Here is a 71,431-nt window from a genome sequence, read left to right as displayed (position 1 = left end):
TCAACTGATACTAAATTTAAGTGAATTAAGCGGGCTTGGGTAAAATAAAGGGAAGGTGAGGAGCAAGGGGCTTAAAAATATGGGATTTGGCACCTACTAGTTCTGTGACATTCGTCACGTTACTTAACCTTTCTAAGCTTTAGACTCTGGATGGAGATAATAGCACCTACCTCATAGGACTGTTGTAAGGCGCAACTAAAATTCGACATGTAAAGCACGTAACCTAGCACAGAGTAAACTTCTAATAAATGTTAGCTGTGATGACAATAATGACGATTGTGATTATGACAATAATGATTTTGGAATGGTCTTGTACCTTGGAGGTTCCAAAGGTGAAATACTAGATACATCTGATTGTAATCATCCAGGGACAGAATGTGGTTCAAAATAATTGTATACATTAAATCAAGTTCAACCTTTTTCACTTTCTCTAGATCTTTGCAGGGCTAAATATTTAATTAGGTGGAGCTAAAGTGATTAACATTTAATATGCTGCTTCGTATGGTGGCTGCTTCACAGCTGGAAATTACAAAACATGGACCTTGCTTGGCAAAGAGCTTTTATTTACTTAAAACTGCTTTTAAAGATAATTATTAAACATTCAAGTATGTATTGCATTAAAAGTTACTCTTCCAGGGAGGGTAGGGAACTTGATGTGTTTATTCATCAAAATGTAGTTTTAATAATAAAAACAATCGCAGTCTGTGCTGTTTCAAAGAATCTAACAAAGAATCAGAAAAATCGTGCTAATAATTAAATAACAAGAGCTTTTGGAAAGATAAAGGCCATAATTATGCTTACAATTCTCTGTAAAGGGAAGAATTTGTTAATGTTAATTTGAACAATAGCCACATTAATCCTTAGGTAGTTTCCATATTCCACCTGATACAGAGTTGATTAACTCTCATTGTCAAAAGGAATGACTTAAAAAAAAAAAAAAGGAATTACTTAAGCAATTTCTGTAATACCAGAAGCTTAGAAGAAGTAAGTTTGAAAGGGATGCCTGTACACTTTTTTAAAGTACCTCTGAGTCTAGTTGAGGCACTCATATAATAAATAGGTCTGTATAGCATTTTCTCTATAAGCTATTTGCAATTAATCGGGTGGAAATAATTGGGATCTATTTCTTTCCTAAAAAAAGAATTACTGTATTTTTTTTTTTAATTGAAGTTTGGTTGGCACACAATGTTACATTAGTTTCAGGTGTACGAATTACTGTATTTTTTTAAATGTTTAATGGTGAAACACCACTATTTTTTATTTTACTCTTCCTTGTTTGGGGAAATAAAAAGAAAGGAGAAAATTTGGAGAACGCCAACCCCCTCAACAGTTTAAAAATAACTCCAATCACCTCAACAGTTGTAAGATTATTTAGAAAAATTTAAATTTCACATGTATTTCCTATGTATGGAATATATGTAAAAATCCACTACAAACTGTAAGTCATGGAACCGTAAATTTTAAAAGATTGAAGTAAAGCCTCTTTTTTAAGTTGTCATAATCATGATAGTAGTGGACAGCTAAGACATCCACAGTGTCCCAAATTCAGAAAGCTCAGGGAATCTATGTTGTCAAGCTAGAACTGGTTCTTGTCCTTGATAAGATGTGACATTTGTTTCAAGTGTATAAATCACTTGGTTTTCAGTTTCCTCAGCAAAGTTGGAGAAAGAAAGTGTTTTTATTATCTGGCAAAGTGATCTAAGTTCATTACCAATTCATCTTTTTTTTAAGAAATTAAAAATAACCTATGGGAATGCAAGCTGGTGAAGCCACTCTGGAAAACAGTATGGAGGTTTCTCCAAAAACTAAAAATAGAACTACCCTATGACCCAGCAATTGCACTACTAGTCATTTATCCAAGGGATACAGGTGTGCTGTTTCGAAGGGACACATGCACCCCCATGTTTATAGCAGCACTATCAACAATAGCCCAAGTATGGAAAGAGCCCAAATGTCTGTCAATGGATGAATGAATGAATAAAGAAGATGTGGTATATATATACATATATATATAAATGTGTATATATGTGTATATATGTGCATATACACACACACACACACACACACACACACACACACACACACAGTGGAGTATTACTCGGCAATCAAAGAGAATGAAATCTTGCCATCTGCAACTACGTGGATAGAACTAGAGGGTATGATGCTAACTGAAATTAGTCAGTCAGAGAAAGACAAAAATCATATGACTTCACTCATATGAGGACTTTAAGAGACAAAACAGATGAACATAAGGGAAGGGAAACAAAAACAATATAAAAACAGGGAGGGAGACAAAGCATAAGAGACCCATAAATATGGAGAACAAACTCAGGGTTGCTGGAGGGGTTGTGGGAGGGGGGATGGGCTAAATGGGTAAGGGGCACTAAGGAATCTACTGAAATCATTGTAGCACTATACGCTAACTAATTTGGAAGTAAATTTTTAAAAATAAAAAAAATTAGGGGCGCCTGGGTGGCTCAGTCGGTTAAGCGGCCGACTTCGGCTCAGGTCATGATCTCGTGGTCCGTGAGTTCGAGCCCCGCGTCGAGCTCTGTGCTGACAGCTCAGAGCCTGGAGCCTGTTTCCGATTCTGTGTCTCCCTCTCTGTGACCCTCCCCTGTTCATGCTCTGTCTCTCCCTGTCTCAAAAATAAATAAAACGTTAAAAAAAAATTAAAAAAAAAATAATAAATAAAATAAAAAAAATTAAATTAAAAAAGAAAGGGAAAAAAACCCTCTCAATCAGTACCATACTAATAAAGGAGATATAATTTGTTTACACACACACACACACACACACACACACACACAAAGAAATAAAAATAACCTAGATTGGGGTGCCTGGGTGGCTCAGTCGGTTAAGCGTCTGACTTCACTCGGGTCACGATCTCACGGTCCGTGAGTTCGAGCCCCGCGTCGGGCTCTGGGCTGATGGCTCGGAGCCTGGAGCCTGCTTCCGATTCTGTGTCTCCCCCTCTCTCTGCCCCTCCCCCGTTCATGCTCTGTCTCTCTCTCTGTCTCAAAAATAAATAAACATTTAAAAAAAAAATAATCTAGATTTATTTTTGGAATTTTACACATTCAGCACTGAAAATTTGAGCAAAAATAGCCAATATTTATTGAAGGCACTGTATACAAAGATTTTACAGTTCTTGAGTATTTATTGGATAGGTTAAAAACAAAAAAGAGTAGTTAAGAATATAAAGGCTACAGAGAGCTTGGAGACTGTTATAAGATACCTTATTAGACTACGAAAATATATGCCTCAGATGAAAAAGACCAGGCACATGAATAAAAACCCTGCATGTCTAACTGATAAAGAAAAGGGGCCCGGGCACCTGGGTGGCTTAGTCAGTTAAGCATCTGATTCTTGGTTTCCGCTCAGGACATGATCTCACAGTTTGTGAGTTCAAGCCCCGAGTCGGGCTCCACACTGATAGTGCAGAGGCTGCTTAGGGTACTCTCTCTCCCTCTCTCTCCCTGCCTCTCCCTCTCTCACTCTCATTCTCTCTCAAGAATAAATAAATAAATTTTAAAAATAGGGGCACCTGGGTGGCTCAGTTGGTTAAGCTTCCAGCTTCAGCTCAGGTCATGATCTCACAGGTGGTGAGTTCGAGCCCTGTGTGGGGCTCTGTGCTGACAGCTCAGACCCTGGAACCTGCTTCTGATTCTGTGTCTCTTTCTCTCTCTGCCTCTCTTTTGCTCACACTCTGTCTCTGTCTCTCAAAAAATAAATAAAAATTTAAAAAAATATTTTAATAAATAAAATACAGTTGAAAAAGAAAAAAGAAAAGGGGCCATCGTGTATGTGTGTGTGTGTGTGTGTGTACAAGGGAGAGAGAGAGAGAGGAAGCAGGCATGAGAGAGAGAGAATGTCATATATTTGGAAGTTGGTGAGGGGATTGTCTGCCATGTTTTAAAAAGTATAGAACTGTTGGGCACCTGGGTGGCTCGGTCCATTAAGCATCCGACTCTTGATTTTGGCTCAGGTCGTGATCTCACTGTTCATGGGTTTGAGCCCTGCATAGGGTTCTGCATTGACAGCGCTGAGCAAGCTTGGGATTCTCTCTCACTCTCCCTCTGCCCCTCTCTTGCTCACTTCCTCTTTCTCAAAAATAAATAAATAAACATTAAAAACATAAAATAAAATTGCTGATGTGAAACTTGGAAAAGCCACAGAAAGCATCTAGGTAAGTGAAAAAGAAAATTTCTCACAAATATTTCATAAGATATCTTGCTAAGGCACTTAAACAGATGCTACTGAAAAACGTGTTTATTGTATATCTCATTTGTCATTTAATAGTAAGCAGCCTTACCTTTCTGTACGTGTTTCGTCTCTACAACTAGATTATAAACATACTAAGGGCAGAAATCATCCTTTCATTGAACATAAAGGCTAAGTGCTAAAAATGGGTCTGGTGAAAGGGGCAAAAGACATTGTAATAGCAGCCAACATTAGCTGAGCATCAAAAATGTCTTAGGCATATTTCTAAGTACTTTATGTGGATCCTCATATAAATCTTAGGGTTTGGGGGCAGTTTTACTGTCTTCACTGGTTTCCAGATAAACAGAAACTGAGAGAAGTAATTTGCCCAAGCCTATATGGAAGAGCTATCTGCTACCCACCATGACATTCCACTTTTCCAAGGAACACAAGATGAGTTTAAGGGATCTGGCGAGTATTCTATGATTAAGTTCTGAGGATATCATCCACAAGGGCAGGGTTCAGAGGAGGCCGAAGTCAAGAAAGTCTCCATGAGGATGTAGAAACTTAATGTGGATTTTTTTTACGAAGTTTTGTGTTTTTTTTTAATGTTTATTTATTTTTTAGAGAGAGAGAGAGGGGGCAGGCAGAGAGAGAGGGAGAGAGAGGATCCAAAGCAGGCTTTCTCTGCTCTACCCTGACAGCAGAGAGCCCAATGCAGGGCTGGAACTCACAAAATGTGAGATCATGACCTGGACCAAAGTCGGACACTTAACCACCTAAGCCATCCAGGTGTCCCTGAGCTTAATGTGGATCTTAAAGGATGAGTAAGATATAAATAGGTAGAAAGGAGAGAGGGAATGGGCTGAGTAACATCAGGAATTGAAGCAAAAGTTGCTTTGTATTATGTTCTTCGCATTCCCTATAACATGAGAAATGAATGAGTAAAAGTTTCTTTAAATAAATCAAAAGCAGAAAGCCAGAGGAAGAAATCAGTAGGACCTCCTGATGTCATGATGCAAAAGGTGAAAGATAAAAAAAGATGGAGACTTTATTTCAGTCTTTATTGAAGAACAAACTAGGAAGATTCTCTATTCAAATAGTCTCTTAAAGCTTAAGGTCTAAGAATAATAGTTTACTCTGTGGTTAACACATAGAGTGTTCAAGATCCAAATGTCAAAGACAGTATGCATTAACATGATTGGATAAAATCCACTCGATAATTTGGAGAAACATTTTCTTTTATATATGTGTATACACACACACACACACACACACACACACATATATTTTTACATTTAGTTATTTTTGAGAGACAGAGAAGGACAGAGCACAAGTAGGGGAGGGGCAGAGAGAGAAGGAGACACAGAATCCGAAACAGGCTCCAGGCTCCGAGCTGTCAACACAGAGACCAACGCGGGACTCGAACTCACAAACCATGAGATCATGACCTGATCCGAAGTCGGACGCTTAACCGACTGAGCCACCCAGGTGCCCCTGGAAAAACATTTTCAACATATACATCCTATTTTCCAGCTCTGTTTTAGTGCTCTTTTTCAGTCTGGATGCTGCTAAAACAAACATAGACAGGTCCCCACAGCCAGAAGTAAGACAACCGTACTACAAACATGGAGTCATTTTTTACAGCCTTCAATGTATCACTTTGTCAAAGATTCTTTTTAACATACAGTCTTGCTCACTCTAGGGTGAGCTGTGTTGTCCTCTTTATAGAAGTGATGTTACTTTCCCCTGGATAGGTTAAGCTCATGTCTGTGTTCAGTGATGCTACTTTATTAGATACCCACTCACTAAATGAGAATCAAACTTCTCATTGGCAGTCATTAGCGCTGTCTCCCAGTCATTCTTATTAAGGGGAGTTATACTGGCAAATAGCCAGTCCTCTTGGATAGGGCTATAAAGGCAACACAGATTGCATACTTTGCCCAAATTACACACACATCCCCAATTTCAGTCTACCGTGTCTGACCAACTCAAGACCGTTTGGACTTCTTGTGGTTTTTCCTGATCATTCCAGGAAGTAGTTTGGAAACTCACAGCAATGATTTGTGCTGGTGATCTGACACACTCATATTCTTCTACCTGAGTGTTGGTTGTTTTCACAGCATCATCTTTAAGAGCAGCGAGCATTGAGCGTCTGTGGTGAAAGAACCCATGTTTCCCCAGTGGAACCATAAGCTCTTCATGTGCAGAGACTATATTGTAAAAATTTTTTTTTTTTTTTTAATTTTTTCCCAACGTTTTTTATTTATTTTTGGGACAGAGAGAGACAGAGCATGAACGGGGGAGGGGCAGAGAGAGAGGGAGACACAGAATCGGAAACAGGCTCCAGGTTCCGAGCCATCAGCCCAGAGCCTGACGCGGGGCTCGAACTCACGGACCGCGAGATCGTGACCTGGCTGAAGTCGGACGCTTAACCGACTGCGCCACCCAGGCGCCCCTAAAAATTTTAAGACCACATAGCTCCCTTTGGGAGATACTAAACAGATAATTTTTTTTAATGTTTATTTATTTCTGAGACAGAGAGAGACAGAGCATGAGTGGGGGAGGGGCAGAGAGAGAGGGGGACACAGAATCCGAAGCAGGCTTCAGGCTCTGAGCTGTCAGCACAGAGCCCCACGCGGGGCTCGAACTCACAGACTGCGAGATCATGACCTGAGCTGAAGCCGGACACTCAACCGACTGAGCCACCCAGGCGCCCCCAAACAGATAATTTTTTTAAAAACTAAATTGAGGGGCGCCTGGGTGGCTCAGTTGGTTGAGGTTCAACTTCAGCTCAGGTCATGATCTTGCGGTCTGTGAGTTTGAGCCCCGCGTTGGGCTCTGGGCTGACAGCTCAGAGCCTGGAGCCTGCTTCATATTCTGGGTCTCCTTCTCTCTCTCTCTCTGCCCTCTCCCTCTCATGCTGTCTCTCCTGTCTCTCAAAAATAAATAAACACTAAAAAAAAAAAATTTTTTTTAAATAAAAAAATAAAAAAAAAATAAAACCTAAATTGAGGAGAGCCTGGGTGGCTCAATCGGTTAAGCATCCGACTTAGGCTCAGGTTATGATCTTGCGGTTCAGCACAGGCCCCGCGTCGGGCTCTGTGCTGACAGCTGGAAGCCTGGAGCCTGCTTCAGATTCTGTCTCTCTCCCTCTCTCTCTGGCCCTTCCCCACTCATGCTCTGTCTCTCTCTCTCAAAAATAAACATTAAAAAATTTAAAACAAAACAAAACAAAACAAAACCCAAATTGAAAGGTGCCTGGGTGGCTCAGTTAGTTAAGCATCTGATTCTTGATTTTGGCTCAGGTCATGATCTCATGGTTCATGGGATTGAGCCCCATGTTGGGCTCAGTGCTGACAGCAAGGAACCTGTTTGGGATTCTCTCTCCCTTTCTCTGCCCTTCGCCCACTTGCCTTAGTGCTCCCTCCCCCTCTCTCAAAATAAAAAAGCAAACATTAACAAATAATAAAATAAGGGGCACCTGGGTGGCTCAGTTGGTTAAGCGTCCAACACTGGCTCAGGTCATGATCTCGCAGTTTGTGGGTTTGGGCCCCGTGTCGGGCTCTCTGCTAACTGCTCAGAGCCTGGAACCTGTTTCGGATTCTGTGTCTCCCTCTCTCTCTGCCCCTCCCCTGCTCATGCTCTGTCTCCCTCTCTCTCAAAAATAAATAAACACTAAAAAAAAAAATTTTTTTTAAATAATAAATTGAATGAAACCCTAAAGAGAGCACATAAGACCCTGTGAATTTCCCCTGCCTTAATCTTTGCCCCTGCCACTATTTACTATGTGTTATAATGAAAAGACAGGTGACTGCTCTTTGGAGAATATGGACGTCAGAGAAAATTTTTGCCTTTCTCAGAAAAGCACCTTTATAAATTAAGATTGCCAGATTCCCAAACCAAAGGCTTAGAGAAATACGTATAGTCAAATTTATAGAGATAACATCTAATATTAATTGACAATTTACTATGTGCTAAGCACTAGTCTAATTAATCACTTCATATACCTAATATATGGTACTTATATAGTATATATATAATAGATATTCATGTGGCACATATATTTATACTTTTCCTTTAATCCTCTATTATTTTTAAAAAATTTTTTTAATGTTTATTTATTCTTGAGAGAGAGAGAGAGAGAGAAAGACAGAGCATGAGCGGGGGAGGGGCAGGGTGAGAGAGGGAGACACAGAATCTGAAGCAGGCTCCAGGCTCTGAGCTGTCAGCACAGAGCCCATTGCAGGGGTCAAACTCACAAACCATGAGATCATGTGACCTGAGTAGAAGTTGGACGCTTAACCAATTGAGCCACGCAGGCGCCCCCTCTTTATTATTATTATACCTAGGAAGTTAAATAACTTGTCCAAAGTCCACAGGTGAGAGAGGCACGAGCCATGATTCATGGAACATAAACTGATTAAGAGAATAAACAATGTTTCAGGTAGCTCTTTTTGTTGTCCTTGTTGTTGTCTTTGTTATTGTTGTTATTGTTTCAGGAGTAGAATTTAGTGATTCATCACTTACATATAACACCCAGTGCTCATCCCAACAAGTCCCCTCCTTAAGGCCCATCATCCATTTAGCCCATCCCCCCACCCAACACCCCACCAGCAACCCTCAGTTTGTTGTCTGTATTTAAGAGTCTCTTATGGTTTACCTCCCCCTCTCTTTTTATCTTAGTTTTCCTTCCCTTCCCCTATGTTCATCTATTTTGTTTCTTAAATTCCACATATGAATAAAATTATACGATATTTGTCTTTCTCTCACTGACTTATTTCACTTAGCATAATATGGAATTCTAGTTCCATCCACATTGTTGCAACTGGTAAGATTTCATTCTTTTTGATCACCGAGTAATAATATTCCATTGTATATATAAATGACATCTTCTTTATCCTTTTGTCAGTTGATGGACAATTGGGTCTTTCCATACTTTGTCCATTGTCAATAGTGCTGCTATAAATATTGGGTTGCATGTGCCCCTTCAAGTAAGCATTTTTGTATCCTTTGGATAAATACCTAGTGGTGCAATTGCTGGGTCATAGGGTAGTTCTATTTTTAATTTTCTGAGGAACCTCCATACTGTTTTCCAGAGTGACTGCACCAGTTTCCATTCCCATGGGGTAGTTCTTTGTGTGTTAGAGGTAATACCCAGAGCACAGAGTGCCATGAGCCAGATTAAATAAAATCAGGAAGCAAGGTAATGAATGGAAAGACAATGGGATCCATGGATAATTTCCTTCAATATTGTGCCCAAGAGAAATGAATGGGGATTGAAACAATGTTGAAAGTTAACCGTGTGCATGAGTGGTGGCCAGGAGGAACGGCTGCTGAAAACCAGAGCTCCTGGCAGCTAAGCTTGTGTGGTAAGGGTTAGCCTGAGGGTAAGGGGAAGCTATAATCTTTACAACAGTGAGGCAAGAACCTCTTGTGTCTTGCATTGGTCTTGAGTGATTCAGTCAATTGGTCAAATATTTCCTGAAGAGCTACTAGGTTCAAGGTACTGTGTTAAGTACTACCGAGATGCATGGAGACAAAGGATATGGTCCTAGTTCTGTTTAAGGATATTTTTTTCCTGTTAAAGCAAGATATAGAATCATGAAGATTGAGCTGTTGGGAAACTTAAAAATCTTCCCAACTAATCCTTTTAGTTTTACAGATGACCAGAACTAAACCTCACAGACAGGGACTTTGCGAAAGTTCCCATAGCATTTTCGGAGCAAAGATAGAGCCGAGACTGGGTTGCTACCCCAAGCATTTTCTATTTTCTTATATAGATATAATTAGTAATAAAAGGTAGTATTTACCAAGCAGCTAATTACTGGTATAGACAATGCATTGCTTCTTACCATAATATGTTTCCAAGGTCAAGGTCTAAAAGCTAAAACTTTTTCTGGGTAATTTTCAGGTGCAAAGGGACTTTCCCAGTTGTCTCCTCAGCTGTTTTAGCATGAAAACAGAAAATGGCCCCTCTTCTGTGCTCCCTGAACACCTGTGCCACCTCAATCATATACGTCACATGTGATCTTGATAGGTCTAGCTCCGTAGTTCTGAAAGTATGTGGTCTCTCCAAACTAGCAGCACCTGGAAACTTGCTAGAAATGCAAATTCTTGGGCCCACTCCAGACCCACTGAATCAGAAACCCTAGGGGCGGGGTCCAGTGATCTGTTTTTTTTAAAGTCTTGAAAAAAATTTTTTTTAATGTTTATTTATTTTTGAGAGAGAGAGAGAAAGCCTGCGTGTGAGCGCACATTAGTGAGGGAAGGGCGAGGGGGTGGGGAACAGAGGACCTGAAGCGGGTTCTGCACTGACAGCAGCGAGCCTGATGTGGGGCTTGAACTCACAAACCACAAGCTCATGACCTGAATCAAAGTCAGATGGTCAACCGATTGAGCCACCCAGGTGCCCCAAGCCTTTTTTTTTTTTTTTTTTTAGTTTATTTATTTATTTTTGAGAGAGAGAGAGAGAGAGAGGGCACAAGCAGGTGAAGGGCAGAGAGAAGGAGAGATAGAATCCCAAGCAGGTTCTGTGCCATCAGCGCAGAGCCCAATGTAGGCCTTGAACTCACGAACCGTGAGATCACGACCTGAGCAGAGATTAAGAGTCTGACTTTTAACCAACTGAGCTGCCCAGGTACCCCCAGTGATCTGTATTTTAACAAGCCCTCCTAGTGACTCAGTTGGGCAAGCGTCTGACTTTGGCTCAGGTCATGATCTCACGGTTCGTGGATTCTAGCCCCGCATTGGGCTCTTTGCTGACAGCTCAGAGCCTGGAGCCCGCTTCTGATTCTGTGTCTCCCTCTCTCTGTCCCTCCCCTGCTCGCACTCTTTCTCTCAAAAATAAATAAAACGTTAAACAAACCAAAACAAAAGAAAACCCTCTGGTTTCTCTGAATGGCTCTCCAGAGAGATTGTAAGCTCCTTGAAGGCAGGCACCATGTCCTCCACAGTTTTTGTTTTCTTAGCTTAGTAACAATTTTTGAGCACAGCACATGTGGCTCGGTCGGTTGAGCGTCCGACTTCGGCTCAGGTCATGATCTCACGGTTCGTGAGTTCGAGCCCCGCATCGGGCTCCGTGCTGACAGCTCAGAGCCTGGAGCCTGTTTCGGATTCTGTGTCTCCCTCTCTCTCTGACCCTCCCCTGTTCATGCTGTCTCTCCCTGTCTCAAAAATAAATAAACGTTAAAAAAAAATTTTTTCTGAAACAACTATAGGAGTGAACGTGCTAAGGTAAGATAAAAGGCATGATAAGGATACTATTATCCAACTCTCTTCATGTAACGATTAGCACCTTTAGTTTTACCTTATGTTATGGGCTAAATTGTGTTTCCTCCACTTCAAAATTCATATGTTGAGCTCCTAACCTCCCAGCACCTCAGAATGTGTATTTGGAGATAGGACCTTCCAAGAGGTAATGAAGGTAAAATGAGGTCATCTAGGTGAGCCCTAACCCAACATGCTTCGTGTCCTTATAAGAAGAGGAGATAGGGACATAGGCATAGAAGGAAGGCCACACGAAGACAAAGAAGGGAAGAGTGCCATCTACAAGCCAAAAAGTGAGGCTTCAGGGGCACCTGTGTGACTCAGTCAGTTATGTGTCCGACTCTTGATTTCAGCTCAGCTCATGATCTCATGGTCATGGGATTGAGCCCCACAACGCTCACCATGGAGCCTGTTTAGGATTCTCTTTCTCTCTCTCTCTCTCTCTCTCTCTCTCTCCCTCTCTCCCCCCCCCGCCCCTCACCCCCAAAAGAGAGAGAGAGAGAGAGAGAGAGAGAGGCTTCAGAAGAAACCAACCCTGTCAACACCTTGATCTCCGACTTCTAGTCTCCAGAATTGTGAGAAAAAGAAATTTTTGTTGCTTAAACCACCAGATTATGGTACTTTGTTATGACGACCTTAGACAACTAATTCACTTTTTTTAAAATTTATTTTTCAATTAAACTCTACCCCCAACATGGGGCTTGAACTCAAAACCCCAAGATCAAGAGTTACATGCTCTGTCGATTGAGCCAGCCAGTTGCCTCTGAACTAACATGCTTTGTAAAAAATTTACAAAATTACTGGCTCTGAAATCCAGGAATTCTCATCCAAGCCTCTGACAAGACAATCTTATTTTTAGATGACTCTATAACCATCTTTGGATGTTAACCATTAAAGTGTTTGTTTAAGAAATTACTCTTTCATGCTCAATATGAGCACAGATTTTGGAGTCAGACAGAGATAGGTTTCAATCCTGACTCAGCCACTTAGAAGTTATGTAATCTTATCCTCTAAAGACTCAGTTTCCTTGTCTGTAATTTGGGGCTAATAATAGCTCCGTCCTAGACATAACTCAATAATTGGCAAGTATATCGTAGGCACTCAGTTTATGGTGACTTAGAAATGATAATTAACCAAATTATTCAGATTGGCCTCTGAGAGATAGAATTGCAACAAAAATTTTACCGTAATGCTTGAATCAGTTTAACAAACATAGTACGGTGGTGCCTTTTGAAAAGACTGTATAAAATGACAGATTAAGATTTTTCAAGAGAGGGGCACCTGGGTGGCTCAGTCAGTCAAGCGTCTGACTCCGGCTCAGGTCATGATCTCAGGGTTCATGATTTTGGAGCCCCGCATCAGGCTCTGTGCTGACAGCTCAGAACCTGGAGCCTGATTCGGATTCTGTGCCTCCTTCTCTCTCTGCCCCTCCCCCACTCGCGCTCTGTCTCTGTCTCTCTTAAAAATAAATAAACATTAAAAACAATTAGGGGCGCCTGGGTGGCTTGGTCGGTTAAGCGTCCGACTTCGACTCAGGTCATGATCTCGCGGCCCGTGAGTTCAAGCCCCGCGTCGGGCTCTGTGCTGACCGCTCAGAGCCTGGAGCCTGTTTCAGATTCTGTGTCTCCCTCTCTCTCTGCCCCTCCCCTGTTCATGCTCTGTCTCTGTCTCAAAAATAAATAAACGTTAAAAAAAATTATTAAAAAAAAAAAAAAAACAATTAAAAAAAAGATTTCTCAAGAGAAACAACTTGAAGAGTCATGAGGAATAAAAGAATAAGAATGCCTGGAATGTGGTAGAAAGAGGCAACACCCAAGAATAGTTAAATTGTCTGAAATTGATGAGTAATTAGACTGCATGAAGATAGAGATTGCTGATTTTGTTTTGCGTCCCCAGTGCCTACTATGGCACCTGGCATCTACTATAAACTCAACAACTTTTGGTTGAATGAATGAATGAATGAATGGCCTTCTGCAAGGACGATTATACAGATTATACAAAGACATTTCAGCCCAAGTACACGTACACAGAACTGACAATTCCTAGCTTTTTGGCATCGTGCAATCAAAATTTTAATATTAATTTCGTTATTATTTTTTATTTGAGAGAGAGAGGGAGAGAGAGAGAGATTGACAACCTTAAGCAGGCTCCACACTCATCACAGAGCTCCACACGGGGCTTGATCCCACAATCCATGAATCATGACCTGAGCTGAAATCGAGTCGGCTGCTCCACCGACTGAGCCAGCCAGGCTCCCCAAAGACATTTTCAAAAAATGACACTTCTTTTGGGGTGCCTGCCTGGCTCAGTCGGTGGAGCACATGACTCTTGACTCAGGGTCCTAAGTTCAAGCCCCCATGTTGGATGTAGAGATTACTTAAAAATAAAATCTTTTAAAAACATAAAAAATAGGGTGCTTGGGTGGCTCAGCTGGTTAAGCATCCGACTTCGGCTCAGGTCATGATCTCACCGTTTGTGAGATGGAGCCCTGTGTCAGGCTCCATGCTGACAGCTCAGAGCCTGGAGCCTGCTTCAGATTCTGGGTCTCCTTCTCTCTCTGCCCCTCCCCTGCTTGCATTCTGCCTCTCTCAAAAAGAAACATTAAAAACATATTTTTTAAAAACATAAAACATAAAAAATAAAAATGTCGGGACACCTGGGTGGTTCAGCTGGTTAAGCATCTGACTCTTGATTTTGGCTCAGGTCATGATCTCACAGTTCGTGAGTTCAAGCCCCAGGTCAAGCTCCTCTTCGGGCTCTGCGCTGACAGTCCCTCTCTCTCTGTTCCTCCTCCACTTGTGCTCAATCTCTCTGTCTCCCCAAAATAAATAAATAAACTTAAAAAAACTTTTTAAATGTCTTCAATTGAAGTTTTATTCAAAATAGAGAGACAGTGTTTGGAGCCTCTCCCACCCCTATCTGTACTTCTCCTCTCCTGCCTTTCATCTCAGCCCTCCCTTGCTGCCCCCAAACTGTTCTGACCATCCTCACAGCCCCCCATCTGAATGGCCCGGTGCCCCATACTTCTGACCCTTTGGGACCAGCTTCCCTCTTTGAAACTTAACTAGTCTTGCACCTGCTTATCTTTGGGATCCTCAACCAACTAACCTGATAACTTCATTTAAACTGAGGTGCTAATGAATGATAGTGGCTGAATGTTGAGTCTACTCCTGGATAACAATTGATTTCAGCAGCACCTTATTCTGAAGAGTAAGTCATACGTTTCAGGCATGTGTCCCAGCCATCGGGGGAAGATATTTTAAGCAGGGGGATTTCCTCAAACCCCTCAAATTACACCATGTAGACAGCTGCCTATCCCACATGATCTGGCCAACTCCTTGGCATCCAACTATCAGCACTCAGGGGACACTAAGAGGAAACAGGTCTGTTCCTCTTCTTAACAGAGCTTGGAAGCAGTGACTGGACTATTTATGTCACTTAAAGGAAAAGGGCATTTACTCTGGAACCGACCCAGAAAGCACACATTCTATGGGCTTAGAGGTAAACTTCTCTACCTAATCTCTGGGGATGGCTGAATGACTAGTGCCTAGATTCACCAAAATGAGTGAGCTGGGTCATGCAAACACTGAGAAAGGACTGGTAATAGTTTCACAGGTAAAAAGATCCTAGACATTGATCAGAATTTATGTGAGCTCACATATAAAGAACATTGAACCTAATAATAAAAATAGCTGCCTTTTATCAGGTGTTAACTATATTAACTGTACTTGCACACTTGAAAAGATCTAACCCTCTGGTATTGAGGAAAATAGCAGTCATTATCCCCATTTCAGATAAGGAAACCAAGGCAAAGATAGGCTAAGCAACTACCCCACAGTCCAATGGGAAATGAGATCAGAAGCCAAGTCTTTGAACTCCCAAGTTCATGGTTGGAACAGAAATTTAACAACCTTTCATGTTTCTGAGTCAAGAATCTTTTTTTTTAATGTTTATTTATTTATTTCTGAGACAGAGAGAGACAGAGCATGAGTGGGGGAGGGGCAGAGAGAGAGAGAGACACACACACACAGAATTTGAAGCAGGCTCCAGGCTCTGAGCTGTCTGCAGAGACCCCGACGCGGGGCTTGAACTCACAAACTGCGAGACCGTGTCCTGAGCTGAAGCCTTTCTACGTGCCAAGAACAGTGCTAAGTGCTTTATAAACACTTTCCCCACTCCCGACCCAAGCACTCCATGAGACAGGTCCTGTCATTACCCCAGTCTTACAGATGAGGAAACTAAGACCCAACTATTCTGAGGTCTTCTTCTCATAATTGCGTGTCTTTTTTTTCCTCTATGATGTGAGGAGACGGTAAGGGCAGGATAGAACTTGCTGTCCCCAGAGTGAGACTTGCCTTTTCCCATCTCTCTTTGCTTACACACCGCCTCTCTCCATTTGGGCTCGTTTCTTCATAAACGTTTAATAAACACCTCTCACATAGTCAAACACTTAATCTACAGTGACTGGAGTTAGGACATAGTGTGCAAAGAAAGTTATGATACCCTCTAAACCCGATCTCCAGGGTCAAGGATCTTCAGAGAGGAGGTAGCACCTGATGTGGGTTTTGAAACATAAATAGGAAGACAGGAATCAACCAGTCAAAGGACAGGATAGGGAAATTCAAATTTCAGCAAGAAGGAACAGCATGTGTAAACACCTAGAGTCACGAATTTGCATGAGAGGAAAAAACCCCACCATATCCCTGTAAGTAGGGTCCAAAATTTTACAAGCCTAAAACAGAGGTAAAGGTTGCATTACTGCAAGGTTAAAGAAAAATGGTTATTTTTCAGTTGGATCTGTGCTGTCACAAAAAGCACACAAAGTAAGTGTGGTGAAACTCATTGTGTACACGACTGATTGCTGATTGAAGCGAAGTACAAAGGGTCCTGAGACAGTCATTTCCAGTTACCCCCTAAAACGCTCCACCCAGGGGTGCTTGGCGGCTCAGTCAGTTAAGTGTCCGACTTCAGCTCAGGTCATGATCTCGCGGTTCATGGGTTCGAGCCCCGCATCGGGCTCTGTGCTGATGGCTCAGAGCCTGGAGCCTGCTTCAGATCCTGGGTCTCCCTCTCTCTCTGCCCCTCCCCCGTCCGCACTCTGTCTCTCAAGAATAAAGACATGTTAGAAATAAAAAATAAAATGAAATGAAACACTCCACCCAAAGAGCTCTTTGGTCTGCCCCCAATTTTTACAAAGCAGTAGAGTGCTTGGGAGAGGGTTAATTGTCGATGGCAGTTACATCTGACATTCAAATCATCACAGGCTTTTTACACCCAACAGAGGTCTCCAACTCATGACCCCAAGAGCAAGAGTGGTGTGATCTTCTGCCTGAGCCAGCTGGGTGCCCCACATTATCACAAACTTTTACTTTGCTGCAGAGTATGGCCCCTGGGATGTAACAGAAGTAGAGACAAATCCAATTGTACAGGTACCCATAGGGGATCATAGGGTTGTGTGTGCTGTTCTGTATGAATTTTATCTGAAGGGTGATTGAAAGCCATAGAAGGATTTTGAACAGACCCAGCTCAAGTGCCTCCTTCTGTAAAAGCATTACCTGGCCACCTCGCTTGGTGGGGAATTCCTTTAACCCATGTGGTTTGTAGCATTTGGTCTCCTCTCCCCTTAGGGGCAATACCCTGTATTATATTTTTGTTACATGTTATCCATACATATGTGCTCCAAATATATTTGTTGTTGAAGGAAAGAAGCAAAAGCAGAGGAATCCTTTGCGTTTTTCTGATTGCACAGTTCAGTCCATCGGAATCCACTTCACAATGTGGACGAACTACTGAAGTTGTATACAGAGACAAAAGAAAACATTTAATGTGTTTATAAATATGAATGTGAATTATACAACCATATGTATTCAAGTGAAGCCTTTACTTTTTTATTTGCTCAATTGTATTGAATCCCAAAGTGCTTGGGACCATCGGACACAAAACGAGTATATATGCCATCAGTATAATGTTAATCATGGATGGAATTGATTGATCAAGTTAATCTATTTTGTAAAATAAGTCAATGGGCTAAGATAGCTTACTGGGGCTAATTCCACTGTCAAAATCCCAGTTACATACAGGCCTTACACTTGCAAGTCTATGTATCCCACTTGAGGAAGGGAGCTTAGATTCTACAGAAAGCAAACCAGATTGCAGAAAGACCCCCGCTCCCCTTCAGGCCACTGCTCCTCCAAGTATGAGCTCTGAGCCTCCAACAGCAGCACCCGGAGAAGTGTTCAGAAATGCGGAAATGCAAATAATCAGGCCCCACCCCAGCAAAGCCAACGGCATCAGAGATTCTGGTGGGGGGTGGGCAGGCCTGGCAATCAGTTTGAAAAGCCCTCCAGGTGATTCTGATGCAGGAAGCTCAAGTTTCTCAGAGCCGCTGCTTCTAGTTAGTTACTCTGGCTGGCTGCCCTCTGCGAGGAAAGGTGGAGATGGGGAGTGCAGGAACCTACTCCCGGCTCTTCAGGGATCCTTATTATCTATTGGTTTGCTTTGCCATTACCCTAATACAGATGGAACGTAAGACCCATTAGACAAAACATGAACCAGACCTGTTCCACAGAACTGTGATGTCAGTTTTCCTTGGCTTTGCCTTTGGTCATTAAAAAAAAAAAAAAAAAAAAAAAAGTATTGCTTCATGAGCCACACTGGACTCTGAACTTTTCCCTTTTCTAGTAAAAGTACAAATTTCAGCTGCAGTTCTGGACCAACAACATCTTTCTACAGAAGTTGCTGTCTTCTAAGCTTTGCAGAGTTCCAGAGATAAGATAAATAATTTACCAAATGTAGGTTTCTGATTACTCACTCTATTAGCATTTAGAGCAGAGAGCTCCGGCCCCTGGGGAGTTTGATTCGTTCAGATGCAGCCCATCTGCTTTTGTTTTTTTGTGGGGTGTTTTTTTTTGGGGGGGGAGGGGGTGGGGTTGTCTGGAAAAGCCAGGGAGCTCCCAGCATCCCACACATACTTTAGGGATGAACTGCCTAAATCTTAAGGGTTTTACTGGAAATTCTGGGGAATGCTATTTTCTTATTTAAAAAAAAAAACAAAAAAAAAACAAAAAACAGCTGCTAAGACTCTTTCTTCCTCCCTGTACCCTCTTTTTTTTTTTTTATGCTGAGTAAAAACAAAACTCCACAATTCATTCTCATTTATTATACGAAATAAGATAGCTGAAAGGGTATTTTCAATCTTGTGCAATTTATTTATCCTAAATTTATGCTGCACACTACAAGAGTAATTTCAGGGAATTTTATAGAGGGGGCGGCAGGAGAGTTTCTCCTCAATCAAGTGACTGTTTGAGGGGGTTGAGGGTTGGGGGGGAAGGAACAGCCTGTTACAACAAAGTATCATTCCTCACTCACATAATTTCTATAGTATAGCAGCAATATCAGTAGCGATAGATGTAATAGATTTGCACCTGTAGTTATTCCGTGGTCTCTTTCCTATATGGTAAATACACATCATTATTATTTTATACAATTTTTAAGAATAAGCTAGGGTACAGAAGAAACAGCCAAAATTGCTGATTCTGTGGATCGTCTATTGCAAAAGCAGAGGAAAAATTTGAGGCAAACCCAAGAAGCAATGTGTTGGATATGTAACACATGCTCCTTTGGTTCCCTTCAGGATAACTTGATCAGCAATCTACTTCATCCCTTTGAAAAGTACTGAAGTATGTGTCGGGACGGTATCGCATAGTGGTGAGAGGGTCTTATTCTGGTAATCTCTGACAACTAGAAATTGCATTTGGTCTCCCATGGAAGATTGTATTTTCAAGGACTGTCTTAATACAAAATCAAGGCTGCATTATCCTGCTTCCTCTGGTGAACACCCAGTGTTTAAGTAAAACAATGACCTGATGACATCTTACCACAAACCTATTGGTTTTTTTTGTTTGTTTTTAAAGTTTATTTACTTATTTTGAGAGGGAGAGAGAGGCAGCCGGAGAAGGAGAGGGGCAGGGAGAGAAAGGGAGAGAGAGAATCCCAAGCAGGCTCCACACCACCGGCTCAGAACCCAACACAGGGCTCCAACCCACGGAACAGTAAGATCACGACCTGCGTTGAAACGGAGTCAGACGCTTAACCCACTGAGCCACCCAGGTGCCCCAAACCTGACTATTGTTGTCCCGTCAGTGATTTAATAAAAAGTTGATTGTCTCCCGATACCAAGTTGTACTGAAAATCCTTTGCCTGGAAATGGAAATCGTGGGGTTGGTTTGGGGAGTGCGCCTAGCAGAGCAATTAGCTCTGGAACAAAAACAATACATTACATCGGGGATACCCCTAAAAGGTAAAGTAAGGACACAAAAGGAATTCCTTGTGCTTCACAGCTCTGGGTTGGAAGCAATTAAAAAGTGAAAGGTGTAAAAATGGTACTCGCTACCTATTTTGTGTTTCTCTGGGAGATTAACCTACTTTCTTGGCTCATTTTCTTCTTCCTACATCAATTGGTGTAAAAGCTGCGGTAGCCGGCAGCCTCAGAAGACTCTATCTGCATCTATCGGTATAGTTCAGGGTCTCTCCAGGACACACAGAATAATTTACCTCTATTTCCTTTGCTTTCTCCCCACAGCAGGTGAAACGGCTGTCCCAAGCTTAGACACACTCTCCCTTGTCATGAGAATGTGCCAAGCCAAGGATGGTGAGTTAATAGTTGGAGCGTGTCCTCCTCCTCTCTTTTCCTGTCTAATGACATATCCAAGAGGCTGGAGCAGTAAATCTGAGAAAAGCAGGACGTAAGTACACACACACACACACACACACACACACACACACTCGCGAGGAGAACTCGGACCCGGCCACTTGCTCTGCACTTCAGCTTGCCGTATGCTGCATTTCAGAAGGTTTCATGTGGCTCCTGCAACATTTTTTTGGTTGGTTGGATGGCTGAATGAAACACAACCTTCCCTGCAGACATCAAAGCATGTCTCCAGCATAGCAAACTCTCCATCCAGCCTTTCGTCTCTCCGGCTACATTCCAATTTAACCGGGGCTGCCTTGCATGATAATCAGGCCTAATTACCGCTTTATCCCTTGATTGTTGTGCTGAGTTTTGGAACTGCAGAGTTCTTTTCTCAGTTGGGTCCTGCCTCTTCCCGCACTCTCCCTCCTATTATTTAGCATACCCATCCGAGAGTTCTCAGATTTAGCCTTCATAATTAGCAAACAGTCGAAAAGGGCAAGATTGTGCCTTTGGGATCTCATCGCTGTGTCCACTTAGTAAACCTGAATTCCTTTCACAACTGTGGGAAGACCTCGCCGTGTACAGGATATTCTGAATACCTCAGGAACTTTAAGAGATTTATTACCAGGTTAAAGAGTAAAACAGGCCCTGAGATGATATCCTCATTCCCCAGAGCTATTTTCCTACCTTTGCTCTTACCGCGCACACACACAAACACAAAATCATTTACAAAATGTTGAAACCAAAAGGAAAGAGATGTAAACAAGGACTTTTGGAAACTCTCCACCAGTTATTTCCCTTGGTAAGATGCATTGTGATGCCTTAATTTCTCTAACTGAAGAAGACGTCACAGGCAAAAACATTGAAAAAATGGGGGATCGGATAATCCCGTTTACCTCCATCTGAAACCATCCAGGTAGATGATAATTTAGGTTTTACTTGGAAGTTCTTTTTAATGTAAAAATAAATAAACAAAAAATAAATAAAATATTGCAAGCAGGGGCACCTGGCTGGCTTAGCAGGTAGAGTATATGACTCTTGACCTTGAGGTCAGGGTCGTGAGTTTGAGTCCCATGTTGGGCGTAGAGTTTATTTAAAAGCAAACAAATAAGTAAATAGACAAGCAAACAAACTGAGATGACTGGGAAGGTCGAGATGCAAACAAACATTCTTCAAAAATACTATCCGAGTGAAACAAAATTGACCTTGAGTTGATAATTTTGAAACATGATGGCTCATTATTACTATTTTGGCTATGTTTTGTGTTTGAAATTTTCCATAATAAGAAGTTGAAGAGGGGCGCCTGGGTGGTTCAGTCGATTAAGCATCCAACTCCTGATATTGGCTTAGGTCGTGATCTCACGGTTCGTGGGGTCAAGCCCGGCATCGCGCTCTTGTGCTGATGGCACAGAGCCTGCTTAGGATTCTCTCTCGCCTCTCTCCCTGCCCTTCCCTCACTTGCCGTCCGTCCTTCTCTCTCTCTCTTTCCCTCTCTCAAAATAAATAAATATTAAAAAAAAATTTTTTTTTTAAGTTGAAGAAACGAATGTAACCTGGGAACCATGATCTGTAGAACCACCTGGAGGAAACTGGCTGAAATGCAGATTATCTGGCCCCGCCCCATTCCTAGTCACTGTTTGTTGATGGGGTTCAGGAATCTGCATTTTGAATAAGCTCCTCATGCAAATCGGATGCCTACTGAAACTTGAGTTCCTTGGCAGGGGAGACAGCAAGAGGAGGCGTAAGAAAGAAGAGAAACCATTTAGCCCAGAAGAAAAACTTCCCTGGAAACCACTTAAGGAGTCTGGACAATTTCAGAACTAGAAAGAGGACCTTAGAGATCCTGAGTCTAGGCCAGAGCATCTCAAATTGTCACGTGCTTGGGAATCACTTGGGGATCTCGTTCAAACGAAGTAGGTTGGGGTGGGGCCTGAGAGTCTGCATTTCTAGCCAGCTCCCAGGTGCAGCCTTGGATTAGTACTTCACAGATAAGGAAACCGAGACTCAGAGAGTAATACTTGCTCCTAGCTGCAGGCATCAGGCGCATCCCTTTGTGCTGCTGTTGTCTAAGGAGGCCGAGCCCGTGTAGGAGCCCGTTACCAGCTGGATACCGGCAGCACGCTGCCTTATTTCAGGACTGCAAACGTGGGCCAGTGCCGGAGCTGAGCTACAGTACAGATTTCTCCTCGGCACCATAGGGGTGATCTGAGGAGCCGCCATGTGGCTGTTCTGCCACAGTCTGTTGTTATGTCTTACCATCATTACTGCAACTCCCAGGTCAGACTCTTGAATTCTTCTTGCGATTCCATGAGACTCCTTGGGTAATAATTAGATCTACTAGAATGCATGACCCAACGCCTGTGCCTAGATTTTAACATAGTTTCGGTGCAATGCTAGTGCATTGAGCAAGTTAGCTATCCTGAGTCGCAAAGACAATGTGGTTTAGAATCTATTAAATATACTCCGTTGTATCAGGACTGGGGAGCATTCTCTGACCCAGGAATCCTGTTTCACACCGTGGCTGGTAAACTGAGAAACCTGATTATCCCAGACCTGGTACAGATTCAAATATCTTTCCCACCCTCCCTGAAGGACGGATAAGATAGTTTATCATCCTTAAAGAAAAGAGATGCTTGGGGGGTACTTCCTAAACTTTGAGGTTGAGGTCAGAGAGGCTGTCCCTGCCCTCTGTTTCCCTGTCTGTGACAACTCAGGACAGGGCTGCTAAAGAACAGAGGTGAGGGCATGTTTTATAATCACTGATTTCTGGGTAAGGAAGAACTAGCATAGGATATTTGGACTCAAGAAATTCCTTAACAAAAATGTTACCAGAACCTCCCTCCCCAGACAGACACACACACACACACACACACACACACACACACACCCATTCTCTGCCTATCCCCTCAAATAAAGTGTCTTTTCCTCTGGCCTCCAAACAATTTCTGTTGGAAGGAAATGTGTCTGGGTTAGAACAGTCTGTGATCTTTCTCAAAGACGGGAGCCTGTCCTCTTGAAACATCACATGTAACATTTGTATCTTTTCCCCCTGGTCCAATGACACATTTTCCCTAAGCCTTCTTATCTAGAAATGCCGAGGGGACAGATGAATGGTAGGCACCAGTCCTGACAGTCCCAATCAGAGCGAAGTTTGAAAGCTTCCCTTAGGATCAGAGTCCAGGGAAAAGTTAATTTTTGGTTCCAGGCATGTGGACTTAGGTTTTTGTGGGGGTGAAGAGTGAGGGCTTGGAATGAATAAACTCTTGGAGGGGGAGGGGCGGTGCTGGGGCCCTGGGGTGGGGAGGGGAGCGGGGCCTCCCTGGAGCCCCGAGCCTTTAGTAATCTGCTTTGTGAATGGAGCTAAAGGGGGAGGGGGATGGACATACTTGGAATTCCTTTATCTGGGTGGGCTCCTTCTCTAAGGACTTTCAGGATGTGGGAAATGGGAGATCAAAGAGGCTGCATTTCCAGCCTATCAGGTTACAGGGTGTTAAATGGAGAGGGAAAGAAGTGGGGGGTGGAGAGGGGGCCTGGGGAAGGCCGCTTCCAGGGGGGCCAGGGAAACCCAGTTTGGGAACTGGCTGGGGCGAGTGAGAAAGAAAGAGAGCCGGGGCGTGCTGAACACGTTTCACATCACCTCAGAGCTGTGGAATTTCCTCTCTTCTGGGGGGAGGCCTGTGAAGATGCAGTTGGTTTAAGGTTAGTCGGTGATGCATAATAGCCCAGAGGCGTCTGATTGAGGGTGTTACTAAGTGACCGGTGTTTACAAGCAGAGATTCGGTGGTGGGGAAGGGAGGTGGGAGCCGAGGCCATCTTCGGTCTGGGTCGGTAAGCAAATGCTGTGTGACCTGAGAGGGGAGTCCATGTATGGGGTTTTTATTTGCGTCTAACCCCGGTGGTATGCAGAGCCTGGACTGCGGGCTCCGGAGGGGGGCAAGAGGAATGGGAAGGTCGTTAGAAAAGGCGGGAGAACCTCCTATGTGGGTGAGGGATCCGGGGCCCTGCGGCCACGAGCCGGGCTCTGCTTTGGGTCTCGGGCGTCCCCGGGGCGGTCCCTTGCAGCTCGGTTTCTGGGCTAGTCTGGCCACGTGCTCCACGCCACCCAGCTGTCGCTGCCTCGCTTTCCGAGGCCTTACCTCCCAAGAGTTGGGCTTATTTCTTAAATCCTCCCCAGGCTGGTGTCCCTCCTTGTTTAAAGAGAGCACCCACCCCAAACCCTCCACCCCAGTGTGAAAGTGTGCAAGGCAGGGTAGGTGGTTACCGAGGCCAGGGACACCTCTTTCAGGGAAGAATCGAGAAAGTGGAGGACCGTCGGATGAAGTGCTAGTCGAGACAGGCATGAAGGACAAGGGGGTGGGAACCCGGAAGCAAGCAATTGGGAAAGCGCGTTTAGAGAAAAAGGATCTTTATGAAAGCCTGCAACCAACCTTAATCAGGCAACGTATTGTTCTGATAATATGATGAGTAGAAAGTTATTAGATGGCCTATAAATCACCCCGTACTACAGATGACAAAAATATTGCATGTTTGGGAAGAATTAGAATATAATAAAATACACTTGTCACAAACCAAGCTTCATTTAATCTTTTTTTTCTCTTGTTTCAGAAAGCTGTTTAGGATTTTGCAGCCTACTGGGGTCACCATTTTCAGACATCTATTAGTGCCATATTGTAGTCGCATGAGAGGCTCAGTTAATAAAGATTTCTGGTTGATAGACTGCTAAGAGCAAGCAGGCTTGGGCACTATCTTTTTTGAATTGCTAACTGAGCTACAGAACACTACACTCAGTCCATTTTTTTTATCATTTTACAAACCGAACACACATTCTCCCTCTTTTCCAAACACCTCCCCCAACAGTTTTGGAAAATAAATATGGTGTTTCTTCCTCTGTGTTACCTGCTCTCTGTAGCCTTGACCCTTGCCAGACCAAACTGAGCTTCCCTAATCTATACTGTTCCTTTTTTTTTTTTAAGAATTAAAAAAATTTTGGGGCGCCTGTGTGGCTCAGTCGGTTAAGCGTCCGACTTCAGCTCAGGTCACGATCTCGCGGTCCGTGAGTTCGAGCCCTGCGTCGGGCTCTGGGCTGATGGCTCAGAGTCTGGAGCCTGTTTCAGATTCTGTGTCTCCCTCTCTCTGCCCCTCCCCCGTTCATGCTCTGTCTCTCTCTGTCTCAAAAATAAATAAACGTTAAAAAAAAATTAAAAAAATTTTTCTTTAATGTTTTATTTATTTTTGAGAGAGAGAGAGAGAGACAGAGCACGAGTGGGGGAGGGGCAGGGAGAGAGGAAGACGCAGAATCCAAAAAAGGCTCTAGGCCCTGAGCTGTCTGCACAGAGCCTGACGTGGAGCTCGAACTCACAAACCGTGAGATCATGACCTGAGCCGAACTCACACGCTTAACCGACTGAGCCAGCTAGGTGCCCCAAGATTGTATTTTTAAGTAGTCTCTGCACCCAGCGTGGGGCCAGAACTCACAACCCCAAGAACAAGAGTCGCACGCTCCACTGACTGAGCCAGCCAGGCGTCCCTCTGCTATTCCTTCCTGACACTCACAGTGATTCCCCAAGTTTGACTTTTTTTTTTTTTTTTAAGGTTGATGACATTTGGGAATAGGAACTACTATTTGAACTGGCCCTTCTGGATTTCTTAGTGGCTTCCTAAGAACAGGTAAGGGAGATAAATCAAGTGATATTTCCTTTGTGCCCAAGTAAAATAAGCCAACAGCATGTTTTCTATTCTTAGTTGACATGAAAATTAATTTTTGAAAGTCCTATAGTCAGCTTAGTCCATCATAACCTGCTGTTGACCTTAGTGGAGGATCTAAGGACTCGAATGTTAAAATTAGAACTGACTTTGAGTACTGGCCCTATTTACCAGCTGCGCACCTTATTTTTATTTAACTAACACTTATACAGCATTTACCATGTGCCAAGCACTGTTCTAAGCGTTTTACAAATATTTGCTTGGCTAATCCTCATACGAGTGTTATTATTATGTAACACTATTATGAAGTGGTGTTATTATTGTCCTTGCTTTACAGATGAGGAATCTGAGACAGGGAGATGTGAGGGAATTTGCCAACCGATGAACATGACTTTAACCTTACTTCCGTAGCCCATCCCCTGTCAGGTGGGAGATGTGGCTCCGTTTCCACATCCGCTGCCACACAACCTTGGACAAGTCACTTGGCAGTGCTGGGGGCAGGGGAAGCGTGTGAAACTGCCACAGCAGGGAGGGCAGGGCAGGGCGTTTACACACGCACGAAAACCCAAAGAGCAAAGCCAGAGGGAAGGGAGATTTCGAGGGCTGCTCCTCCCACCCCCATCCCCATGTGGAGCAGCATACCTTCTTATAATTCAATTCACAGCCTCAGTCCTGTACCATTTCCGTTTCCTTGAACTGCATCTAGACATGATTCTGGTCCCCTCCAGCTTCTGACCTCATTACTCATTCTGTTTACGGCTTGGCCTCACCCTTCAGACTGCCCTGATTTCCCAGATAGGAATTTGGCTGCCCTCATTGACTATGATTCAGATTTTTGCCCCAGCCACATTGCACTAATCCCTCCTGGGTGCACGGCCCTCTCGTCAGACCGACACTGGGACCCCCTTCTCCTTCCTTCCCCGAACCCCCTGTCATGATAAGGGGGGAGGCTCTATGAATACATCTCACTCCGGAGAGTTAGGGCGGGGTTACAAAGAACACTGAATGAAATCTGGGGGGAAACCACGGAAGAACTTGAAGTTGGGGGGTTGGATAATGTGAAGGAGGAAGATTCAGGCTCTGGAGGCAGGGGCCTCCATGAATAAGGTACAAATGACAGACTAGGAAGGGCTGAGGTGAGGTGCCCAGTGGAAACCGCAAGGGAGAAGCATGTGTGGGAGACAGAAGAAAAATCTCACGACACTTGGTCATTGCCTGGATTTGAAGGGCAAGAGGCCGTGGCGGGTCACACACGGTGACTCTCCGAGGTTTCACAGCTAACGCCTCTGGGAAGCTGCTAGGGTAGTTGTGAGAAAGTGGAAGGGGCTTAGAGTAGTGCCTGGTAATTGGGTATAGGCTTAAGAAATGTTTACAGAATGTGATATATTTATGTCGACTCTCTCTCGGGCTTGTCATTAAAATACTAATACCCCATGGAAATCTAAAACAAAGAGCCTTGAACACCTTTGTCTTAAGGGTAAGAGGAAGGACCGTGGGAAGAGGCTGCCAGGGCTCCCCTGTTTGGGTCACTGTGAGAGCATACAGAGAGGGAACGAGGAACCCAGAAGAGAAGCCTCATCTAGTATATCCCTGTGCCAGGAGAAGTGAAGGATGGGAGAGGCCAGGAAGGATGGAGAGGCAGGGTTGGCCGCAGAGTGGTTAGAAGGAGGCGGCCTTCAGTCAGTCGCTGACACAGAAGTCTGAGTGTGGGGGGCACCGAGGGTGCTGGGGAGGGAGAACCGCAGTCGGCGCTGGGCGAGCACGTGAGCCACTCTGAGCAGGCGGTGGTTGTTGTCATGGTCTTGCCCGGTGTGTTCTTTACATTTGAAGTAGAGAGCCAGCCTGTCGTCCCTTCCAATTCTAGAGAAGTCCACTGCTCCCTTATGACTCAGTAATAAGTTAACCTCCTTCTCCTCCCTGATGCCCCTTCACTTTCCATCTATTGTCTCCCACTTAGTCCTCTCTTCTGTCCGTCAAAGCTTATCATCTGTCTCTTCTCCTGGAAACGTAGGCTGCAACTGAAAACAGTTTTCCCGAAGAGGCAAAACTCTAAACACTACCCGTTTTTTTTTTTTTTTCCTGTGCCCATGTTTGAACCATATACATGTTTTTTAATTTATTATTTATTTTTTCGTAGTTTTACTTTCTTTTTTTTAACCCAGATGCCTTTTTTAAAGTTTTTGTTTATTTACTTTTGAGAGAGAGCATGCACACACAAACAGGCAGGGGAGAGGCAGCGAGAGGGGGTGAGAGAGAACCCCAAGCAGGCTCAGCGCTGTCCGCACAGAGCCCTACGCAGGGCTCCATCCCACGAACCGTGAGATCATGGCCTGAGCCGAAACCAAGAGTCTGATGTTCAACTGACTGAGCCACCTAGGCTCCCCAAATATGTATTTTTTTTTTTACGTGTCCCATTTTTAACTCTGTATTACGGTTTGTAGGGGTCCAAGGACTGTGTCAGGCTTTGAGAAGGTGTTAATACATCAGGCCTTCCCTACAGATCACAGTTTGATTGATGGACAGGACAGTCCCAGCAGCCCCCATTTATTTTTCCGGTGCTAGGTGCTGTGTGAATTGCTTAATATTTGTTCTCACTGAATCTTCGCAGCGACCCTGTCAGTTACATATGCTTATCCCCATTGGATGAGGAAACGGAGACTCAGGGATTAAGTAACTTGTCCAGTTACTGCTGTGTGTTGGTTCCAAGCTGATGTTTATTGAGCACTTACAACATGCCAGGCCCCAGACCAGAGCTCCACGTTGAATTCTCAGGAAAACACTATGAGCTAAGTATTCTTATTTTCCAGGTCAGGAAGCAGGCTCAGAGAGGTTAAATAAGTTGCAAATATACCACTCCTGGGAGGCCGCGGAAGCAGCCTGCCATCCTGAGCAGTGGGACTCCTCCTCTTTGCTCTTTGAACCCTGCATTTAGTTATTAAAATACCAAAAGAGGTTCTGTGCGATCTGGTTTTACTCTTGAAGCCATCCCAGGGAAGGACCCTCGGGACAGCACTGTTTCAAGGAAGGGTCCGAGGTGTGCCCTGACTGCAGAAGAGAGCGGTGGCAGGCGAGGGCCGGGAGGGTGAACTGGTTCATGTCTGCAAAGGGCAGGAGCAGCTAAGCCTCGGGAGGACTGCCTCTGTGCGCGCCCTGGAAATGCAAACAGCTCTCGGCTTGGCTTCCCCCGCTGGCCCAGCCTGGGAGGCTGGCGGGAAGCCTGCTGGAAGGGAAGCCCCATCTGAGGGAGCAGCCACAGGACCCTGGAGCAGTGGCTTCCCCCTCTCTGACCTTTAGCTCGAGCTGATGAATTGGCAGCAACTGTGTGACATCAGGGAGGCATTTTCTTTTTTTGTGAGCTCAGAGCTTCCACGTAAAAATCCCTCAGTCACAAGACGGAGGCTGCAGAAGCCCAGGCACACTTGTGGCCGCAACAGGTGATGGGCACCTGCTCCAAGCCCTCCAGAAGTCTGCATAATCCCAGGGATTCCGGGCAGCCTTGGGGACGGCCATGTAAGGGTGATCGCTGGCCTTATTTATCCCTGCTGCGTCGCCAGCTCTTAGCCCTGCAGGGGCAGGATCTCAGGGGCTGGGCACACTGGGCGGGCGCCCAGGAGCCATCAGCCTCCAGCACTTTCTTCTATGTGACCACTCTCTTCTTGTCCTCACCCTTGGTGAAAACTAGCACTCAGTTAAAATTAAGGGAGCTCAAAAGGTATCCAAACATGTCTTTGCTTGACTTTGTGTGTGAGCTGGGTGTGTGTTTGGGGGAGGGGGGCGCTCAGGGAGTGAGGAATCTAATGCCTAAACTTGAGAGTGGTAGAAAGAACCATTATTTTAATACAGCAAAAGTCACTTGGAGGGAACTTAGATCTCTAAATATTCCAGACCCCTCATTTTACAGAGCCTACATTTACTGCAGGCTCAGAAAGGGACCTGCCCAAAGACCTCACAGCACATGGGTGGCATAGGTAGGACTAGAATGATGACCTTGGGCCTTGGTTCCCTCACTGATAGAATGGTGTGGTGGGATTTAATGATGTCCAAAATCTCCTTCAAGATCTTAAAATGTAAGGGGCGCCTGGGGGGCTCAGCTAATTAAGCGTCCGACTTGATTTCGGCTTAGGTCATGACCTCATGGTTCATGAGATTGAGCCCCGCATCGGGCTCTGCACTGACAGCGTGGAGCCCATTTGGGATTCTCTCTCTCCCTCTCTGCCCCTCCCCCACTCTTTCTCGCCCGCACATACACACTCTCTTTCTCTCAAAATAAATAAATAAACATTAAAAAAAAAAGAACTTAAGATGTAAAATCATAACTGAGCGGCTCTCTGAGGCTCCCTGAGAGATCCTAGTGAATCTAGCAGAGCAGGGCCCAGGACAAGACAGGATACGTGGCTAGGTAGATGGGGGCCATTAGATGACCAGGTAACTTCCAGACTTTGGGATAGATGATTGCATTACCTTTGATACCCACCTGTTCACTTCAGTCCCTTCCCCCGCCCTTGTCCCGGACACTAACATTTACCCTAGAGCAGCCATTTCCCCTTTTCCTTCCCTTCCCACCCACACGTGTACATGTTCCCTAATTTCTGCTTGTTTACTGGACCTCTATCACTCCAGTTTATATGCCTAGCTTTCCACTACCTTTAAAAAATTTTTTCTTTAAGTTTATTTATTTTTGAGACAGAGAGAGACAGCATGAGCAGGGTAGGGGCAGAGAAGAGGGAGACCCAGAATCCGAAGCGGGCCCCAGGCTCCGTGCTGTCAGCACAGAGCCTGACTCGGGGCTCGAACTCACGAGTCACGAGATCATGATCTGAGCTGAAGTCGGACACTCAACCGGCTGAGCCACCCAGGCGCCCCTCCACTACCTTTTATTAAGGAGTCGCTCACTGCGTGATATATCACTCACTGTCACATTTAATCCTCCTACCTTTGTCCTCTGATTCAGGTGATCATCCCCGTTATGTAGATGAAGAAAGCCAAGGCTCAGAAATGTCCATACCTGCATATTCCCATAGTTTATAAGGGGTAAATTCCTACAGTGACTGAAATCTAACTGGAGACCAGGCTTCATTTCTTACATCACCTTAGTATCACCGCCCTGCATTACGTCTCCAGCAGGCCTGAAGCTGTGTCTGTGGCCCATTAAGTTCACTTGGCCGTAAGAGGTGCTAAAGAGATGGAGGTCACTGGCTTTATCCCTGTGAGGACCCAATATCTTTGTCCTATTCCAAGACCGCAGACTCTACGTACCCTCGAATTTGATGGAAACTCGGAATTAAGGAGAAAAACCAGGATTGTCTGTGTCTTTCATGACTACTGGACAAAAGTAGAAAGTAATCGGTTATCATTTTGTTCCTCTGAGCTTCCTAGGAGCTAAAGAGAATGCAAGCCCACCAAGTTGTCAGTGTTGATAAAGTGCGTTACACAGATCGATTTGCACACATTTCCTAAAGCAGCAGTTTGGGCACTATCCTGTAACTGAATTCTGTAGTTTGGGGAGTAAACTATCTTTTGGCCACCCTGAGTCATGCTCCCTGTGGCATCTCCAGCTGGTCAGCAGGTCACACAAGGTGGGTGGAGGCCACAGCTGAAAATGTAATAATACCCTGGTAGGTTCCAGGGAGCCTCTGGGAGTAGCGACTCTCTCAAACAGGTGTCGGCGAGGGTCTGACGATGGAGAGGCTGGGGGGTGGGGGGTGGGATCTGGCATGAAACCATGCAGGTACGGCCATTCCTTTGTTCATTCTTTGCTCATTCCTTCCAAAGGTACTTACTGAACACCCATATGGGCGAGTTAGATCTGGGATTGTGTTGGACACTGAGAATTCCAAAGCTAATAATGGGGTTAGAAGTTAATATTCTAACTCTGGAGACCAACATAGAAGCAAGCCATTATTCTACAATGTGAGACATGCCATCAGAGAGCTATGGTCCCTTAATGGAAGGAAGAATTCGTTCTGCTGGGCTGGGTAGGTGTCCTTTGAACCAGAGATAGGAGGAGGGGAGAGTACATTCCAAACCCAGAGAAGAGCTGGGGCAAAGGTACAAAGCCTGAGTGAGCACAGCCTGATCAGGGAACTTGGAGTCCAGAACGTTCCACAGAGAGCAGTCTTGTTTTTTTTTTTTTTTTTAATGCAAAGAAGAACTTTGGCAGGTGTCAGTCTATATCATCATCATCATCACCATCAGACCTAACATTTATAGAACTGTGCCAGGCAGTCTAAGTGCTTTACTCACATCTCGTGTTTTAAGTACAACAACCCTAAGAGGTAGGTCTTAACACCTTTTATAGGTGAGAAAACTGAGGCCTAGGGAGCCGGGAAGATACTACCCCAGGTTGAAGAGCACCTATGCTGTTGTTTTCCCAATTGCTTCTTCTTTTCTTTGCAGATTTTTGTTTTGGAGGCATGAGCCTTTTTCTCACGTGTGTGTTTGTACGTTCGTGTGCAGGCCCCCTCCTGTCTGACGGGGCACTCTGGGAGGTCACCCATTTGGCCTTGGCCTTTACCTCCCCACAGTGTTCCAGCAAGTGATCGTGTGTGTGAATTGAACCAAGCCTGAAGTTCCGTTTATTGGTTTTTTTTTTTCCATGAGAAAATTAACCCCAAAGAAGAACTGAAACATACCGAGAAGACTTTATTGAACACACTGTTGCTGCCCAAGGCATTTGCCCTGAGATCATGCTCACGAAGATGGGAATATTACTGGAAAGTGGTCCTTTAAATATGTGTGTGGTGGGGGTGTCATGGGGGGGAGTGTGTATGTTACAAATTGAAAGTTAAGTAGGCTCCGATTTTGGAGAGCTTTAGATGCCATCTGGAGCTTAAACTTGATTTTAGGTGATACTCAAGAAAAAGAGAAGGGAGAGTGTCCTGCCGGGACTCTAAGCTAGCACATACCTTTTCACATTGCGCCTTGGTGAGCAGCGAAAGTTTTTGAGGGCACAGATCCACGCAGTTGAAGAGGAGTCTGTTGGATGCAGGATTGGTCAGAAGGGAAAGGGCTTGAGAAGTTTCCGGTTTACAAGTCATGAACAAGTCTAGGGGTGCAGGGTGGGGAGTTAGGGCCTGAATTCCGGTGACGCTTGATGATCGTGGAAAGGGGATGTTGTAAAAGGATGCTAACACATGGTAAATATATTTTTATATATAAACCCTGGCTCATCAGTTTTCCAAATTGGATTTGGGGGGGGATTCGGTTTTTGTTTTTTTTGTTTTTTTTTTTTACCGTGGACCCCACTTGTATCCTTATGATACATTCTTTTTTTGCAGATCTTTCCTTTGAGTCCAGGCTGTCACTTGTTGCCTGTACCTGAATGAAACGCAAACATGGGTGTATAAAGGCTTGAATCTGCCTCTAAACTTAGCCCCCCCCCCCCCCCACCCCCGCGCTGACTTGGAAAGAATCTAAACTTGGCAAAATGCCTTCCTCTCTCTTCAAGTAGCAGGTCTAAAAAGTAGCTCTCTAACCCCCCCCCCCCCTAACTAATGAACTATATCTAATAGCCTCTCTTTACAGAGTCCTTTGAGAAAGAGATGGCGTTTGTTTTTGACCTCATTATCCATTTCAGCCTGTCCTTGATGAAAATAATCGCCCCTTAGGCAGGTACATTCCTCACATTCCTTTCTCCGCTAGCTGCTAAGACGTTGTTAACCCCAGCGACCATGGGAAAAGGCTGCTGTCTGCTTCAGAGAGTCTGAAGGGAGTGGGCACAAGATAACAAGAGGTGAAGAGGTCAGAGTGGAAGTCTCTTTCATCTTTTCAGGCTGTTTCCAACCCAGACAAAGGATTCTGTCCAGGGGTGCAAGGCCCACGCGGCTTTATTTTATGGTCTGGCCCTGAAAGGGGGTTGGGAGGGCCGTGGCGTATCTGGATATTGTTTTGGAGGCGAAGGCCTGGCTCCCGGGAAGTCCTCGACTCCTGGGGGAATGCTAAGTGGAAGGAAGAGCAAGCCGCCCCTGCTTCGGCGGAAGAGACCACCCAGCTACTCAAAGGGGAGTGTGAAGGGCTTGAATGGAATGAGCTGTCCTGCAGGATTTATCATTCAGACAGTGAGATTAAGGGTGTGAGGCTGTTTAGCGGCTTCAAGTCGGAGTAGCTCCAGGATTTGCAGAAGAGAAGGGGGAGGGGAGAATTGAGAAGGGGGGAGTGGGGAGGAGCGGCATGGAGATGAATGGAGAGGTAGGGACAGTTTGCAAACGGGGTTTACGGGGAGTGGAATCCAAACTCCCAGCTCGCCGTGAACCTGCTTTATGACTTTGAACAAGTCATTTCTCCCTTTTGTACAATGAAGCGATTGGAAGGATACAAGAAGGTGCCTCAAGAGGCTGCCTGCTCCGCTCCCCCCCCCACCCCCCCCGCCCGCCATATGCTTTTCTTCAGCTCGCTTCATTGATTGTGTTTTATTAGAAAAGTAGCGTGGCCACATTATCAATAATTGAAAGTGAACAACCCTCCATTTTACCAAAATCCCCAGTCCAGTCCCCACTGCCTTCGTACAAGAACGACTGCCTTTTGGATAGAATTCCCTTCGAGCTCTTTTCATATGTATGTATAGTTTAAAATTTTTTTTTATTTTTATTTATTTATTTTAAAGACTTATTTATTTTTTTTTAATTTTTTTTCAACGTTTTTTATTTATTTTTGGGACAGAGAGAGACAGCATGAACGGGGGAGGGGCAGAGAGAGAGGGAGACACAGAATCGGAAACAGGCTCCAGGCTCCGAGCCATCAGCCCAGAGCCTGAGGCGGGGCTCGAACTCACGGACCGCGAGATCGTGACCTGGCTGAAGTCGGAGGCTTAACCGACTACGCCACCCAGGCGCCCCATTATTTATTTAAGTTTATTCATTTCTGAGAGACAGAGACAGTATGAGCAGGGGAGGGGCAGAGAGAGAGAGGTAGACACAGAATCCAAAGCAGGCTCCAGGCTCCAAGCTGTCAGCACAGAGCCTGATGCGGGGCTCAAACTCACCACGACATCATGACCTGAGCTGAAGTCGGACACTCAACCGACTGAGCCACCCAGGCGTCCCAAGACTTATTTATTTTTGAGAGAGAGAGAGAGAGAGAACTCAAGCAGAGAAAGGGCAGAGAGAGAGGGACAGGATCTGAAGCAGGCTCTGCGCTGAGGGCAGCCAGCCCCAAGCAGGACTCGATCTCACAAATTGTGAGATGGTGACCTGAGCTGAAGCTGGATGCTCAACTAACTGAGCCACCCAGGTGCCCCCTTAAACATTTTTTCAGTGGTTATTTATTTTGAGAAAGAGAGGGAGGGAGAGCAAGTGGGGGAGGGGCAGAGAAAGAATCTCAAGCACGGATTGGAGCTTGGAGCTCAACGCGGGGCTCATCTCACCACGCCTGAGATCATGACCTGAGCTGAAATCAAGAGTCAGGTGCTTAACCAACTAAGTCCCCCAGGCGCCCCTCGTCCGTATACACAGTTTTAACATCTCTGTACTGTACCTACAATTCAGCCTTGTGGATTGTTTTCCCTCCCCGGTAAATTCATGGTGCTGGGTATCTTCTGTTTGCTCCTACGGGTTTTCTCACCAACTGCCTTCACCCTGCTCTGCACTCCCGCAGGCTGCCATGCACTCCTTTGCCTCCTTGGCTTCCGGTTGGGTTTGAGAGATGTTTCTACCCCACCTCCCTCCCTTCCAGGTCACTGCAGACTAGCTGAGTCCCTCCATTAAAGGCCGCAGGTCCTGGCTGGTGACCCTCTAGGCCTTCCTCCATGTAGTTCTCTCTCCATGTTCCAATAGGGCCCCACTTACCCCTTCAGGCCCAGCCTGCAAGTGGAAACAGCCCTCCTCTCTGTTGCTTTTCCAAATGCTGCTCACACCGTTGCAAACAGTTCCTTTATTAAACTCTCTTCAAAGTTCCCAATTTTGATTGTGCCATCTGTTTCCTGCTGGGACCCTGATGGTCCCAGAATGTATATCATTAGTATTTTCCAGATTACTACACACAATCTAAGCTCACGGTGGTTGCAAAGCACAGTGTTGAATACACGCATACAGTGTATACAAATGCCGTCGTGCGCCTAGCCATTCCCTAATCCGTCCGCGTGTACTCTGCTTCCTGTTTTTTGGTGTGTGTTTGTTTTGGTTTTGGGTTTTGGGTTTTTTGGGGTTTTTTGTTTTTTGTTTTTTTCCCCCAGTATCAAAACCTCCGTGAAGTCCTCCCCCCCACCCCCCCCAAAAGAGACATTGTGGTTTCATCGCAGGCACTTCCTTTCCTTTCTGGGCTAAAGCTCAAGGCACCCATGCTACTGATCCTTTCAAGTTTGTTTTCAATTGCGGCCTTTGGCTGCCCTCAGGGAACTTACCAGTTGGTAGTGCAAAATTGAGAAATGTGATGCTAGAGGAATAGCTGAGCCAAATGATGTGACACAGGTAGACGTTCTGGGGTTGAGGAGGGATGGAGATGAGAGTTATTGGTAAAGGCCTCCTGGCTGGCTGGGCTGTTTCAAGACAGGGCTTTCTAATTATGACCCAGGTTCCTTTATCTGAATCCAGAAGTGGGCCCTCATCTGACTTTTTGATTCGTGTATCAAGTAAAAATGCCAGGTGTTTACTTTCAACTAGAAAAATGTCTGTCGGGTGGACGTGAATCTTTGCGTCAATATGCCTGGTGCGTCATGTGCTATAAGCAGAAGCCAAGTGGTAACTGGAGTAGCGTTTGGGGAGTACGGGTTTATTGCAAGGAGGGGTCAGATGACTTGAAAGCTTAAGGGCATTAGGCTGGGTACCCAGGCTCACCCACCTCCACGGTAGGGATGACCTTGCCCGTGGGACCTTAACATTCCCAGTCTGTTGGCCAAGACCCCCTTCTCTCTGCCCAGATAGTGTTCCGATATGCATGGTCAGCTTGAGCCTTTGTAACTCTTCCTTTTCCTTGCCTTTGACCCTCCCTTTCACAGAGGCTTTACAATTGCATTCTGCACAGGAATCACCTGGGAATCTTGTTAAATACAGATTGGGATTCAGTAGGTTTGGGGTGGGGCCTGAGAATTTGCAGTTTTAATGTATGCCAAAATTCCTTCAATCTAGTACGACCTCGTCTTCTGGAGCCACTGAGCCCTTTAAGAGAATGCCTTTCTTGGGGGTCCTGGCTGAGTCAGTTGGTGCAGCGTGTGACTCTTGATCTCGGAATAGTGAGTTCGAGCCCCGTGTTGGGTGTACAGATTACTTAAAAATAATCTCTTAAAACCAAATGGATGTCTTTCTTATCTCTGCTCTAGTTGTGATAATAGTAATTTCTAATTTAATATTCGGATGGGCAGTCTTCTGTTTCAGTACCTGGTAGGGGGGTGGAACAGTGGTGGTAGCTTCCTAAAGCAGCAAGGGGAGATCTCTGAGGAGGTGGGACCTTCCTCACCTGGGGGCTGAAGGACTGGCTCAGGTATTCTTTCCTGCTCTTCTCTGTTGCCTGGGAGCCATAGACCAACCACTCACCCATCCTTTACCTAAAGCCGGAAAACCTCATCACCTGAGGTCTTTGCTGCTTCTGTTTGTGAAGTGACTTAGCTTGAACCTTCAAAGACAGTCTCCTCATAATTTTAAATGAAGAATTGAACAGAATAGGATGGGGAATTAATCATAAGCATGTTGCTCACACCGCTTTACCTTCTAAAAACACTTGACAGTTTACAGATCACTTAGATATCCACAAACTTTGGATCCTTACAATGCTGGCAGGTGGGGCAGGCATTATCCCTATTTACTAGATAAAAGGAGTCTCACCGAGGGCAAATGACATATCCAGTCTCAACCAGCTACTGGATGGTGGAACTTGGGTTCAACTTGTAAATGCCTTCTTAGCTCCGGGGCACCTGGGTGGCTCAGTTGACTTTGGCTCAGGTCATTATCTCACGGTTCTTGAGTTTGAGGCATGCATCAGGCTCTGTGCTGTCAGCACAGAGCCTGCTTGGGATTCTCTGTCTCCCTCTTGCCCCTTTCCTGCCCTTTCAAAAATAAATAAATAAACATTTTATTTATTTATTTTTATATTTCTTAATGTTTATTTATTTTTGAGAGAGAGAGAGAGAGAGAGCAGTGGAGGGGCAGAGAGAGAGACACAGAATCCAAAGCAGGCTCCAGGCTCCGAGCTGTCAGCACAGAGCCTGACGCGAAGCTTGAACTCACAAAGTGTGATATCACGACCTGAGCCGAAGTCAGATGCTTAACCGACTGAGCCACCCAGACGTCCCCTAATAAACATTTTTTTTTTAATATTAAAAAAAATAAACACCCTCTTAGCCTGGATTGCACGTCTTCTTGATTTTCTATGTAAAAAGAATTGCAGTGCTCCTGGGTGGCTCAGTTGGTTAAGCATCTGACTTCGGCTCTGGTTGTGATCTCATAGTTCGTGGGTTCGAGCCCCACATCAGGTTCTGTGCTGACAGCTCGGAGCCTGGAGCCTGCTTCGGATTCTGTGTCCCTTTCTCTGCCTCTCTCCTGCTTGTGCTAGCTCTCTCTCTCTCTCTCTCTCTCTCATAAATAAATAAAATATTAAAAAATAAAATACAAAGAATTGTAACAATTGCTGCCTCTCCCCCAGCTTTCTATGATTTGACCCTGCCCATTCTCACTGTCACGGTCCCTACCCAGGCTGCCATCATCACACACTGGAATTATCACCAGAGCAGTCAGTCTAGATTATTAAGACTAGAACAAATGCTCATGGAGCCCTACTATGTGCCAGGCCCTGTGCCAAGCTCTGAGGGTAGGGATGACTTTCTCCTGACCTTCCAGGAGACACAGAGACCTGAAACAGGTCACTGCAACAGGACGAGGAAAGAGCAGTGATGTAAGATGTACAGGCACCTGCGACAGGGCTAGGTGATGGAAGGCTGTTCCTTCCCATGGGTCTTCTGGATGTCAGGTTTTCTTCATCACAGGCACCGAGTGCTGTGTGTTCCCTGGTCAAGATCCTCTAGTGATGTCACAGTGCCAAGACTCCAACATGTGCCACGTCCTCCATTATCTGCCCCTGAATCTTAACTTTCCTTACTACAGCACTCTAAACTGGTCACAAGTTTATTCCTGATTGGCCCAGACACATATTCTTATGATTCTGGTCAAAGAGTCATAGTGATAACCTTAATACTACTAATTGCTTGTCTGTGTCTCTCTACTAAGCACTTTTTAATGTTATTTCATGCAATGCTCCCATCTCAATGGGGGTAGGTATCATCTTCCTCATGAAAGAACCTTGGTTCAGAGAGGTTAAGTAACTTGCCCAAGTCACACAGCTAGAACATAGCTGAGTAGAACTAACCGCCTAGGTCAAACCCAAAGACATCCCACACTTGCCATCCCACTCTGCTGAAATGAGGGCAGAGAATGCTGTGAATTAGGGATAGTAATTTTTTTTTCATGTTTAATGTTTATTTTTGAGAGAGAGAGAGAAACAGAGTGAGGGTAGGGGAAAGGCAGAAAGAGGGAGACACAGAATCCAAAGCAGGCTCCAGGCTCTGAGCTGTCAGCACAGAGCCCCACACAGGACTCAAACTCACCAACTGTGAGATCATGACCTGAGCCGAAGTCTGATGCTTAACTGAAGGAGCCACCCAGGCACCTTGGAATTAGTAATTTTGTCTCCTTACTCCTGCTGCTACCCAACCTGAAATACGCACTTTCTGCTTCAGGGATCTCAATGTTGCACTTCTCAAAACACCCCAGAGACTTTCCTCACCTTGAATTCCCTGCATTGTTGCTTGCTGTCTTTATACTGTATGATCTTGGATTACTTAAGCTTCCAATGCCCTGGAATTGTTCTCTAGTGATTTTGTGGAGGTACATTTGAGCCTGACTACAAACTGCTATTCAGACTGGCTAGAGGGCCAACATCCATAATAATAACTAACAAGTAATGTTGCTGAAAATGGAGACAAGTTATTCCGAACTTGCAAGGTGTCAAGAAAGCCTTGCAAAAAAAAACAAAACCAAAAACAAAAAAGGTGAGCAGTATAATTAGCACAGTCATATCTCTGGGCTACAGTTTTCTCATCTGTAAAGTGCATGGACTTGAACTAGATGGTCTCTAGGCAACAAATATTTACTGTATTCCCCCCAGGCACCAGGCACCGTTCTAGGTACTGGGGATGAAATAGACAAAAATTCTTGCTGTTATTCTAGTAAAAGGAGACGACAATAGACAAAGTAAATACGTAAATACATGAAGTATATATATTATGTCAGATAGTGATAAGGGTGAAAGAGAAATATAATGCAGGGAGGGGGAAAGGAAATGCCCAGAAGGGACATTATCTGACTTGTATTTAAAAAGGCTCACTAGCTGGGGTGGAGAATAGACAGTAAGCGGATAAGCGAGTAATCAGGGAGACTGGTTAGCAGATAGTTGCTAGCAGTCCAGTCCATGACTGGTGGTGTGGCTGGGACAAGGAGCAGAGGTTAGAAGTGGTCAGAGTTTGGGGGCGCCCGGGGAGCTCGGTCGGTTAAACATCTGACTTGGGCTCAGGTCACGATCTCGCAGTTCATGAGCTGGAGCCCCGCATCAGACTCTGTGCTGACGGCTCAGAGCCTGGAGCCTGCTTTGGATTCTGTGTCTCCCTCTCTCTCTCCGCCCCTCCCCTGCTCATTCTCTCTCTCTGTCTCTCTCTCTCTCTCTCTCTGTCAGAAATAAGTAAACATATAAATAAATAAATAAATAAATAAATAAATAAATAAATAGTGGTCAGATTTTGAATATATTTTGAATGTAAAGCCAGCATAATTTACTGATGGATTGTATGTAATGCTGACTCAAGCATGTCTCCCAGGTCTTTGCCTTGGAAGGAAGGAACATCTGTGAAGATAAGAGTTGCCATTAATGAAGATGGCAGAGACTATAACTGGAGCAGGTTTTGAGGAGACAATCAACTGCAAGTATGGAGTAAGCAGTGGAGACATGAGTCTGGAGTTTAAGGGGGAGGTCCAGGCTAGAGAGATAAAGGTGAGGGCCGTCTAGGTATAGATGATGTATCAGACACTTCCTTAAATTCTCTTGGCCTTATCTTCTTCTCCCAGCTTGATGTCGTGCAGTTGGTATTGGCCAGATTTGCAATGGGTACAAACTGACCGTGCCTCACCCCTGCCTCTCTGTGTATTTCTTGCTTCCGGTACAAAGTTGGCTGTAGGACAATCATGGAAACTCACTCAGCACTGCCATATTATGTATAACTCAGAGAGTTGAGTTGATGGGGGAGTTGACACTCATGGGGCCGCCCTTAACCAATGTTGAAGAGAAGCTGGTGGATAAATGTGGATCCCTTTTTATCCCTTAACAGCCAGTTCTGAATCTCCTTGGAAGGTTGTGTGGAGAAAAGCGTCAGTATCCTATAGTGGTTGTCACTCATTAGTGCTCAATAATGCACTTGAATTGGTTTATCCTTTCTTCTCTGTTTCTGTCACCCTGTCCCTCATTTCTGCTCTCTGGAATTTCATTCCCATATAAACTACCTGCATGCAAACCTTTTATGAAGGTTCTGCTTCTAGAGGAACCTAGGCTAAGCCCCACGGCATTTAACATGAGACTGAATGAGATCACCAAATGGATTGGTGAAGATTGGGTACAGATACAAGGATTGAGCCCCAGGACCCTCCAACATGTAGAGGTGAAAGAGATGGAAAGAACCCACCCTAAGGAATAGCCAAGAAAACGCAGTGTCTTGGAAGCCGAGAGAAACAAGTGTTAAAGGGAGAAGAAGCGGTCAGGTGATCCTCGGTGGGTCAAGTAATATGAAGACTAACGATGACCTTTAGGATTAACCACAAGGGCGGGGGTGGGGAGGATTGCTGATCTTAACAAAGAGCAGTTTGGGTAGAGGTGTGCAGTGATCGAAATGAGTTTGAGACGGGTGCCTGGGTGGCTCAGTCGGTTAGTTGCCAACTCTTGGTTTTGGCTCAGGTCATGATCTCACCGTTTGGGAGTTCGAGTGCGGAGCCTGCTTGGGATTCTCTCTCTCTCTCTGCCCTTCCTTGCTCATGCTCTCTGTCTGTCAAAATAAATAAACTTAAGAAAAAAGAAAAAGAAAAAAAAAATGAGTTTGAGAGAGATAAGCTAGAGGGGAAGTAGAGTCAGAAGAAACTCTTTTTTTTTTTTTTTAATGTGTATTTATTTATTTTGAGAGAGAGTGTGCATGTATGGGAGAGCAGAGGAGGGGCAGAAAGGAGAGCGAGAATTCCAAGCAGGCTCTGCACTATCAACGTGAGCCCGAGTCGGGGCTCGAACCCATGACCCACGGAGGGTTTCTCCTGTGCTGAAATCAAGAGCTGGATGCTCAACCAACTGAATCACCCAGGCGTCCCGGGAGAGACTCTTTTCAAGATGGGTGGAATTGTAGCATGTTTAAATACATTTATATGCTGTGGTGAATGATTTAGCAAACAGGGAAATACAGATGATACAGGAGAGAGGAGAGAGCTTTGCTGGAGGGAGGGGATGGGATCTAGAGGCCAGTGAAGGTGTCTGCCTTAGATAGGAGCCAGACAGTTTATCCCCAAACTGCAGGAGAAGCAGAGTATGCGGGTAAATTCTCACATTCTGCGACTCACGGAGCGCTTGAGTCGCAAGATGTCACTCACTTGGGCCTGTGCCATCCACACACCATTGATGAGAAGCAGATCTGCAGTTAGAATCCAGGTTTCCCCTGCCCTGCCCAGCACCCGAGGGCTCTCCCCTTGGGGACAATCCTGACCTTACTCAGCTATCCACCCCTCCTGTGCTCCTAGTCTAGCGGACTCCAGAAAGGACAGCAGAACAGGGAAATGGAGACATGGGCAAGCTTCAGAATAGAACCACCAAATCAGGAGAGTTAACTTGAAGGTCTGCCGGTGAGTTTTGGTGAGTTTCCTAAATACCTAGGGGTATTTAGGAATCAATGTCATCACCGTAAGGAAAGCTGTAAACGGGCAAACTGGGTTGAGCAAAATGCAGAAGGAGGATATTATAAACCCAAGTACAGACCGAAGGGCACAAATCCTTCTGGAACCTAAATTCCTGGTTTCGAATACTGTCAGGCCTGGTTTTCCTGATTTGAAGTTTGGAAACATGGTCCCTCTAAGCTTAGAGTTGAAGTGGGTGGGCAGTGAGTGTCTGGGGTGGGGGGAGGGGGGTGTCACAGAGAGGCACAAACCGTGGGGAAGAGCCACACACACACACACACACAGCTTTGCCTTGACCTCCAGGAAGCTTGCAAAAACCCCTGCATTCTCTCTCAAACATTCTCCGTGCTTTTGTGTGACGTCCTGTGTCAGGTATGCAGGGCAGGGGAGTGGAGGGATATACAAAACAGGTAAACTGAAAGAGGTCCTGTCCTCAAATTTTTACGGTCTTTTTTTTTTTAATATTTACTTTTGAGAGAGAGCGAGTGAGTGGGGGAGGGGCAGAGAGAGGGAGACAGAGGATCCAAAGCAGGCTCCAGGCTCTGAGCTGTCAGCACGGAGCCCGATGCGGGGCTCAAACTCACGAACCACGGGATCATGACCTGAGCCGAAGTCAGACGCTTAACCGACTAAGCCATCCAGGCGCCCCCAAAGTTTTACAGTCTTACAAGAAGAAGCTATTTGCTCATTTGACTAATTTTGGTCTCTTGTTTCTCAGTTATTTCAGGCCTGGACAGAAGGAAGCATGCAGTTTATGGGGAGTCTGTGTCTCTAGTCACTATAAAGGTAGTTCCCTCACTATGGATTCAAAAATATAAATTAGAAACTGCTCTTGGGTACGAATTTCTCCCATGTGAGCTTGTTGAGTGCGATCCACTTATCTCCAGGGCCGATGGCCAGTTAAATGCTGCCCAAGTAGCAGAAAGCCCGTTTGTTTTACGACAAACAGGAAAAGGGGGCCCTCGCTGAAATTCGGGCCTCGGCTAGAACCTGAAGCCAGTGCTGTGCTGATTGTTTGGGGAATACTTAAGCTGGGACAGTTTGTGACGCCTCTCTTCCCCCTTTCCACCAGGACAGTATTTGACGACGTGTGTGCAGGCCCAGGATCTGACCCCCCAGTCGGGTGCTGAGGGTGGGCCGGGGATTTGAAGAGCTGGAATGTCACCGTGTGATAACCCAGGAATGCGTCTCTGACAAAATCATCCTGATGTCTTCATTTCTGTCGCCCTTTGCAGCTGTTTCAAAACACTTGCCGGTATCAGTGATTTCATGGAATCCTCACCTCCTTCTCGTGAGGGAGGCGGAGCAGGGTTTATTATCACCGTGGTACAGCTGGAGACACTGAGGGTCCGAGGGGCCCTGTGACTCAGCCCAGGTCACGGGACTAAGAAGCAGCTGAGCTGGAACTCAGGCTGGGTCTCCTGACGGTGAGTCGGATGCCCAGGTGACCGGGAGCCTCCACGGCCACTTGGTGCTCAGATGAGGGTGTGGCCTTCCTGCCTGTGACTCCCAGGACCGCCTGGCTTTGGGTCCTGGCTCTGCCCATACCAGCTGTCTGGCCTTGGACAGGTTGGTTAAGGGTCTCTGTGCCTCTTTCCTCATCTGTAAAATGAGCGAAATAATAGTACCCGAATCCCCAGAAGGTGTTTTGAGGAGTAAATGAGATATCATAGAGAAGGCAAAACATATCTGTCCTGGTGCAAGACATCCATACATGTTACATCCCCTCCCCGCCTCAGAAAGCCTTTTCCTTAAGGCACAACCCAAAAGACTTGTTTAAGAATTCTGCAGGGGCACCTGGGTGGCTTAGTTACGCATCTGACTCTTGGTTTCGGCTCAGGTCATGATCTCACAGTTCGTGAGTTTGAGCCCCGTGTCGGGCTCTGAGCTGACATTGCGGAGCCTGCTTGGGATTCTCTACCCCTCTCCTCCTCGCTCTCTATCCCTTTCTCTCTCAAAATAAATAAATAAACATTAAAAAAAAAAAAAAAGAATCCTGCAGAAGCTTTCCTGCTTTGCTACCTTTCCTCACCCACCCTGCCCTCTCTCTGTGATAATGCTACCCTGTGTTACTGCTTTTTACTTTTCATAGTGCTTTCCTAGCCACACCTCTTGAGATTTTCCTGACAACCCCGTAAGGTCATAGAACCCAAAAGTCTTCTTCACTCTCTTCTTACAAATGAGGGAAAACCAAGGCAAGAGAGGCGACTGCCCTAAGGCAATGCCTCTGATGGCCGCAGTGCTGGGACTCCGGCCCCCTTGGAGTTTCAACTCTTGGTTACTGGAAATCGTTAATTGTCTGGGTTTCCTTTTTTGCCTTTGGAAGTGGCAGCTAAGGGACCTCACTGAATCTCTGCAAGCTCAGGATTACCTTTCAGACTGAAAACAACCCAGAGCAGAGCAATTGGCTTGCAGCTAACAGACGCCTTCCAGCCCACGCAACCTCCCTGCACATCCTTGGGCCTGGGGGGGTTGGAGAGGCAAACCCGGGTAAGGGATGAATTCCAGCAGACTCCCTACAAGTGGGTGACAGTTGAAAAGGTCAAAAGGGTGCTGCTCCCTCCTGATATTCCATCATTAGCTCTGCTGCTTGATATCTGAGAACACCTTGGACAAATCAAGGTGCACCTCAATTTCCTCACCTAAAACGGGATGACTGGATTAGATAATGTCTCCGCTGCCTTCCTGATAGTCCAAAAGGGACTTGCTTAAGGACAACAGTAAAACATTACAGGCAACTAAAAAAAAAAAACAAAAAAAAAAAAAACAAAAAAAAACCAACAACCTCTTTTGGGGCGCCTGGATGGCTCAGTTGGTTAAACGACTGACTTCTGCTCAGGTCATGATCTCCCAGTTTATGAGTTCAAGCCCTGCATCAGGCTCTGTGCTGACAGCTCAGATCCTGGAGCCTGCTTCAGATTCTGTGTTTCCCTCTTTTTCTGCCTATCCCCTGCTCATGTGCTCTGTCTCTCTATCAAAAATAAATAGTAAAATAAAATAAAATAAAATAAAATAAAATAAACCTTTTTTTAAAGATAACTTATTTATTTTTAAAAGAAAGAGAGCATGGGGGAGGTCAGAGAGAGGGAGAGAGAATCCCAAGCAGGCTCTGCAATGCCAGCACAAAGCCCAATGTGGGGCTTGAACCCACCAACCAAGAGATCATGACCTGAGCCGAAATCCTACACTGAACTGATTGAGCCACCCAGACACCCCCCCAAAAAACTTTTTTATTATGAAAAATTTCAAACCAAATTTAATGTCAACAAAACTCCCACTTATGCTTTACCTATCATTTACATTCTTTCTTGTTTCTTCTGTACCTCCAGCCCCTCCCACTTGGTTATTTTGTATAGTTGCATAGCTAGTTTGTATAGCTCTTGTTGTAAGTGAAATTTACAAACATTGAAACAGAAATATTTAAAAAAATTTTTTTAAATTTGTTTTTATTTTTGAGAGAGAGAGACAGGGTGTGAGCGGGGGAGGAGCAGAGACAGAGGGAAACCCAGAACTAGAAGCAGGCTCCAGGCTCCGTGCTATCAACACAGAGCCTGATGAGGTGCTCAAACCTATGAACTGTGAGATCATGACCTGAGCCGGAAGTTGGACACTTAACTTAGCCACCCTCTTGTTTGTTTGTTTGTTTGTTTTTTAAAGCTTATTTATTTTTGAGAGAGAGAGAGAGAGGAAGAGAGTGCAAGTAGAGGAAGGGCAGAGAGAGAGGAAGAGAGAGAATCCCAACCAGGCTCCACACTATCAGTGCGGAGCCGGATTTGGGGCTCGATCTCACCAATTGTGAGATCATGACCTGAGCTGAAATAAAGAATCAGACGTTTAAACTACTGAGCCCCAGGGGCGCCTGGGTGGCTCAGTCGGTTAAGCGGCTGACTTCGGCTCAGGTCATGATCTCACGGTCCGTGAGTTCGAGCCCCACATCGGGCTCTGTGCTGACAGCTCGGAGCCTGGAGCCTGTTTCAGATTCTGTGTCTCCCTCTCTCTCTGCTCCTCCCCTGTTCATGCTCTGTCTCTCTCTGTCTCAAAAATAAATAAACGTTAAAAAAAAAAAAAAATTAAAAAAAAAAAAACTACTGAGCCCCAAACGCAGAAATCTTAACCGTGTAATACTGACAAATAGATTTGCCCATGTAAACTATATCTCTTTCACAATATAGAATATTTACACCTTTCTAGAAAGTTCTCTCCTGTCCATCACGGTCAAATGGATAACTGAACTTATTAAACAATTAAATTAAACATCAGTGTGAGCTTAGCACACTGAGGGGTTAGCACACGCTCTCTTTACTCTGGCTAGGTCAGAGTCAGGTCTGCTATCTTAAGCTATTTTTCTCCTTCCAGCTTCTGTCCACTCCTGCCATCCTGTGGGTCCCTAGAGGTGATGGTCTTCTGCATGTACTCTGTGTCCACTTATTCTATTACCCTGGCTGCAAATTCTTAGAAGCTTTCTTTTGGGACACCTGGCTGGCTCGGTCGGTAGAGCTTGCGACTCTTGATCTCGGGATCATGAGTCCGAGACCCATGTTGGGTGCAGAGATTACTAAAGATATAAACTTAAAAAAAAAAAAAAAAAAAAAAAAAAAGCTCTCTTTTGTTTTTCCTAAACACTTATTCTCCATGTTTTTTCTTTTGTTTTCCTCTTTTTCTTTTCTTTTCTTTTTTTAGTATGTATTTATTTTGGGGAGAACACAAGAGGGGGAGGGGCAGAGAGCGGATCTGAAGCAGGCTCCGCACTGACAGGCTGACAGCAGAGATCCCGATGTGGGGCTCGAATATATGAACCGCGAGATCATGAACTGAACCAAGGTCAGACCCTTAACTGAGCCATCTAAGTGCCCCCTTCTGTTTTTCTTTGCTACGACTGTTTCTCATAATGCTGTTTCTCTCCTTTAGAGCGCTCTCACTCTTCTGAGTTCAGCCCATCTTCTCTGAGTTCACTGCCCTTTGTTTTGGACTGTTTATATCCTGGACATTAGGCACTGAGCTGTAACCCTAGGGCCTCCCTCCCCCACACTAAGGCCAGGCACTTAGTCCACATGAGGAAGAGAGGGAATGAATGCAAAGGACGAGCTCTAGAAACACCTGCAGTCCACTAAGGAACCCCAACCTGTCAGCTTTGTCATTTCTGGACCACATCTTTCTCTGTGCATTGAGCAAGAAGCTATTTATCTGCCCCTCTGGAAGCCCCAGCATTTCAAGGGAAGGAGGCTGATTTACTGGCAAAATGTGACCCAGAGGACCATTCTCCCCCACCCCCACCCCCACCCTCCATCATTTAAAAAAAAAAAAAAAAAAAAAAACAGAGCAAGCTGGGCTATCAGGGATACTTCCTGTTTTCCTCTCTTGAAAGCATCCTGGATAGATGAAACAGGGATCCAAGGGACTGTCTGCCTCTGGGGCTTCGGGACTGGCAGAATGGCTTTTAACCCTGTGCTGTCTCCAGCGCCTGAGTGCCGTAGGTAGTTTATGTGTTCTATTTCCTGGGTAGATTTAACTTCTTGAGGGCAGGGGCCTTGCATTCATGCTTTCGTCAAACATTACTGTACTCTACTAAATGCCAGCCTTTGTTTGAGGATCTGGGGATACAGGGATGAATATATGACACAGTCCCTGGCCTCATTCATCAAACAGCAATGACTACAAGTGCTGACAAGATTAAGCACTTTCTCTGTGTCATGCATTCGCTACATGCTTTTCATGCATTCAGTCCTCACAACGAGCTTATGGGGCATTATTATGCCCATTTTACAGATAAGGAAAGCAAGACTTATGAAAGTTAAATAAGCTGTCACAGGCACACGAGTAGCAGATGCCAAGGCTGGGGTTAGAGTCCGGTGGTCCGACAGCTCAGTCTACCTTCTTCGCTGCTATGCTAGCCTGCCCTCTGCAGAAACTACCTCCGTGTCTTAAACGTGGTAATGACTCACTGCAAGTAATTTTTACAAACGCGGTTTATTGCTTGGGCTTGGTCAGGGTATCTTCCGATGACCAGGTTTGTTTGCAATCCACTTACTGCACTGTATCAGACTAGATTGGACGTGAGGTGGTTTGCAGCCCCTGAAGACTGGAAAGCAAGGCTGAGAAACTAAGAGGTCATGTTTGGCCCCCGTTTGGAAGATAAAGACTGTTTCAGTCTCTTTCATTCCCCTGCCATTTCTGGAACAGTTCTGATTCCCCCTACCTTTTTCTTTTCTTTATTATTATTAAAAAAATTTTTTTGTGTGGGGTTGGGGGAAGAATATTTTTGAAAAAAAACTTGATGGGAAGTTGATACATTATAACAGCAACGAAGTGAACTGTATATACCGAGGAATTATTCTACGCCTTTGCTTATATCATCGTTTAACATCCTCGCAACAATAGTTGGTTTTGTTTTTCCATTTCTGGGGAGGACCCGAGGCGCGGACTGGTTTAGTTAGCATACCCCAGATCACACAGCTAGACAGAACCAGGTTTTTGATCCTAGGTTTGCCTAACTCCAAAACCTACATTTTAATCATGCTGTCTCCCTGATGCTGGAACTTGGCAGAGGGAGGAAGGAACTCCCTTCCTGCTGACCTTCCTGACACAGTTAAGTGGCTGGTGAGGATACCCAGTAACCTTGAGATCTGTTGGTTAGGGATCCTGGCACAAAAGGATCTTAAGGTGCTTCTGAGCTGCAATTTTATCTCTTTAAGACCCAGGGCTCCCATGCCAAGGCTGTTCCGTGATCCTCGGAGATTTCAGGGGTGGGGAAACTGGATGGAACGCGCTGACATACAACAAGCAAAAAAAGACCTCAGCATTTTTGCCTCGCCTCGGTGGCTCCTGCCTTTTTTTTTTTTTTTTCCTCTCTCCCTCTCTCATTTATTTATTACTATGCTATTCCCTGGCCCTGCTGCTGTGTCAATACTGATAAAAGCAAATCTCCCCACAAACAGGTGCAGCCAGAGCTGCCCCTTGGACAGCTGCCAGGGAATGTGATCGCTCAGCTGAGGTGACCTGCCCCTGCCCAACCCCCTTCTCGGGTTCCAGCCCAGGGCATGTGTCCTTGGGCGGTTAATGTCCGCGTGTTCAGAGCCTGGTATCTCAGCTGGCATCACGGACTCAAGATGGCAGATGTAGTTGCGGTGGGGTGGGCGTGTGCAGGACAGAGGGGGGCCTCCGGGAGTTACTTATTTTCCCTTTCGGTTTCTTCGGAAATTACATGGACAATACTATGTCACCAAGTCCCTCCTGCAAGTATTTGAAAATATTTCCTAAGAATATCACCCCCTGATTTTTCTAGATAAGAAATATTTTTTTCCAGGCCCACCCGTTTCCAACTTCACATATACACTTGCAATTTAATGACCCGAAAGACATTATCTGAGCACCTCCTAGGGCTCAGTGGAGGGTTCACCTACAGAAACATTTTGTGAGGCAACCCTGTTACCCAGGATGCGTTTTGATGCTGCCAAGCCCTGTGACTTTGACTCCGGTGTGTAAAAGATTATATTCCATCCCCCCTCCCCCGCCCCCATGTCTGTGTTTTGTCCCCAAGCATCATTTCCCCACTTCCCTAGGGCACCAGCCTTTCCGGAAATGCCCCAGCTCAGCAAGCGGCCTCCACCTCCCCGGGAAGTGAGAGGGGGCCGTGTGGCGGTGACAGCACAGGGCGGGCCTGGGGCCGGGCCGAGCCGGGCCGGGCCGGGCCGCGCCGGGCCGAGGGCAGGGGCCGGGGCCGGAGCCGGAGCCGGAGCCGGAGCCGGAGCCGGAGCCGGAGCCGGAGCCGGAGCGGGAGCCTCCCGCCCCGCTGAGCGGCCCGCAGAGCAGCGCGCGGCTCCGGGAGGGGAGGACGTTGCTATGCAAATGCGCCGCGGCCTGCGGGCCCCCTTTACCCAGGGGCCCTCCGGTTGCCAAAACAGACCATTCCCCAGAACAGTCGCCTAGAAACGGGCGCTGTCATAGCAGCCTCTCAGCAGCGGCGAGCCAGCCGCGCTGCCAGGAGGAGCTGGGTCAGGGTGTTCAGACCTCCTCAGCACCCCCTCCCCACCCCGTCTCCACCTCAGGGAGGGGAGTGGTGGCTTGGGCCCCTCCTTGGAGCAAGGGAGGGCACTAATTGGATTGGAACACTCCAGAAACACATCAGCTGCTCCTCCCTGGGGGAAAGGAGTGTGAGGGGGAGGCTTCAGACTGTCTTTGTGATGGGTCTCAGCCTCACCCTCCCTGCAGCCTCGCCCTGATTTGGTCCTCACCAGCCTCTGCCCACCCGGAACCTCCCTCAGGGCACCACAGCCAGCTAGGGGTGGAGGGGAGGGGGCAGACAACAACCAGATAACCCCGCAAAGAAATTCAGCCATAAAGAGGGGTACGCGATGCGACAGCAATTGAAGATACAGGGTCTGACCTGCTTTGAGGGGGTTAGGGAAGAATGCAGGTTTGCTGTGATTCCCAAGCCGGTGTCCTGGCCACTACCTCCCCCAGCCCTTCCCCTTCTCAGCAGGCTCCTCTCACTCAGCCTGTGGGGCCTGGCCATCCCCCCAGGCCCTGGGAGCAGGGACGTTTTCCTACCTTATTTGGCAGCAAGAGAGCTTGTCATTTAAGTGCATGTATCTTGCCTCTTAACAATTACAGTATAAACTTCTAAAAGGCAGGACCCATATAATTCTGTGATGGCACACCTTGACCATGAAGAACACGACTGATTTGAACAGATCTGCTTGAAAGTGGTGCCAGTGATGTTTATCACCCTGGGAGGCCTCTAATGTTGCCTTTGCAGCAACTGTTTTAGAGTGGCCCTCAGAGACTACTTAAAACCTCATGAAACTCTGGGATTGGGGACGGGAGAAGATTCAGTGTCAGCCTGAGTGACATTAAGCCAACAGGTGGGCTACAGAGAAAGTGACTCCTCAGGATACAGCATTCCCTGGGGTCTAGATGCTGCACGCCATGGCCAGAGCACGAGCCTGACGGCTGGGGGCAGCTTTGTACTAACGTGCTGGGCGAGAGACCTTCCTTCGTAATCCACGGACAGCCTTGGGAGTTGTATGGACTCTATAAACTTGAAGTCTTCGTTCAATCTTGTTTAGTAAGGCAGCATGTAAACGTGTAATCTCTCCCTTCTCTTTCTCCTTTCCTTCTGCATTGAGTGCCTACTGTGTGCCAGGCACTGGAGATTCAGAGAACAATTAAATTGATATCATTCTATATTTGTAAGGAGAAAAATAATGCATAGTGCAGGCGACATTTGCCCTGCATTAAAGTCATCAGTATGTATCTTTTGATTAACTTTCTTGTGTTTGTGGGTTTTCCCTAGATCATAAATCTCACTTCTCTGGAGGCCAGAAATTTACTTTCCCAGACTCCTTTGCAACTAAGGCGTAGGCATGTGACCTAGGTTCCACCAATCAGATGCATGCACATGAGGTTTTTGATTTGGAAGAGGGCAACAGGAAGCAGGTGTCCTGGGGAAGCTGGTTAGAGGAGGCATCTGGCCTTCAGAGCAACAGGAGGGATGGTCTGAGATCCAATTCCCACCATTGTTGAAGGGGGTGAGTTCAGGCAAGTTGCAGAATTTATGCTGATAGCTGCCTTGGTGGTTTGGCTAGAAAAGTACCCTGAGGTGGTTTGGGCATCATCCCTGAATTCTGAGCCTCTGTGCCTGTCTTCCCTTTTGGATTCTGTGAGCTACTGAATGTTTTTTAATAAGTTCCTTTTCTGTTAGGGGCACCTGGGTGGCTCAGTCCGCTAAGCGTCCGACTCTTGATCTCAGCTCAGGTCATAATCTCACAGTCCTTGAGATCAAGCCCCACTGTCAGACTCTGTTGACAGGGCAAAGCCTGCTTGGGATTCTCTCTCTGCGTCTGACTCTGCCTCTCCCTCAACCCCCATGCCACTTAGCTTTCTTTCTTAAAAACTGAAAAAGGGGCTCCTGGGTGGCTCAGTCGGTTAAGCGGCCAACTTCAGCTCAGGTCATGATCTCGTGGTCTGTGAGTTGGAGCCCCGCGTCGGGCTCTGTGCTGACAGCTCAGAGCCTGGAGCCTGCTTCTGATTCTGTGTCTCCCTCTCTCTGCCCTTCCCCTGCTTGCTCTCTGTCTCTCTCTCTCTCTCAAAAATAATAAGCATTAAAAAAAACAAAAAAACAAAAAAAACCATAAAAGCAGCACCTGGGTGGCTCATTCGGTTAAATGTCCGACTTCAACCCAGGCCATGATCTCAAGGTTTGTGAGTTCAAGCCCCACATCAGGCTCCGTGCTGACAGCTCAGAGCCTGGAGCCTGTTTCAGATTCTGTGTCTCCCTCTCTCTCTGCCCCTCCCCCGCTCACACTCTGTCTCTCTCTCTCTCTCTCTCTCTCAAAAATAAAAATTAGAAAAAATAATTAAGGGGCGCCTGGGTGGCTCGGTCGGTTAGGCGTCCGACTTCGGCTCAGGTCATGATCTCATGGTCCGTGAGTTCGAGCCCCGCGTCGGGCTCTGTGCTGACAGCTCAGAGCCTGGAGCCTGTTTCAGATTCTGTGTCTCTCTCTCTGCCCCTCCCCTGTTCATGCTCTGTCTCTCTCCGTCTCAAAATAAATAAACGTTAAAAAAAAATTTTTTTTTAAATAATTAAAAAAATAAAAATGAATAAACTGAAAAACCAAATCATCACAAAAAAAGAGATAAGTTCCTTTTCAGTTAGAGTGGATTCTGTCATTTGCAACTAAGAACTCTGACACAGATGGATGGATGAATGAATAGGTGGATGGATGGGTAGGTTGAAGGGTGGGTGGAAGAGAGGATAAAGGGTGGGTGGGCAGGCACCAAAATATGGAGTGATTTGGGGCGGTGGGACTTTAGGTTATTTTTTCTCTTTTCTCTGGATTTTCTTTTCCTTCTCCCTCCTCCTCTTGCTCCTTATTTCTTCTATGAACGCATGTTACTTGCATAGTAATAAAAAAAGTTATCAGAAACCAGCATCTAGAAGAGTTCCCAACACAGGGAAGATAAAAAAAAATGGAGGTTCTAAGCCAGTAAGAGCTCTGGAAGGGCTCTGGCTCTGGACTTCTATCCCACTGTCTCACCACGCATGCCCTGACCCCCAGCAAGCCTTGAATTTCTCTCCCTCCTCCACACCCAAGGCTGTGCCCACCAATCAGAGGCATGCACTGGCTCATCCTGCTTTGTGACATTTTCCTGTTGTTACCCAACAGTCCTAGTTTACCTTGAGCAAGGATGACACACACACTTGTGACTCACCCCATATTGTTCTGCCCTCTCCCAGCTCTGGCCTTCCAGTGGCACTGACTATCCCTTGGCTGGCAAGTACAACAACCTTGTTCTACAGCTATGTTTCACATGGCATGTCCCATCACCCGCCATAGATTGTCAGTTCCATGGAGGCTGGGATTGCAACTTACATGATGTTTGCAAACTCCCAAAGCTTGGTGGGAAGTAGGGTTTTAAGATGCGCCTACAGAAGATGAGGATTTTATGGTTTCTTTTCACTTTGGTGACTGCCACAGTAAACTTCTTTTATTAAGCAAACTCTCTGCCCAGCATGGGGCTTAAACTCACGACCCTGAGATCAAGAGTCCCATCCATGCTCTGCAGACTGAGCCAGCCTTGTTCCATAATGAAATTTTAAAGTTTTTGCAGTCAGGGCCCTTTTCCTCTCTCTTTCCCTCTCACCCACCCTTCTTTTCTTCCTTCCTTCCTTCCTTCCTTCCTTCCTTCCTTCCTTCCCTCCCTCTCTCCTTCACTTTCTTCCTTCCCTCCCTCCCTTTCTTCTTTCCCTCCTTCCCTTCCTTCCTTCCCTTCCTTCCTTCCCTCCTTCCCTCCTTCCCTTCCTTCCCTCCCCTTCCTTCTTTCCTTCCTTCCTTCCTTTCTTCCCTTCCTTCCTTCCTTCCTTCCTCTTTCCCTCCTTTCCTTCCTTCCTTCCTTCCTCTTTCCCTCCTTTCCTTCCTTCTTCCTTCCTTCCTTCATTCCTTCCTTCCCTTCCCTCTTTCCTTCCTTCCTTCCTTTCTTTCCTTCCTTCCTTCCTTCCTTCCTTCCTTCCTTCCTTCCTTCCTCTTTCCCTCCTTTCCTTCCTTCCTTCCTTCCTTCCTTCCTTCCCTCCCTCCCTTCATTCCTTCCTTCCTTCCTTTGTTTCCTTCCTTCCTTCCTTCCTTCCTTCCTTCCTTCCTTCCTAAATGTCTCTGATGTGCCAGGTGTTTACTGTTTAATATCAAGAAACAAATATAAATAGGCAAATAAGTGGGGGGAAAAAGTGGCAGAAGAGCTTGGATGGCCAAGTGTGCAGGGGAGAGGAGTGTTAGTTGGGAATAGAAACCGCTTTTTTTACTTAAGTTTTTTTTTTAATGTTTATTTATTTTGAGAGAGAGACAGAGAGCATGAGCAGGGGAGGGGCAGAGGGAGAGGGAGAGAGAATCCCAAGCAGGCTCCACACTGTCATTGCTAAGCCTGACACAGGGCTCAATCCCACAAACCGTGAGATCATGACCTGAGCCCAAATCAAGAGTCAGACACTCAACAAACTGGGCCACCCAGGAGCTCCGGAAAAGGCTTCTTCATAGGAATAATATCAAGCGTTTATTCTAGGACGCCCTGTTCTCAGTATTTAACATATGCTCATGCGCCTCATCCTCGAAATAGCATCAGGGCAAGTACTATTGTTACTTTCGTCTTACAGGTGAGGAAACGGAAGCCCTGAGAAGTTTAATGTCGTATGGGATTGCTGCAGAGCTGGGACTTGCACCCAGGCCTCTGGGTTCTAACGTCAATGAGCTTCACTGTGGCATTGTACTGCATGGAGAAGATCCTGGAAAGGTAAGGGATCATCAAGCATGGAGGCTGTCTACATAGTCAAGGGCACGGAGGGCCGCCTGTCTGTTCAGCTCGGATGTGGGTGCACAGGGGATCGGGATGGTGCAGGGTGGAGGGCACACTCAGTAGCAACTGAGAACCCACTACGACAGCCTTGGATGTTCTCTTTATTTCTCGAAAGGTAATTTCATTGCAAGTTCAAACCTCTTGCATGATCTGTCTTCTAGGCCATCCTCTCCATTTCTAGTCTGTTTCTTTAAAAAAATTTTTTTTAATGTTTATTTATTCTTGAGAGAGAGGCAGAGAGACAGCGTGAGCAGGGGAGGGGCAGAGAGAGAGGGAGACACAGAATCGGAAGCAGGCTCCAGGCTCCAACCTATCAGCATAGAGCCCGACGCGGGGCTCGAACCCACCAATTTTTTTTTTTTTTTTTAATGTTTGGTTTGCTTCTTTACCCCAACTGCTGTAGTGGCTCTTGGGCATCCAGAATCAACCTTTTCCTCCAAAAGAAATACACAAACACCCACGTGCCCTGTTGGCCTCTCCACTGACCTGCGGCCCTTATCACGCCCCTTTGCTCCCAGCGCTCCCCCCACACCACTTTCCACCAATCCCATTGAATTTTGGTGCTTCCCCCCAACCCCACCCCCACCTCGCTCTGATCGAGAAAATGGACTTGGGAGACGTGTCCTCCTCTGAACTGCTCTGGCAGTGGGGTCTCAGCCAGTGGCTGCCTGCTCGTGGGCTGCAGGGTTATTGCAAGAAGTCTCTGTGTCTATTTGTACTCCAAATACTGTCTGCCGACTGTATAAGTAATGTCTGGGTATAGCTAACTGTGCTGCTGCTCTTTGGCGGTGCTGCTTCCCTGGTCGTTTTTCCACTGTGAATTTCCCTGGTTGACTAAAACCCTAAATAACAGCTCCATTCATTTGCAGGCTTGCAACAATTTCCAAAGCGGGGAAGGAGTCCTCCTGTTAGAGCAGGTTGGAAACCACTGAGCCGGGCTGTGGAGGCAGCATGTTATACCCCCTCAGCAGAGACGGAGTCATGAGACCTGAGGTCAGGTTCCAGCCCCTCCCCTGGCTGGTTGGATGAATTTGGGGGCAATCCCATGTGACTTGGAGAGCTTTGGTTTCCTCACCCTGGAGCAGAGATCACAAAAATTATTTGGCTGGATTGTCAAGAAGATTAAATGAGATAGATAAAGGGCTTTGGAAGCCGTGAGGCTTTGCAGAAGTGGAAGGATTGTTGTGGTCATCTTCTTACATGCATTATCAGCTTCTTAAGGGCAGGGACAGTTCCCTCAGTGACGCCCCTCACCCCCATCACCTCTTGCACTCACACGGGACTATGAGATGACCTCGTAAAAACACCACCAAGTGACTAAGCACAGCGGTTCAGCACACAGCAGGTGCTTAATAAATGGTAGCTGCTACGTATGCGTGGGCATCTGGTTGAAATCTTCTCTCTGCCACTGCTGAGTTAGGGAGCCTGGCCGTGGGCAAGGTTAGCACTGACATGCCCTAGTGTCCTCGTCTACCACATGGCTGAGAAGAGCAGCTAGTTCATGAAGTGGCTGTGACACAGGAAGAGTTGTGTGTATAACAGAGCCAGGCACAAATCAACCACTCTGTAGGCAGCAGCTGTTGTTATTATTATTTTTCTGAATTTTTTAAACATTTATTAATTTTTGAGAGAGATGGAGCGTGAGTGGGGGGAGGGGGAGGGGCAGAGAGAGAGGGAGACACAGAATCTATTTTTTTTTTAATTTTTTTTTAACGTTTATTTATTTTTGAGACAGAGAGAGGACAGAGTATGAACGGGGGAGGGTCAGAGAGAGGGAGACACAGAATCGGAAGCAGGCTCCAGGCTCTGAGCTGTCAGCACAGAGCCCAACGCGGGGCTTGAACTCACGGACTGCGAGATCATGACCCGAGCCGAAGTCGGCTGCTTAACCGACTGAGCCACCCAGGCGCCCCGAGACACAGAATCTAAAGCAGGCTCCAGGCTCTGAGCTGTCAGAACATGGGGCTTGAACCCATGAACCGTGAGATCATGGCCTGAGCTGAAGTCAGACGCTTAACCGACTGAGCCACCCAGGCACCCCTGGTGTTATTTTACTATTATGCACTGAGCGATTCTTTTTTTTTTTTTTAACGTTTATTTATTATTGAGAGACAGAGAGACACAGAGCATGAGCAGGGGAGGGGTAGAGAGAGGGGGAGACACAGAATCCGAAGCAGGCTCCAGGCTCTGAGCTGTCATCACAGAGCCCAATGCAGGGCTTGAACTCACGAGCTGTGAGATCACGACTTGAGCTGAAGCCGGTCGCCTAACCAACTGAGCCACCCAGGCACCCCAGAGCGATTCTTTAAGAGGTGATGTGCAAAGGTCGCCAGACTGGAAAGGAGGCAATGTAGCTCCTGATCTTTGTTCAGAGTCATCAAGGCCTTCAAAGACAGTTAGATGCTCAGGCCAGCCTCTAAGGGTCAGCACAGATGATAGAGCCGTGTGCCATTTCTAGGTGTGGCCTAGATCCCCACAGCAGACATTGTTAGGTAAAGGGGTGCACCTGTAACATGTGGGTTAATACCACGATTGTCCAACATGCACATATTCCTGTTTGCATTCTTTCCTATCCGAGCAAAAGGGTCTGTCTCCCCACAACCCCACCCACCCACATTTTCAAGTTTTAATTTTATTCATTTTTTTTGACTAGGTAATATTTGCAGTCGGCACATAATTTTAAAAGGTGCAAAGGGGCGGGTTGCCTGGCTGGTTCAGTCAGTGGAGCGTGCATGTGACTCTTGATCTCGGGGTTGTGAGTTCAAGCCCCACGTTGTGGGTAGAGATTCCTTTAAAAAAAGAAAAAAAGGTACAAAGAGACATGCAGTGAGAAGTCTCCTCACCCCATCCCAGCCAGCCAAGTTTCCTCCTCAGAAATACAAACTTTGATCTCAGCCTACCTGGCAAGTGGAAAATGCTATCTGACTAAATGAATCTCACCATTCATTTACTTATTTTTAAAATGTTTATTTATTTTTGAGAGAGAGAGAGTGAATAGGGGAGGGGTAGAGAGAGGGAGACTAAGGATCTGAAGGGGACTCTGTGCCCTCAGAGCCCAAGGAAGGGCCTAAACTCAGGAATCATGACAGTATGATTTGAGCGAAGTTGGTTGCTTAACTGACAGAGCCACCTAGGGCCCTTTAAATCTCACTATTTATTTGTTTGTTTGTCTTTAATGTTTATTTTTGAGAGAGAGAGAGAAAGAGGCAGAGACAGAATCAGAAGCAGGCTCCAGGCTCTAAGCTGTCAGGACAGAGCCCAATACAGGGCTCGAACCCACAAACCATGAGACTATGACCTGAGCCAAAGTCGGACGCCCAACTGACTGAGCCACCTAGGCGTCCCTGAATCTCACCATTTAAAGACTATTTCGGGGCGCCCTGGTGGTTCAGTCGGTTAAAGCATCCGACCGTCATGCTTTCACAGTTGGTGAGTTCCAGTCCCACATCAGGCTCTGTGCTGACAATGCAGAGTCTGCTTCGGATCCTCTGCCCCCCTCTGTCTCTGCCCCTCCCCCGCTCATTCTTTTTCCTTCTCTCAAAAATAAATAAAACATTAAAAAATAAGAAAGAATATTTTGCGTTTAAAAATCTTTCTAATTTATTTTATAACTGGAAGTTTGTACCTTTTAATCCCCTTCCCCTCTAACCTCTCCTCTGGCAACGACCGGTTTATTCTATTATTTTTATGTGAAAACAAACCAGAATATACTTTAGAGTAGAATGTTGCATCTGAATGAACTCTGAGATAAAACCTGAAACTTCAAAGAAGTTTTATGTTCAAGGGTGGGGTGGGGTGGAGACGTGCTTCTGGTTCCGCCTCCTACCTTCTCGTGGGGGGAAAAGGTTGACACAGCTCTGAATTAGTGTATAAAGCACAACCTTGACGATGCCTCTGCCCCTCTCGGTGATCCTGGGGTTTTTCCTCTTCCCCTGCCACCTCTATACAATCCTTCCCTTACGCCCCTTCCCTGCCATGACTTGGCCACCACCTTGTTGCTTGACCTTCAGTGGGTCACCTCCACTCTGGGCTTTGGTTTCCCTCACTTGTAAAAAGAGGGATTGGACCAGGCGCATTCCAGGTGAAACATTCCAGGACTAATCAACTAATTCACATTAAGGTGTAGATGACTGATAACAGCTGAATGTATTACCTCTCTGGTGGGTGGGAGTATTTTAAAAGATGCAGTTTCTCATCCTAAAAGAATGAACGTGCATGGTGCAATTTCAGGCAGGGTCACGGGTGGGTGGGGATGATATGGGGAGAGGGGGTGCCTCCCCTGACATTTCTCCAGTGATCACCGGGGTGAGGGGGGCACTGCTCCAGTCAGGGGTGGGGTCTGCCCTGCGGGAATGTGCCTGTTGGTTTCCCTCCAGAACTTACACCATCCTCCTCCCTCTTTGGCAATGGCAAGAGCAGGGTTTTGTCATACCGAAAACTGCCTCATCAGGGAAACCCACGTGTGTGGCCTAGGAAGCTACCCTGTCCCCTGGGGCAAGGGGTGCGGTGGGGGCGTTCAGCAGCCTGGCTTCCAGGTTCATGGGTCAGTTCTCATCCTGGGCAAGTGAAGAGGCCTCTGTTGGAGGGCAATCCACTTTCTGCCAGAGCAGGTGGTCCCGCCACACCTGAATCCAAGACATCTGCGTTTCACCCAGGGAGAAAGGCTGTGCTGAATGCTGTCTGGTTTCATTTTCTGTAGGAGGTTTGATTTGGCTTCTGAATTTTCAGGGAGGGCATGAGAGAGGGTGTGGCCTGCAGCCACCATTAGTCCATCAGAAATAGGAATGTGACTCTTGATCTTGGGGTTTGTGAGTTCGAGCCCCATGTTGGAGGTAGAGTTTATGAAAGAAGGAAGGAAGGAAGGCAGAAGAAAGGCATTTATTTTTCTGGTTGGTGCCATCTCCTACAGCTCCCTCTGAGGCACCTGCTATCTGGGCCTCCCTTCAATGGAGGCAGTATGGGAGTGCGTCTGTGCTCCAGGCAAGAGAGTGGTGGGTAGGAATGGAGACCCGGGATGATGGTCAGTGGTCCCTACTCTGGCAGCAATGCTAACTAAGGGGCTCAGACCAGCCCGAGGATCGACGTGCCTCTCTCTCTTCATGAGAATCGCCACCATCATATCCCTTCCTCTTCTCTAGAGCAGGACAGCTTCTCGAGACCTCTCAGTGCTTTGGCCATGAGCCTCAGCATGGAACACACAGAGCTCTAGACCCTCCCTGCTCAGAGAGTAGTCTGAGACCAGCAACATTAGCTCCACCCGGGAGCTGGTTAGAAATGCAGACTCTCGGAGGCGCCTGGGTGACTCAGTCAGTTGGGCGTCCAACTTCAGCTCGGGTCATCAACTGACGGTCTGTGAGTTCAAGCACCACATTGGGCTCTGTGCTGACAGCTCAGAGCCTGGATGGAGACTGCTTCAGATTCCGTGTCCCCCTCTCTCTCTGTCCCTCCCCCACTTATGCTCTGTCTTTCAAAAATAAAATAAAACATCTAAAAAAAAGAAAAAGAAAAAAAAAAAGAAATGCAGACTCTCAGTGGCCATCGTAGGCTACTGAATCAGAGTCTGAATTTTTACAAGATACCAAGCTGATTACATTAACAGACATTAATGTTTAAGAAAAATCGGTCTTGATGATGCATTCCTTGGGGAGAGAGGCAGAAAGAAATATAAGCTCCCCACGGCGGCCTCCTCGGAGAGGAAGACTTGCCCACAAGCCTCAATGGAGGGAAGTGAACGCAGAGGAAAAGGCTGAGGAAGGCACTCCAGGAAAACATGCTGAAATAGGCAGGTGCCTTTAACGTTTTTAGTTTAATTTTAATTTTATTTTTAATAGGCAATTCACTTACACCGTTAAGATTCTAAAGATGCAGAAAGGTATGTCAGACAGTTTCTTTCCCACACCTGTCTCCCAGCCACTTCCTGTCTCAAAAGCAACCTATGTTACTAGGCGAGAGGTATAAGATATTATGCAAATGAACCCTGTGTGTGTGTTCTTAACTCACCAAACCCCCTTTAAAAAATTCAGCTGCTAGTTTGCCATACACAGTGTCTAGACCTTGCTTTTTCCACTCAATAGCTCTTGGAGAGCATTCCCGTATCATATGGAAAGAATGCTCCAGATTGCATTTCAGCTGAATGTTATTCCAAAACGGGGTTCGAGCTCACGAACCTTGAGATCATGACCCGAGCCGAAGTCAGATGCTTAAACGACTGAGCCACCCAGGCGGCCCCCTACTTAGGTATTCTCTCGGAGCCTCCTACAGGACTTCGGAGACCCAGGGTCACCCCCTCTGGGCAATTCCACCTCCTTCTCCCTCCTATCCCCCTTGCCCACAGCTTTGGCAGAACCCTAATCACATGATAGTATTTAGGCAAAGGCATGAGAACATCTGCTCTTGTGTCCTCTCGCCACGTCCCGTCACAGTGCATAGTAGGTACTCAGCCGACATGAACAGTATTGAATTGACCATCCCTGAGAGAGGAATTCTCCAAATACTGCTGCCTGATCCTTCTAAGGGCAGAGACCCCACTTCCTCAAACGCTCATTCTGCCTTTGAGAGCCTGTATCAAAAGGTTCTCAGCTGAAGCAGGGTCTGTTTGCTGGTGACTTTTCCCTCGGGTTCTAGTGCATCTTCTAAAACAACATAGAAATTTAGTCCCTTTGACAGATACTTAAGATACCCATCTGTCTCCAAACCAAATACTCCCAGCTCCCTGTGGGTCCTGGGTCCAGATCCTTCCCCTCCAACTTTTTCTTCCATATATTTTTTGGTTTGTAATATTGCCCCCCGCCCCTCTTTTTTTAAGTAAGCTCCACATCCACCTTGGGGCTCGAACTTACCACCCCAGGATCAAGTCTCATGCTCCACCGACTGAGCCAGCCAGGCGCCCCTGTAATATTACCCTTTTAAAAAGTGATGTCTGGGGGCGCCTGGGTGGCTTGGTCGGTTAAGCGTCCGACTTCGGCTCAGGTCATGATCTCACGGTCCGTGAGTTCGAGCCCCGCGTCGGGCTCTGTGCTGACAGCTCGGAGCCTGGAGCCTGTTTCAGATTCTGTGTCTCCCTCTCTCTCTGCCCCTCCCCTGTTCATGCTCTGTCTCTCTCTGTCTCAAAAATAAATAAACGTTAAAAAAAAAATTAAAAAAAAAAAAGTGATGTCTGACCCCTATACACTTATTAGAATGGCCCAAATTAAAAGACAGGCCCTACCAGTACTGGCAAGGATGGGGAGCACCTGAAACTCTCCAGCTGGGTTTGCACTGGAAACATAAAATGGGACAGGTACTTTGGAAAGGAACTGGCAGGTTTTTAAAAAAGTGAAACATACAGGCTAGCCATTCAACTCCCAAGCTATTTACCCAGAATAAATTAAAGCATTTGTCCAGGCGCTCCTGGCTGGCTCAGTCCATTAAGCGTCCGACTTCGGCTCAGGTCATGATCTCGAAGTTCATGAGTTCAAGCCCCGCATCGGGCTCTGTGCTGACAGCTCAGAGCCTGGAGCCTGCTTTGGAGTCTGTGTCTCCCTCTCTCTCTCTCTGCCCCTGCCCCACTCGAGCTCTGTCTGTCTGTCTCTCACTCAAAAAATGAATAAACATCAAAAAAAAAAAAAATTAAAACAGAAAACCAAAAAACAAAGTGCACAAGGAAGCTCTGTGGGATGATGCTTGTACAGGTTTATACATATGTCAAAACTTATCAAATTGCATACTTTATTATTTTTATTTTTTAATTTTTAAAATTTATTTATTTTGAGAGAGAGAGATGGGAGAGGGGCAGAGAGAGAGACAGGGAGAGAGGATCCCAAGCAGGCCCTGTGCTGTCAGCGCAGAGCCCGACATGGGGCTTGAACCCACGAACCATGGGATCGTGACCCGAGCCGACATCAAGAGTTGGTCGCTTAACCGACTGCGCCACCCAGGCGCCCCTATATTTATTTATCATTTTAAAAGTAGGCTCCACACCCAATGTGGGGCTGGAACTCATGACCCTGAGATCAAGAGTCACACGCTCTACCGACCGAGCCAGCCAGGCGCCCCTCAAATTGTATACTTTAAACACACACGGTTTATTGTATGTCAACGATACCTCAAGAAAGCTGTTTAAAAAGCCTGCTATTTGGAACTGGTCCCACCTTCTCAATGTCACTGACTGGTGGGGTGCACAGAAGGGTAGCTGGCTCCCTCAATGTGGTCACTGTGCTTTGTGGTAGAGCCCGAGGTCATGTGAGCTTTTTCAGGAGTTATATTGCCGCTGTCTAAGTTCAGCAGCAATGCCAAGATTTTGACATCATGAACATTAGAACCAGGTCTCCTCTAGCTTTACCATGCGTCGTATCAAGGTCACTTACCCCTTTCGTGTTCATTTTGTTGGCGGAACCGAGTAGGAGACGGCAGAGCGTGGTGGAAAGGGTATGAACTCCGGGGTCAGGTTCTTTTGAATGGAAGCTCGGAGTGGGTAAGTGCCTTAGCCCCTCTGAGTCTCACGTTCCTCATCTGTAAATGGGGTCACGATTTCTGATCTCACGGAGGGGCGACAATTAAATGATACAGAAAGGCACTTAGCACCGTGTGTGGTCTGTTGAGGTGTCTGATGAAGAGAAGCTAATTTTGTAGCTGTGTCACTCCTGCCTGTCACAATAGTTTAAATCTTGGTTATGTGTATGCCAGACTTCTCAGAACATAACACGCTCTCTGTATTTGATTAGCAGACCCACACATCTTTATTGGAGCGTCTAATACAAACACCGAGATGAGCCGGTCAAAACCAACCCCATGGCGCACCACCGCTAAGTTTCCTCCAGCTTGATCTGCATTCCTTGGATTGAAAGTAATGGGTTTGGCCCTGCATTTAAAAAGTTTGTTTATTTATTTATGTTTTAATGTTTATTTTTGAGAGAGTCAGAGACAGAGCGTGAGTGGGGGAGGGGCAGAGAGGGAGAGGGAGACACAGAATCCGAAGCAGGCTCCGGGCTCTGAGCCGTCAGCACAGAGCCTGACTCGGGGCTCGAACTCACGAACCGTGAGATCGTGACCTGAGCCGAAGTCGGACGCTTAACCGACTGAGCCACCCAGGCGCCCCTGGTGACGTTTCTTTAAATAAAAAAAGGTGGGGGGGCCTGGCTGGTGCAGTCAGTAAAACATGTACTTCTTGATCTCCAGGTAGTGAGTGCAAGCCCCACCTTGGGCTTGGAGCTACGGATAAAAAAGAGAGAGAGAGAGAAAGGAAGAAAAGAAGAGGGGCGCCTGGGTGGCGCAGTCAGTTAAGTGTCTGACTCTTGGTTTCGGCTCAGGTCATGATCTCACTGTTCATGAGAGAGACTGAGCTCCAAGTCGGGCTCTGTGCTGACAACGTGGAGCCTGCTTAGGATTCTCTCTCTCCCTCTCTCTCTCTGCCCCTTCCCTGCTCTCAAATAAATAAATAAACTTTAAAAAATAAAAATAAAAAATAAAATACAACTGAATGCAACATCAGAAATATATTATATATATAATATATATATAATAATATATATAATATAATATAAAATATATTTCAGTTCCTAAGTTGTACTTAGCCATAACCGGGGTGCTGTTTCAATAGCCACAGGTAGCTAGTGGCTATCGAATTGGAGAACGCAGATATAGAATGTTTCCATCAGCACAGGCTCTTGATTTGGACAGCGTGCTCTAGAAAGATTAGGGAAAAGCCCAAGTGGGTCAGTTTGTTTGTTTATATCCTGACTTGTTCCTGAAAGGATCAGAGGCTGCCGAGGACAGCCCGAGGCCATCAGAACGGTGCCCTCTGGCCGGAGATGGGAAGGTTGACATGTGGGCTGAGTCATGAGTGGAGTAGCAGAGAGAAGCCAGGCCCCAGTGGAGCACTGACCTCCCCCCAGTGGAGCACAGAAAGGAAGTGGGCGGGAAAGCGGAGGTGGGCATGTCATGGGAGTGAGGGTCAAAGGACAAGGCCATGAGCTGTCCGATGTTGAGCAACGAGCAAGCTTCGGGAAAGAAGCTCGCTCCTCTCAACAATATATGCTTATCTGACCTGTTTAATCAAGGAGTCCCCGGTGCCCTTCAGTTCTCAGATACAAATTCCAAATTCCAGCTAATCAGATGCAATTAAGGGATATTGTTGGTCGGGTGCAAGTTCTGACTTGCAGCACTGTGGGTAGGATGCCAGGCCTGGGTCCGCGCTCACCACCCGCTGGCTGTTTCAGCAGCCGTTGCTGGAGGCAGCAGGGCCGGGAAACATCCTCCCAGTGGCTGATGAGAGTGGAGAAGCTCTCAGGCAAGGGAGCCAGGCCCCGAGTGGTTTCCTGCGGCACTTTTAAAGCTCAGATGCACTCTGGGGATGGGTTCTTTTGGAGGGCAAATCAGAGTTTTTTACCTGTTCACTAAATTTGACTTTTGCATTAAACTTGTTTCTTGGGATTAAAGATGAGCCAAACATATGTGACGATGACTTTAAGTTTTGTTGGGAAGTTCAAAAACATCATAGGGTGGGATGGGGTGCCATGGGGAGCCGTTTATTGCTTAATTTGAGATAACAGATTCCCATAATCTTTATTTTTACTTTTGTTTTGAGGTGTAACCGACTTAGAGCAAAGTGCAGTACGCTTTAATGTACAGCTTGGTGAATTTTTACATATGTATGTACCTGTGTGATCTCCACCCAGATCAGGATACAGGACATTTCCAGCACCCTGCAAGGTTCCCTCGTGCTCCCTCCTGGTCTATTCTCCTCCCCAGAGGTAACTGATATTCTGATTTCTACCACTGTCAGTTTGCTCCGCCTGTTCTTGAACTTCATAGAAACAGGATCGTATCCTATCTGTGTCTGTGTCTGGCTCCTTTTACTTGTAAGCCGATGACACTTTTTTAGGGAAAATTTTGTAAATACAGATCTATAATCCTTTACCTAAAACCATTGGGGCCAGATAGTTCAGAATTCAGAATTTTTCATGGTTTAGAAAGGTGTCATGAGGGGCACCTGGGTGGCTCAATCGATTAAGCATCCGACTCTTGGTTTCAGCTCAGGTTGTGATCTCACGGCTTCATGGGTTCGAGCCCCACATCAGGCCCTGTGCTGGTAGTGCGGAGCCTGTTTGGGAATCTCTCTGTCTGCACCACTCACCACCCACCCCCCCCACCCCCCCCCCCCGCCCCAGCCCTGCGCCGTCTCTGTCTCTCTCAAAATAAATAAATACACTTAAAAAAAGAAAGAAAGAAAGAAAAGTGCCATGATGGATTCCCTTAACACTGTATGTTACAAAATACCCCCAGCAGGGTGTGGGGCAGTACCTGGTAAACATATAAACAGTTCTGAGCAAAGTCCGCCAACATTCACACACTAAGTGGTGGAAAGAGAAGCCGTAAATGGCCTCACATCAGTGGAGGCTCGTTTTGCTGCCAAATGAGTTCACGTCAGGTCAGGCTTTGTAGTAAAACGACTTACGATAAAAATGGCTTTATCATACAGATTTCAGCAGTTTGGGGATTTTGATACTGCGAGTAAGGGAGAGTGGACCTGTTAGTTCCCAGCAAGCCATCGGCCCTGTGGGAGGCAGACTTACTGGGTAGCAGGAGGATCCGGTGCTGATAGAAGGTTGCAGAAAGCAGCCGCCCCCGCTGGAGTGTGTTCACGCTGGGTCTGCGGGGACCATTTCTCTCGGTCAGGACGATCAGGCAGTCCACGCATCAACTGCTGACACAGAAGGCACACCTTTGCCAGGTGCCTGTGTCTTTGGGCATTCTTCTGAGATCCCGATCTTGGCTTAGATTTTCTTTTTCTTTCTTTCTTTTTTTTTTTTTGAGAAAGGGAGAGAGAGAGGGAGGGAGAGAATGAGTGGGGGAGGGGCAGAGAGAGAGAATTCTGAGCAGGCTCAGCGCTGTGTCAGGCTCCCCCGCTGACGTAGCGCAGAGCCCAGCGTGGGGCTCAAACCCACGAACTGTGAGATCATGACCCGAGCCGAAAGCAAGAGTTGACGCTCGACCGACTGGGCCACCCAGGCGCCCCAAACATGGTCTTTCATGTGGCCAACAGTCCTACTGCTTGGAATGTTTCTGTATAACAAAGGAGGAGTATGAGGATGGTCATCGCAGAATTATTTGGAATAGCGATAAATTGAAGGGATATTGAGATAAACTGTTGTGTTCTCCGCAGCCCTATAAAGAATGTTGCAGAACAGCATTTCCTGTATGATGCTCCACGGACCCAAGCCTCAAGAAGATTCCTCAAGGGATTTCATAGTGAAATATGTTTAGGAAATGCCAGTCTCCTCTTGATGATTCACAATGTACATTAGTAAATTAAAGACTCTGAGAAATTCTCCAGGAAAGAAGCCCATTTCAGTTGGCATAAGTCAGTACATCCCAAACAGGTGGGGAAGGACTCTGCTCTCAATAGCAAAATGGCTCTGGGGTTCTGTGGGACCAGTTTGGGAAACACTGTGATAGCCGACTCACGAATAAAGAGCTGAGTGAAAAGGACAGGTTCTGAGAATCTCCGCAGCATGATTGAAACTAACCAACCAACCTAAGTACATATTTGTATTTGGAAAAAAAAAAAAAAAGTCTAGCAGGACACATTCCAGAACTTTAACGGTGGTTGGGGTGCTGGAATTATTAGGTGATTTTTATTTTTACCTTTTGTTTTCATCTTTTAGCTTATTTGGGTTTCTTTCTTTTTTTAATTAACTAATTAACTAATTAATTTAATTTATTTTTTTAATGTTTGTTTTTGAGAGAGAGAGAGAAAGAGAGACAGTGTAAGAGGGGGAGGGTCAGAGAGAGGGGGAGACACAGAATCCGAAGCGGGCTCCAGGCTCTGAGCTGTCAGCACAGATCCTGATGCAGGACTCGAACTCATGAACCGTCAGATCATGACCTGAGCCGAAGTCGGATGCTCAACCGACTGAGCCACCCAGGCGCCCCTAGCTTATTTGGGTTTCTTAACTGCTTTTAATTACTGTGTATAACTTTTTTTTTTTAATTTTTTTTTTTAACGTTTTATTTATTTTTGAGACAGGGAGAGACAGAACATGAACAGGGTCAGAGAGAGGGAGACACAGAATCTGAAACAGGCTCCAGGCTCTGAGCTGTCAGCACAGAGCCCGACGCGGGGCTCGAACTCACGGACCGCGAGATCATGACCTGAGCCGAAGTCGGCCGCTTAACCGACTGAGCCACCCAGGCACCCCATGTGTATAACTTTTAAAGATAGCCAAGAAGAAGAAGAAGAAGAAGAAAGAAAAGAGAGGAGAGGAGAGGAGAGGAGAGGAGAGGAGAGGAGAGGAAAGGAAGAAGAGGGAAAAAATTGCCAAAGATCCTGGGACAGCCGGGGAGGCGCGTCCACGGCGCGGCTGCACCTAGACTTGCTGGGGCCTCCAGCTCCAGGAGAGGCCAGGCCCTTATTTAGGCAGAGACATCCCAAGCTCGCATTCCAGTGGGAATCCTTCCCAGCGCATTCCTCCTCTGCACGGCCGCGTCCAGCTGCAGCCTGGCTCCTCCCTCCCAGGGCCTCCCTCTCCTTTGGTAGCCGCCACTGGCCCAGGCCAGGCCGCACATCTGGACCTTGTTAGGGGCCGCCGGCACCAAAGCCGGCACATCTGGCCGCCTCTAAGCGAAGCTCTCGGCGGGGCAGCAGAGGGGAAGGGGCACGTCAGGACAGGGCCGCCCGGCGCGCTCCGAGGCATCTGGAAGTGGGAAGTCGGTGGGCGGCTGGCCGCAGACAGTGCCCTGCCAGGCAGGCCGGCCCTGGCCTCCAAGAGCCAGCAGGGTAGCGCCCTCACTGGCCGGGCAGAGGCCCGCTGAGGCCTTCCCAGGCTGACGGGGGCAGGCCCAAGGAGAGGCAGGGCCTCTGGACCCCATGCATGGTGCTCTTGCCCTCAGGGAGGCCTGGGCTGGGTCCTGGGGGGCTGCTGGGACGGGGAGCAGAGGGTAGTTTCAGGACACTGCAGAGAAGGAATGCACAGGGACAGGCACTGCCTCTGTTCCTGGTGGCCAAGACGTGGGGCAGCCGGTTGGAAAGCAGGGTCTTGTACATTAGGATGGAGAATCCACTCGTTTGAAATGAGAAAGGAAGAAGGTGCAATGTGCCGTGTTGGAAGCGGAGCGTCCCCACTTCCTTTTTCTTACACTGGGACATGACCAGGTCCCTGGCTGTCCCCGTGTGGTGCCATTATTTGTCCCCTTTGGGGCCTGTTAATCTAAGGCTTTACCAGCCCTGCCGATTCTTTCCTTGAGACAGCAGCAGCCGCTCCTGAGATCCTTTGCAAAGTAAGGCAGAGATAAAACAGCCGGTCAATGAAACGGAAAGCCCGTCAGCTCAGCCCTTGTCCCTCCCTTTTGTCCTGTGGCCTTGGACCTTGCGTGGCTCCCACCTGGATGGTCCCTGTGATCACAGGAGCCCCAGTTTCCCCTGCCTCTTCTCTCCATCTCCCCACCTCCTCTCCACCCACCGGCCCTGCCCATCACAGTGAGTGGCTCACTCATGGGCCCACCCACACTAGGGTCCTTGGAAAAACTCTCAGGAAGATGTGATGGGATGGGTGCCAGTTGTGAGCCTAGAAGCCAAGGGCTTCTAACCAAACACATAGGCTCCCAAATCCCACCACTTATCCCTCTGAGCACCAGTTTCCTCTTCTCTGAGAACAAGATCTCTTAGAGAACTTTTTTTTTTAATGTAAACAATTTTTTTATTATTTATTTATTTTAATTTTTTAAATGTTTATTTATTCTTGAGAGAGAGAGACAGAGAGACAGAGAGACAGAGAACAGAGCATGAGCGGGGGAGGGGCAGAGAGAGAGGGACAGAATCCGAAGCAGGCTCCAGGCTCTGAGCTGTCAGCACAGAGCCCAGTGAGGGGCTCAAACTCACGAGCCACGAGATGATGACCTGAGCCAAAGTCGGACGCTTAACCGAGTCGCCCAGGCGCCCCAATTTTTTTAAAATTTTAAATGTTTATTTATTTTTGAGAGAGACAGAGAGAGTGCTAGCAGGGGAGGGGCAGAGAGAGGTAGACACAGAATTTGAAGCAGGCTCCAGCCTCTGAGATGTCAGCACAGAGCCCAATGCAGGGCTCGAATCCAAGAACTGTGACCTGAGCCGAAGTTGGACACTTAACCGACTGAGCCACCCAGGCGCCCCTCTTAGAGAACTGTTTTAAGCCCTGCATCGGGCTCTGTGGTGACAGCTCAGAGCCTGGAGTCTGCTTCAGATTCTGTGTCTCCCTCTCTCTCTGTGCCACTCCCTCCCAGCCCCCCTCCCCCACTCATGCTCTGTCTCTCAAAAATAAATAAAAATGCTAAAAAAAAAAAAGATTAAAAAAAGAAATATTTGATCTGTAGTTAGATTTCCACAAAATTTACAGTTGAAAAAGTAGATTCATGTACCCAGATTGTTCCAAACATTCTTAAAAGTTTTCTGAGAACTGAATTATCAACTTTTTTATTTAAAATTATATTAAGTTAAATTAAAAATGTAGCTCCTGGGTTGCTCCAGCCACTTTTTGTTTTTAATTTTTTTGGTGTTTATTTATTTTTGAGAGAGAGAGAATGTACATGCCCCAGCGGGGTAGGGGCAGAGAGAGAGGGAGACAGAGGATCCGAAGCGGGCTCCATGCTGACAGCACAGAGCCTGATGTGGGGTTCGAACTCAGGGAACTGTGAGATCATGACCTGAGCCGAAGTTGGACGCTCAACCAACCCAGCCACCCAGGCGCCCCTTTTAATCATTTTACCAAGACTTTTGTGCCCATCGACTGCCAGGTGTAATAGAAGGAAGCAGAGAAAGACATTGGTCTGGAAGGAAAAAATTAGGAGGAGGGACCAGATAAGGGGACCC

The 71,431-nt window shown here is 46.4% G+C and overlaps 2 long non-coding RNA genes across 3 annotated transcripts; both read left to right on the top strand.

Moving 5' to 3' along the window:
* The first annotated feature begins 23,728 nt into the window (after nt 1–23,728).
* On the top strand, nt 23,729–31,883 carry LOC132667009 (uncharacterized). Its single transcript, XR_009604940.3, has 4 exons — nt 23,729–23,863; nt 25,757–25,831; nt 28,476–31,206; nt 31,640–31,883. It is a non-coding gene; the product is annotated as an uncharacterized LOC132667009 (long non-coding RNA).
* Nucleotides 31,884–50,723: 18,840 nt separating this feature from the next.
* On the top strand, nt 50,724–68,076 carry LOC132667008 (uncharacterized). Of its 2 annotated transcripts, none has more exons than XR_013555400.2 (6): nt 50,724–51,109; nt 55,409–55,545; nt 56,478–56,601; nt 64,314–64,432; nt 66,264–66,338; nt 67,751–68,076. It is a non-coding gene; the product is annotated as an uncharacterized LOC132667008 (long non-coding RNA). The 2 variants fall into 2 exon arrangements; XR_009604937.3 differs by lacking the exon at nt 50,724–51,109 and adding an exon at nt 53,986–54,229 and having other exon boundaries at nt 66,173–66,338.
* The last annotated feature ends 3,355 nt before the right edge of the window (nt 68,077–71,431 follow it).

Source organism: Panthera onca, chromosome B2, assembly GCF_046562875.1.
Source record: "Panthera onca isolate mPanOnc1 chromosome B2, mPanOnc1 haplotype 2, whole genome shotgun sequence".
In the NCBI taxonomy this organism is placed as follows: domain Eukaryota; kingdom Metazoa; phylum Chordata; class Mammalia; order Carnivora; family Felidae; genus Panthera; species Panthera onca.
Note: the sequence above shows the minus strand (reverse complement) of the source record. Positions and strands in the feature narration are given on the sequence as shown.